Here is a 72,089-nt window from a genome sequence, read left to right as displayed (position 1 = left end):
TTCAATTTCGTGTTGATCTAGCATGCACGGATCTTAAAGCAATATTGATTGGTGCGCATCGCATTAAGATCTGTGCACGGCACATCAATATACGTGTGTGTTCGCATCAAGATTCGTGCTGATCTTGCGCACGCATATTTAAAAGCAGTTTGGACGGTAGAAAAATTGTTCAGATTCAATTTTGAGTTTGATGGGCTTTATATGTTTTTAATAAAAGGGTAAAATGAGTATTTTATAAATTTAGAATGATTTTTAATATAAAAGACAATAAAATGGGTAAATTTGTGAGTATTTGAAGTTTAGAGGGGGGAATATGTAATTTTAAACTTTAGAGGGGGAAATATGTAATTTTGAAGTTTTTGAGGGGTATACGTGAAATTCCCCCTTATAATTATAAATCAAGGAGGATTAAGTGACTCGCTACACGGTAAGGCAGACCACTCAACAGGGGATTGGAACTTATGAGCAAAACTTGTAGTAGGCGTAACCAAGAGCTCCAATTATGGCGAATGCTTTATGCTTCCACTCAAGTGTTGCTTGGAATGAAAAGCCGGGCATTTGCAACACAAAAAAGGATCAAATGGTCCAAATCAAATCCTTCAAGCAAAATTTTAAAAAATGGACTAGGCTTAAGTCACATTTGCAAAATGCCAAATTTTTAAATGCTTGTCCTTATTTTCAGTTCACAGTACCTGTATTATTTGCTTTGATTAGGTCCTTGATTCTTCACGCAACATTTATACGGATCAGACGTCAAAATTGTTTGTATGTAATATAATATTCGTTTTAATTTTGTAATTTTTATTAAAAAGATAAAATTGATAATATATAAATTTAAAATGAGTATTATTAGAAAAGTCAACAAATAAGATATATTTGTGATTTTTTAAAATTTTAGATGGATAAATATGATATTATGAATTTTAGAAGAAAAAATACATAAATTTTTAAAAAATTGGGGTATACACGCACTAGTAATGAGTAATGACCAAATTACTGACAAGTAGAAGTAGAAGAATATAGAGTATATAGTTTGGTCGCATCTAATTAATCTTCTTTTGTTATTTACTTTCTGAAAATAAATATAGATTAAAACTAAAATAATATAATTTTTGTAGAAAAAAACTTAAAATTTCAACAAATTTAGATGAGAACAAATATCTTTGAAAATATTGAAAGTATGCATAATAATAAACGATACGATTAATCTGACAATCATTCAATAGTAAAATAGTAGAATATTATATTACTGAATACTGAGTATGGCTAATATAACATCAGTGTTATTTCAGTCTATATAACACCAACTCCAAAACTTATCAAATCAAGTTCAAATAGTGAATCCAAAACGTTTAAACCGATCTACTTCATTAGTTATGCGTTTACATGTAAAATTTATAAGTTTTTGAGTTTATTTGGTATCAACTCAAACGGTTAAATGTGTGAGTTTTTAAGTTAATTTTAATACATTCATTTTTTAATTTTTTTGCCACTTAATTTGATACTAAAATAACTCGAAAATATAAAAAGTTTGCATGTAAACGCATCACTCATAAAATAAATTAGTTTGAACGGTTTGGATTCACCATTTGAATTCGATTTGATAAGTTTCAGAGTTGATGTTATATAGAGTCATAGACTGAAATGACACTGATATTATATTAGTCATACTCTATATTACTTTAGTAGCTATAGTACATCTCAAGTGCATCAAACACATCACTTCCCGACATTTTTATTTTTACCCCATTAAAAAATTATTTTAATAATAATAACCAAATTTTAGCACAATTTTAAAAATACCCCACCCTGGAATTTTTTCACGGGCTGGAATTTTAATTTCATTTTTTTAAAAACAGAAATTTGTTTTTATTTTTTATTTTTTGTATTGAAATATTAGAAATGTTGGATATATTTCTTTGAAAATAGATGGAATACAATATAATTTGATTTATTAGAAAGACTGTAACAAATAACCCGGATCAATATTTTTCAGGCCGGATTTTTCACGGCTGTAAGAAAAATTAATATATTTCTTTATGTGTTATTGGAAAAAAAATAAAAATGCTTAGATTCTGAGTTATTGATCCCGGTTCAAAAGTCACTTCTATGTAATCTAGAAAATATTGTGATCCTTCTAAGACATTTAATTTATAAAAAAGTTGTATCTATTTGGTTATTATTATTAAAATGGAATTAAAATTCCAGCCCGTGGAAAAATGGAACGGGTAGGGTATTTTTAAAATTGTTGCTAAAATTTGGTTATTATTTTTAAAATAATTTTTTAATGGGGTAAAAATAAAATGTCGGCATCACTTCGCTCCTTAAAAAAAGGAGAAAAGAAAAAACATCACTTCCCATTAATTTCATATAACGAGAGAGGAAAAGACGTGATATAAGAATCCCCCGATCAATATAAATAATGACAAAACAAGAAAATTAAATAGATTGAAGTGGTAGATATTATGGGAAAATAAATTTTTTGGAAGCTTAGTGAAAGTATCATTTTTTTAAGAAATTAGGGGTATCTATTTGTATTTTGAATGCTGACTGAGGCTCCAGTACTATACATAAAGCACATTGGCTAGTATTATGAATTTATATCTTAATTTTTAAAATTTAAATAGTCAATTTGAAATGCTCAGCATAATATTTATAGGAAAATGTATTTCGAAGCCAAATTTTATATTTTTTAAAAACTTTTTACTATTTTTAAACAGATAGAAAATTACTACTTTTAAATTGTGCAAAATTTTTAAACAAGTGATTTTTCTATCTATTTAAAAAATAGTAAAAAAAAATATAAAATTTAATCTTCAAGTACATTTTCATATCGAGAGCAGTTTGAAATTTCGGATCAATTATTTGAACTTTTCATATGACTAATGCGTGCTATGCATAGTACCCTAGCCTCAATCTTGAATGTTGATTGTGATATGAAGTTTGCATTTAAAATTTGTAAGTTGTAATTTGGTTTTATATTAAAAGGAATAATGATGACGCTTTATCAGTTGTGATATAAAGAAATAAATAAACCCCGTATTTAAAAAGGTTATATTGTGCAGGGAAAAGGGTTTGACCGATGAGTTCCTTGGCATAATATGTCTTTTGACTCGTATAATTAATTTTTATAACTAAGTTTATTATTTTTTCCTTGACATATCCTTTTCTAGTACAACATGTTTTTAAATTGGATACAGCTAGGGGTGGCAACGAATCGAATTGAACCGAACTTAGCTTAGGTTTGAGTTTGGTTTGAATTAATTTCGAACCGAACTTAGCCTAGGTTTGAGTTTGGTTTGAATTAATTTCGAACCGAACCTGGTTTGATTCGTTTCGAACCGAACCCATTTCGAATCGAAGTAATTGCGAATTACACATTTTTCTAATCGAACTCGAATCGAATCATGAACTAAATTATTTTTTAGCAGCCTTAGTTATATCGGTAGTTTATCCATTAATTTTTTCTCGCGGGACAAAATTCACATGGCTTCCTTTTACCGGTATGAACTATGAAATGAGTGTTTTTAAGTTGAAAAATTGTTCATGAAAAAATATATCAGAAACGGTTTTCTTGGTATGAACTATGAGAGACGACCGAAGAGAGAGAGGCCGGAGAGAGGAGTGACAGCCGAAGAGACAGCCAGTCGCCAAAAGCGTCGGCTAGATTTTAGAGCTAGAGGGAGAGTGAGTTAGGGAGAGGTGGAGAGAGAACTAGGTTATTGAGATTTGAGAGCGAGGGAGTGTCGGCTAAGTTAAATTATGACTCTCTATCTTGGATTTTAATTTCATCAGGTAAATGAACGGCCGATGTTATTATGAGATTCGAACCATAAAAGTAATCGAATCCATTTCAATCGAACCAGACTAGGTTTGAGTTTGATTTGAATTAATTTCGAACCGAACCTGGTTTGGTTCGTTTCAATTCGAACCCATTTCGAATCGAATTAAACTCGAATCAAACCCGAATCGAATCACGAACTATGAATTTTTTGCCAGTCCTAGATACAGCTGTACCATTTTTAAAAAAAAAATTTACAAACGCATTTATCGACGAGGCGTCGAGGCTCCTTATTGATGGAAAGTTTTGCAATTATTTTTTGTTATCACTTAGTCAAAAAGTCAAAACAGGGGCAGCTGATATGAGACTTGACCGAGCAGCAATTTATGAATACCGCTTTTTAGTCTGTTTCTACTTTCTACACGACATGTAAAAATTTATTTATTTTTATATTAAAAAACAAATAATTGTTTCTTAGGAATAAACTCAAAAGTGAATAAAAATATTGCTTATTGTTCCGGTTTCCATCCATTTTTGTGAAATAAATTTAGTCATTTTTCTACTACGACGCCATTAGAGACGGAACTAGGAAATTGAGATAGAGGGAGCTGGATGAATAAGCATCATGTAATTTTATTTTATGAAGGAGATTAATAGTGATATTTTTTGTAAAATTTAAAATTTTTAAGGTAAAAAATATAAAATTTTCGAAGGATAGGGAGCTTAACCCCCTTTTCTTACCATGTAGTTTCGTCACTGGACGCCATTGTAGCAAAAATTTGAACAAATAGGATATTCTACACAATGTGAGAATCAAGCAGGTATACGTATATTTTTAGATTATGATAAGGCTTACGGTGCTAATAATTTTTAAGGCAAAATTCCCAAAATAATATGATTGCTAGTTTGCTAACAAATTGTTTGATTAGTTAATATTTTTTTCTGACTAGATAACACTATGAATAATTATCTATCTATTTTGCATAACATCAAGTAAATTTGAGGTTTGGTAAATTTCAATGATTGTTTGCTCTATTATTCAGTTTGTTAGTCCAGCATTTATTTTATTATTTTTAATATTTAATTTATTGGCTTGGTATTTAATTTGTTTGACTTAAGACTTATAAATTAAGGAAAATTTCTAGTGTACCCATCTAATATTTCAACATAGTCAATTTCCCCATCAGAACACTAAAATATCCAATTTTCCCATCATAACATTACAAACTTTCTTATATCCCCTATTATTTATTTTATTCTTTATTTACTCAATTTAAAAATAAAAATGACTAATGTACCCTCCTCTTTCTCTTTCCTTCTTCTCCTAAGTGATTAAATGTCATCTAAACCGTTCCTTATCCTAATTACTTGCCTCCTCTTTTCTTCATTACCATTGATAGCCCCATGGGCGGAGCTACAGTGTCACAGGGGTAGGCAGCTGTCTACCCCTGAAATATATATATATTTTTTGGATTAGGTTTTTCAATGAGGTTTGCCTACCTCTGGATTTGATTTTACCTACCCCTATATTCAATTAAGAGTAGTGATTGTTAGTTCAGACTTCAGAGATGGATGTGTGAGTTGTTTAATTTAATTAGGGAAGAAATATATTTTTAAATCTTTGTTCATTTCGGAGTAGTGATTTCCCTCTGACCATATTTACAGCCATAATTGTATTCACTCCATATCCACGTAAATTGTGTGAATATGGTTATGAATTTAGTCTTGATTTGTCAAAATAATACAGATATTTATGGCATGTGGGTAATTCTACTAGGAAAAAATATTCTTTGGTTGCATGGAATGCAGTATGTAAGAGTAAAGACCAAGGTGGTCTTGGTATCTTAGATCTGAACATTATGAATAAGGCTCTTCTAGCCAAGTGGTGGATAAGATTCCATGACAATTCCATTACTGGTATATGGAAAGATATTCTTTACTGTAAATATGGTTTTAGAACTACCCCTTTTGTATGTTCTCCTTTTTGGAGATCTATTCTCAAAGATCATGCGGTAATTAATTTAGGCCTTAATAAAGAAATATGTAATGGTAGAACAACTGCATTTTGGTTAGACAGATGGTTTACTGAACATGCTTTGCAACATTTATATCCCAATTTGTTTTCAATTGTTTATAATAGGTTTATTTCAGTGGCAGATGTTTTTGCTAACTCCTTCTTACAATTGTCTTTCAAGGGACAACTTACGGGTATTTACTTAGTAGAATGATGCTTTGCAATTTCTTTTTCAACATTTTACTTTATCTGATCAGCTAGAGGATAAGCTTATATGGCGTTGGACGATAATTTTACTGTTCATTCTTTTTATAAGTGGTTGGAATATGGGAGAATACCAAATAAAGAGTATTCAACCATTTGGAAATCTCATATGCCTTTGAAAATAATTTTTTTTTATGGTTGGTTAGAAGGGACAAAATACTTACCAAACTCAATTTAGCCGCTAAAGGGTGGCAAGGGGATACTACGTGTGTTTTTTGTGATCAACCAGAGAGCACTGATCATTTGTTCACTCAATGCTCTTTTATTAGATTAATTTAGATCTGGATTGCAAATCATAATAATTTTGTTTATAATTGTTATACTTTAGATGAATTATGGCTGATTGTTTTATGGATCATTTGGTTGGAACGAAATAAATTATGCTTTAATGATAGTTCTCCATGTTCTATTAGGGTTATTGGTACTAAGATTATTTCTCTTACTCAATTTTGGTGTAAATCTAGAGGGGACAATTATTTCTTTAAATTAAATCTCATAATGCCTTTTGATGTTAAGGATCTCCCAGATCTCATTTTGTTGGAGGAAGAAAGACGTCCCGATACGATCCAAGTGATGGACCTTCTGTTGTCCCTGTCCCAGGAAACACCAGTGGGAGATATGTAGGGTTTTGGCAATGACAACCCTCCATCTCCAATGTTTGAAGAAGAGAAGGAGGATGAAGACCTTTTAGATATGTAGTACTTAGTTTTTTGTATGCATGTTATGCTGTTTAGATATTTTCTTAGGTTGCTGCCTTCTGTTTTGTGCATGTTATTATGTTTTTGCTACTTTCTCATGTTGCTACTTTTGTTTTGACCTGTTGTAAAGACTTGCCACATTTGATTTTGGTACCAATTTTAGGTACCAGATCGATTGTGCTAAGGATTCTGATTTCAATGAAATCGGTGGTATATACCACTAATTTTTTTTTTAGAATATAAGCAGATGTTATAACTCTAGACCATGCTATATCAGTATAGACCAATAGAATGTCTTTTCAAATTTTAGATCAGTCGACTCTTTTGGGTATACAGTATGTGAAGAAGAAAAAGAAGTGACTATTTTGAATGGGTACACTAGAAATTTTCCCTATAAATTATAATACAAAATTTAGGTTGTATTTTTATATTACAATTCAGCTTATAGACCTTAGTATTCATTTGATTAGAAATACTAGATTGGGCTCTGTATTTTGTCGTATATAATTAACTATAAAATTCAAATATAATAATTTTTTTGTCAGAGCATTGTTGAACTTCCATCGAAGTTCGTCGAGCACGCCAAAGTTCACCGGAGTATGGTGTCAACGGTACGAAACTGATCGGATACAAGTATTTGCATACATTGATTATATTAACGGAATTTTTTTTATCTTTATCTAACGAAAAAAAACTTTACCATATTTATTTTATTGAATACGGTATAGTACGGATAAATGGATAAAAAATGCTATTAAATGGATATATACGAGTTATGAATAAAAATATAACAAATCATTCATCTTCTGTATATTAATATAAATTTATATATAATTTTTTATTTTTTATTTATTATTTATTACCATACTGGATAATAGTAATGAATAATTTTTATTTGTATCTTTGTCAGTTGTGTCAACGAACTTTTTTTTTATCCTGATCATATCTGATAAACTAAATTAAACGAAAAATCTTATCAATACTCGTCTTGTCAAATATCAAATTAACGGTTAAAGGGTGTCATTGACAGTTTGACACCCCCTACATCGGAGTCTGTTGGATGTTTTGTAGATAAGTGGATTAAAAATAATTTGATTATTTAAATTATTAATTAGTCAAAATATTATTATTGACCGGTCAAAATAGTCGGAAGCATGATATTGATTGTTTAAGTTCCCTCCGAAATTATAAAAAAAAAGGAACAAAATTTCAGAATTTTCATTTGCTCCCAATTATAGTCGTTGCATGATTATTTCCAAGTATATTATACTTATTATTTACATTGTCACCTCCCAATTATTCCTAATAATTTTGGCCAACTTTAAATATGGATTATACAATAATTAAATGTGTATTATGCAACAATTAAGTTTTTATTTTGATGTGGTGTAGACAATGATTATGGAAGTTTACAATTATGTATTATGTAACAACTAATTGTACATTAAGCAACAATCGAATGTACAATATGAAATAATCAAGTGTGTATATTGAGTGTTGTGATAACGAGTTCAAATATTTTAATAATTATTGACAAATGTCAAAACATATTTTGACCAACTAAAAAACGCATAACAATTGTTAACAGTTACACATTATGCAATATGCATGTACACTGAGCAATAACTGAGTGTGAATTAGATAAATCTAAATGTGTATTCTTAGATTGAAGAACTGAAGGATGTGCTCCATAATCGATTTATTAAAGGAAATAAAAGGGAGAGGAGGGAAACAACACAATGATCACAGTTGATTGACGCGAGTTGCTTCAGAATTAGAAATTTTGAGAGGTGAACGAGAGGAAACAAAGGTGAGTATTGTGTGTATTTTTGGCGAAATTGTTAACCCCAAATTGTCGCACACGTCTCCTTCGATCTCTTCCCACCCATTTCTCTACGCATGCGATTCTGGAGCACATCCTAAGTAGGAGATGTATTGGAGACATATATTATTATATCGTGGTGTGTACACATTTGGAGATAGATAGCTTTGTATTGGAGATATATAGGATTGTATTGTGATGTGTATACATTTGGAGATAGATAGCTTTTCTTTAGCTTGGTCAAAGGCTGTTTAGAGATAATCATATATGTTTATGATAGCTATATCAAGCAAATGTATGCTATAATGGCACAAAATTCTTGATGTCGGCCTGAACAGTTAGCATGAAAATTCTTGAATTTTACCTACTAAGCTTTTAATCAAATATAAATCTTTCGATCATAATAAAGAACAACGAAATATATGGAATCATTAAAATCACGACAGCAATTTGCCAATCTCAAAAGATGTGATCTAGATGTCAGTTCATTTACAAGTCATGTTGCATTGTTGCTTAATTATAGTCACTTTTAAACTTCATTCGAAGCACGCGCTTTAAAATTTGGCAATTCAGTGCCAATTGCGCCCGATTGTGACTTGAAAATACCCTTTATCTTAGAAGGAAGCAAGCGAATTTAGCAAATTTGTTAACGGCTGCACTAAATTTTAGAATCAATATCAGCGAATTCAGTGCAAGAGATCAGATCAACAATTTTTGCTTTTTTTCAGAAGAAGATAAGAGGTCAAGTCAAGCCCATAACTTGTTTTAATACAATCCAAACTATTTTTTGATATAATCTGATCTAAGCTATTAAATGCTATTTGGTACAACATCTATCTTTAGATCAGAAGTCACATATAAACTTATTAAAATTGAAGGGTCCTATCAACACAAATCAGAGCCTTTACAAGTCGGTTCTGTTTCCATCCAAAATCGGATAGAACCATCTTGATGATATATATTCATTTACATCATTCAATGCCTCAAGTCCCGTCTCTTTCAAACCCCATTTTGTTTCACAATTTTACATTTTTACAGTTTAATTAGGCGGGTAAAAATAATATAAGCAAATGATATGATAGTGGGCCCCACGGATTAGATGGTATGTCCTACTCAAAAGTGTGGTCCCCTCCCTTACAGAGGCAGTATTCAGTACTCAATGCATGGCCTTGCTTTTCACGATACCACATGATCATGTTCCCGTGCAGAAAGCCGAAAGTGCAGCAAATGCATTGCTCGTGTAATGGATTACAAAATGTTGTAACTGCAGTTGCAACTGCATACGGTTAATGGTTTGGTCATGAGCATGCAAGGTCCCCATTGAGGAATCTCTGGATTTGCTGATGTTGGAATGGATGCGTCTAACCGTGTGGCGAGTTCCCGACAATCAACCGTGTTTGTAGTTGTTGTATGGGTCCCGCGTGTTAATGACTTGTTTACATTGTGATGGTTTGTGTATCTGATGCAGAGGAATTCATGCCTCCTTGATTGTAGTTTGTTCACGCTTGTGTCTTTGTATCAGTTTTGTGGATTCTTTTTCATTATTATTTATTTATATATATAATGTATCTTCAAAGATTGATTGATGAGTAATTGAGTAGGCTTTAGCATATGTGTAGATTCATGTATGTTATGGAGAAGGAAAAAATTATGTTGGGGACATGATACTGGTGCGCTGTTATAATTTCAAGTATTGAGTTTGGTGCGTTTGATTTTATTTTAGCTTTATATTATGATTAGAAGAGAAATAAAATAGTAATAAGAGTACTTCATATATCTCTATTTATTTCTCTTAAAGATAATGCTTTCAAAATAAAAATAACTGGTATAAACATCAAAACTTCTTCTCAACTCGGAGCTTCCTTTTCAATAATTTTTTTAAACCCATCGATGCATGTCATAATAAGTTTCTGATTTAATTGAGCTTCTTAGAAATCTCACAATTTGTAAAGCACTGCACAATTTTTTTTAACATCAACTCAATTAGTAAGATTCAAGAATAAGCTCAACCCTGATTTAGCTAACAATCGTATATAAGTCTTGTTAGTGATCCATTTTAATTGATTAAAATTTTAAAATTAAATTTTTAGAAACAGATAAAACAATATTATTGATGAATTTGTTGAAGCGCCATTAATATTTAAATTAACTATCAATTGAAAAAGAGAAGCATTATCTGCTGAACAGATATTGAAATTTCAGTAGTTTAGATGCAAGATTGAACCACACAACGTACCACAAAAGTCAAGACCAAATAAGAACGAAAATATAATACTAGGATAAAAAATAGGAAGCTCATATGAGTATCTGCGCTACAGTACTCGCATTTAAACTGCCATAACTATTTGTGGGAACCAAACTGCCATAACTACACTTCAGATCTGTAACTTTTTTTTAATATTAATAGTCAAATCTTGAAGTATGTAGTCCAAAGAAGACAAGTATTTATATCTATATAGTAAACAATGTAAATGATAAATTAATTATTTTTAAATAATTGTACCCGCACTTTTTTGAAATTTATGATGTTGTACACGCACCTAAACTGCTATAATTAATTATGGGGACCACAACTGTTCCAGATCTGTAACTTTATTTTAAAATATTAATAGTCAAATCTTGAAGTATATAGTTCAAAGAACACAAGTATTTATATCTATATAGTAAACAATGTAAATGATAAATTAATTATCTTTAAATAATCGTACCCGCACCTTTTTTTTTTAATTTCTGACGTCGTACTCGCACCTAAACTGTCATAATTGCTTGTGGGGACCGCAATCGTTCCAGATCTATAACTTTTTTTTAATATTAATAGTCAAATCTTGAAGTATATAGTTCAAAGAACACAGGTATTTATATCTATATAGTAAATAATGTTGTAATTTTTACATAACTGCTTGTGGGGACCTAAACTGCCATAATGTTGTAATTGGATCCCTCCTCTTTTTACATATGACATTGAAATTATTAATATCTAAGTATTGAAAGTATTTATATCTATGCACTGAAATATTTATTTTTATGAGGTCAACTATTTTTGTTAGAGAAATGTTGACGCGGAATTAGTGCCGAGGCTTTGAAAGGGTGCTGCTGAGATTTTAGAATAATAATTAGTGGGGATCATAATATATTATTCCTCTAAATGCAGTTACTGTAGCACGGGTACTGTGCGGATACGCGTGTACATAAATGATTATTCTAAAAAATAATACAGAATAAAAATGGTCCCAAAAGGTAGGTGGTACTGGTACGCCTGTTTACAGGGCCTCACCAAAATACCGGAGTCAAGTTCACAGTTTCACACCTTTATAAATGCCAATAAAGAAACATTAGATTGTTTTTCTTGTTTTTCAGTGGTACAATTTTCTTTTTTGAATTCAAAATCCAAAGCCAAAACCAGACACTTGGTCTGATTGCAATGTCAAAATTTTAGTTCGTCGAAATTGAGAAGTGCATGATTTAATTGCATGAGACTAACCTGAAGATCTCTTCCCGCGATAACCGGAACTCTATCTATGATTACACCGTGTGCATTTTAATTTTTCATATATACATTTTATTTATACCGTTGCATTTTGGGATGAACCCCCCTGATTATAAAGCCATCCTGTGCATTTTAATTTCTCCTGTACCTTTTCTGACATCTCTGTTGTTGCAACCAACTATGAAAAAAAGAATTGTTTAGTTTTCTCGTGTTCAGAATAACTTTTTAACTTTTTGTATATAGTACAGAATTTAAAGTTCAAACTAAGACATTCAACATTTTGTCAATCTGGTATGCATTACATTTTTTTTTTTCATTTAAAGAAACCAGCCTCTACTGGTAAAGGGCATGAAACACCAAAGTTGTTCAAAGTACAAGTTTATTCTATAGGTTCTATGCATAGTTTTCCTCATACTATTTTTTTATTATTTTTAACTCATATTGCGGATTATGCATTCTAAATTTTTTCTCGAACATACACATTATTACTTTGGTGTTAGCAAACATGTTCAAATCAGCATAATAAATTGAATAACACTTTCAAAATTTGATAATATATTAATATTCATACAAAGACGAAAGTTTGTTTTGTCATAAAAAGGCTACAATTATTTTTTAGCATCAGCATCACAATAAGGATCTGCACCAAATTATTCTACATTTCTGCTTTCTGATAAATCTGGACAACTTCTTTTGGTGGCCTAATTGAACAGACTGCTAAAATAATCTTTGTGCAATTATTATGATAGTACCAGAATTCGAAAAAACGGGACCAGATATGTCTTGAGAGGGGTGGCAATACATTGACAGCAAGTGGGCCCCTGGTACAGCACAACTATGTGAAGAATGGAAATAGAAACAGAAGCCAAACTATGGCTGTATACAAGGTTGATTATTATTGAATTCTTGCATTAATTTGGCTCTATTTTTTTACATTATTATTACATGGTATTAGATAGTGCTGCTTCAATCAATCATCATTTTATTTGCACACTGCAAGCTAGGCCCTTTTTAGTGTTTTTAAGCTTCAAAATTGAATAAAAAAAATATACATTATTTAAAGTTATATGCGTTAATTTTTTTTTTAAAACTTGGCAGTAGAAGTTATATGCGTTAATTAGAGCTATCTTTCTTGAGGAACATTATTTTTTTCTTGTAAATTTGCCATCTCAATCAACATAATTTTTTTCTTGTTTGTGAGAAACATTTGCTTTGCTTGTGTATCAGGGTAATTTTTCAAAACTGAGTTGTGCTTGTTTATCCGATGTTTTCGCAAAAATATCAATTAACAATGCCTGTTGAAGTTAGTCAAACCAAATAAAAGAAATAAGGCTCATTGAAAAAAACAAAATACTTCCAGAGTTAGATTCATACTTGTATTAATACATACATTTTGTGCCGAATTGAATACGCTTAAGTTCATAGGATTTGTGATTCCTGGATTATATAATACATGTTATACAGTATTACATCAGCACAAAAGATACCAAAAGATCTGCAAACGTTGTACCTCTTTGTATTCCCCCTTTGGATAATATATAGACACATTGTTAGGTAATTAGGTTTGTTAAGCACAACAGATTATCTCAAACCTCAAACTGCTGTTCTGGTCCAGAATTTTAGCATCCCCGTTTTATTATTCTTTTTTTGGGAAATAAATCTGGCGCCCTTGATGTCAACAGGAAAGTCGAAAACCATTGAAGTGCAATTTTAAAAAAATAATAATTTTTAGTCATTTTCAGAGAACCGATAGCAACAGATTCTGTCCTGATCAAGGTGTTTGAAAAGAAATTCGCGAGATAATTCTGTAAGGCTTGCCGAATAATTTATAATAAATTTTACTAAATGCAGATATATGCCAAAAACCCTAGTCGAATGTGTCTGTTGAGGAATTACAGTTTTCCATAATTTTCAATTCAATCACAAATATTGAAGAATATTCTGGTTAAGAAAGACAGTTAAAAAAAATTTGGCAAACATATTTGTAGAACGGTTTTCACAGATAAAAAGGAACAATTGCTCTAGTCTCAAGACATCAGATTTCCCAGGAGAATTAGAGTTACAAACTTTCTGACATAAACCCTGATAAACAAAGCTAATGCTGATCTAGTCTATGTTTTTATTAATAGGCTGATATTTTTGTGTCACTATCAGGTCCCAATCAGTAATAATGAAGTAGGAGGTTAGGTGTGAATTACTTATCTTTTATGGTTGGTCACTTAAGAGGGAATCAACCAATTTAGGTTAGACTAATCACCCGTTCATTTTTGTCTTAATCTCTCTCTCTGTACCTCTTCTTAATTATTTGATCTGGAGTGTGCTACGTCTGTGAAGTACTGTCCAAGCTTTGTAGCATCATTGCCATGGAAGGTTTGTTTTATATATCTGGTTTGTTTGACTTGCTTCAATTGTAGAGTTAATTAATGAAGCATTAATGATTAGTTGCTCACAATAAATTATAGTATTATACCTTCCCACTTGGTACACTGAGTGATGAGGTAACCATCTTATTAGGTAAAAGGATAAAAGTTTAAATAATAATAATAATAATAATAATAATAATAGTGAAAATGAAAAAGAAAGCAACCTGTAAGCACACAGAAAAGGTTGCACCGTGGTCGTCAAAAAGAGAAAATGACAAAATACGGTAAGGTGGTCCCTTGTTTAATTCATTTCGTCTTCTGGGGTAAAAAATGATTACCAGTTTCATTACTCAACTGAGGCAAAATTATATGTCATACGTACCAGACTAATGTTTAAAATTTGGAAAATCAAAATATAGGTAATAATTAAGCGAGTGTTGAAAGCAACTTTGCTGATATTAAAAATGAAACGCATGATTGAAGAATATACAACTCCGAGCATATCTTTTTGCCATCATACCAAACAGCATTATAGCAATATGTTATCACTATACGAAAAGATAAACAAAAAGCAATTACTGGTACTGTCCTTCCTTTAAATATAATTCGGTACCGGGAACTGATATACCTCACTTGGCAGTTGACAGCACCTCATATAGCATTGTGTTTTAATTTTTCAATGTTTTTAAATGCGGTGTTGTTCATGTATGTGAAAGAATATTGTACATAGTATGTGGTATATTGGTATGTGACTGTATATGTGGATTTTAATGCGATAGTACATATGCAGAGTTTTTTATACGTAAATTAACACAATTCAAAATTAAGAAAATATATATAAATGAATAAATATGGACTATTCAAATTATGCGTGCAACGTTGAATTTTTTATTTAAATTTAATTTAAATTAAGTATTGGAAGAGAGTTGTCACTGTCTTGACTTAGCCTATTATAGGCAACGAATAAAAGGCACAATGAATGGTAGCGACAAATCCCGGACTCTTGAATCAATATTAGTCCCCACATATAAAAATAAAAATAAGTTTGAATGATTTATATACATCTCTAACCGGATATCCGTGGGGGCGATACAAAGACCAATACGCGTATATGGGCTGAATACGCTTGGGCCTCATGGTAGATTTCTATTCGTTACTGGGCCACAAATTCTGAATCCGCATATTGGGCCGCATGTTAAAAATATTAACAGAGCAATTTTAACTTAATATGATCCACAATCAATAAAGACAAAAAATCGTATGGATATGTTTACACTAACCCATTAATTTTGAATCTAATTGAGAAATAGAGAATTATGAGACAAAAAAACAAATTCACTTTCTATTGTTAATTTGTTATTAATTTTTCAATTAAGCAAGGTGACCTTTTTATCTACGATCTGAGATTAAAAATATTTCAGGGTTCTTGCGGATAATTTCACAGTAGATATATCTGTAATGGATAGTCAAATTTTCAAATTTTCATTGTCAAACTAAAACATTTTTTGGAGTGAGTCAATGTTACTTTGCATAGTATGAATTAGTTTGTAATACGAATTAATATTTTTGTTTTCAAAATTCTAATGGTCGATCTGAATCTTTTAGCATAATCTTCATTTAAATATGTATTTGCATACCAAATTTTAACTTTTTTGAATTTTTTTGCTATTTTGTACGATAGGTAGAAAAACCAATTAATCTGAATAACTTCACGATAGATATATCTGTAATTGGTAGTCAAGTTTTCAAATTTTCATTGTCAAACTAAATCATGTACTACATATGCATTGTTATTAGTTTTTGAGTGAGTCTACGGTACCATGCATAGTATAGATTGGTCCATAATACAAATTAATATTTTTGTTTTTAAAATTCTAAAGATCAGTCCGAACTGTTCAATATAAATTCCATATGAATATGTATTTTGTAGACTGAATTTTATATTTTTATAATGTTTTTACTATTTTTTAAGATAGGTAGAAAATCACATTTTTTGGATGGTTCGGAATTTTTAAATTAAGTGTTTTTTTCTACCTATCTTAAAAAAATAGTAAAAAAAATAGTAAAATAATAAAATTTGTTCTACAATTATATATTCATATGAGAATCGTGTTAAGCAGTTTAAATCTACTATTAAAATTTTGAAAACAAAAATATTGATATATATTATGAACCAATCCGTGCTATGCTTAGTACCATAAACTCACTCTTATTTTTTTTCTATACTTTCGGTAAAATTGAATACGAAGGGAGGCCTTTGGATTCATCACCGGTTGAGTTCTAGTCAGAATTAAATTTTGATAAATTAATTGTGATAGGAATCATGTTGAACAGTTCGGAGCAACAACTAAAATTTTCAAAACAAAAATATTAATCTGCATTATTAACCAATCTATACTATGAATAGTACCATAGACTCACAATTATTTTTTTATGTACTTTCGGTAAAATTGAATATGCAGGGGGGGGGCTTTGGAGTTTGGATTCATCACCGGTTGAGTTCTAGTCAGAATTATATGCTGTGCAACAGTGCAACTAACATACAATTAGATATGCAATTGTACGGTATTTTAAAACCAATTAGAGTTTAAAATATGTGATTTTTTATACAAAACATATAAGAGATTTTTTGATAATGCAACACAACAAACATTACATTACAACTATAAACTGTGTGTTTGGGAAAATCCAGGCTCCTGCCAACTGCAGCTTCAGTCAAGTTGCAACCAATTACTTGTAATGCCTGTTTAAATAAAATTACTCTGAAAATACTAGTTTTGAATGTGTAATAATATAGAGTTTGTACCATATTTGTAATTTCCTACTCTATTTTTTGAAAATAGCTCGTAATATGCTTCGCATTACAATTTGAGATTAATTTTGATGTTTTTATCGACCCCCGTTTACACATCTTATTGGCATTCATTAATTGCAAAACTCTAGCTAAATGACCAAAATTTTTGAAAATACCATAATAAAAAAAAAAAACCAAATAACCATCGATTTTTTGAAATTCTAAAATTGCTAGCATAGCGGACCCCTCAGACTGGGGACCTCAACTAGGGGCTGACCCCCCCCCCCCCCAGATGTTATTAGTAATTTGATTTCGTTATATTCGGTTTAGAAGTTTTTTTTTTTTTTTTTTTTTTTTTTTCTGAGAAGTTATAAGAAGTTTGATTTAGAAAAAATGTCGTTATGTGTCAAAGGATTCCAATGTAGCTGGATTTACCACATAATAGAAGGAGAGGATACCAAACTGGCTGAGATACACAGGGAAGACAAAACAGAGCTGCTCGAGATGCACGAGGTGGTTAATTCATCTTTTTAAATTCAATTCCAACTTTAAAAAAAAATATTGAGACTTAATAATAACAATATATTTTTGTTTGTCAATTTTCAGCTTGAGATGCAAGCAATGGATATTTATTTAGTAGTCAATTTTATGTTATGATTGCATTACTTGTTTTTTTGTAGTATTTCCAAGAATATTATTTAGCTTGTAATGAATATTTATTTCATGTTTGTTAAGCGTACCTTAAGTTAATTAAGCATAATATGGTTCTATTTATTGCTTCTTCATTTTTTAATCCAATGTAACAACATTTTTCTAAATCAAACTACTTATAATTTCTCAGAAAAAAAAACTTCTTAGAACTACTTCAAACTTTTAAATCTAATATAATGAAATCAAGCTACTAATAACATCTTGGGGGGGAGGCTCAGCCCTTAGATGAGGTCCCAGGGACCTCAGCTAGTGTTACGTTACAAAATTTTTACAATTAAATTGAAATGATTTAAAAGGAAGAACCGATAAATTGTGTTAATAAAATGGAAGTTTAAACCTTAATTAAGGTTTCCCTAAATAAGTAAGTTAATTGTGAATTGAAACCGCGTCGAAATTTCGAGATTTCGGAACCTTATGGGCTCAGTGCGGATTAGATTGACCGCAGTGCGGATCAACCTCATCCGCAGTGGCTCAGGATTTTTCTGGAATTTTGACAAAAATATGACTAAGTAGTGAGTGCGGGTGAGGGATCCGCAGTGCGGATTAGTTTAGCCGCACTCATGAATTTCTGTATTGCACTGAATTTTCCTGAAATCGGCTAAGTAGTGAGTGCGGATGAGGTTGAACCGCAGTGCGGATCAGGTTCATCCGCAGTAGGCTCGGACTTTTCCTGGATTCGGCTGACAACCGACTAAGTCTCGAGTGCGGATTAGGTAACCCGCAGTGCGGATTGGCTAATCCGCATTCAGGGTAATTTTAACCCTAAAACCCAAATTAAACCTTCTCTCTCTCTCACTTCACCATTATCCCCATTTCTAAGTTATTTTCGGTTAAGAGAGAAGGAAAAGATCCCGTGAGTTTCCGGTTCTTCCAGACTCCCGATTGTTGCGAGAAATCGAGTTTGAAACCGAGAAAGCAGCCGAGGATCTCTCAGAACCCTTCTATTTGGTATTTCTTTCTCTCCTTTTTACTTTCGAAACCTCGAATTTTCTCGATTTCTCGGATTCTCGTTTTAAACCCGAGATTTGTGCTCGAATTGCTCGAGGACTAGTTCCTCTACACTTCTTACTAGTTTGTTTGTCATTCTTTTTCCCGATTTCTTCCGATTTATGAAATCTGATTTCTAGGGTTTCGTGCCAAAATTGAAAGTTGGCCTAATCGTGATTTGATTTGCTTAACCCGACCAATTAGACTTGTAATCGGTAGGGTTGCCTCCTGATCGTGAATTTCTAGAACATTTAACGACTGATTTGAGATTTTGACCAAATTAGGGTTAACCAAACGGTAAATTGAAATGAACCGAGAACCAAAGTAGTAAAGCGGTGATTGATGGTTACCAAAGTGACATAGTATAAGGCTAGAGGGCCTAGAAGGAATTGTGTACCGTTTGGTGAGATTTTGGTAAGAAAGAAGGAACCGAAAAGAATCGATACCAAACCATGAGAACTGATTTAGGACTGTACAAGCCCTAAGTAAACGTATAGACCACTGAACCCGAATTAAACCAAGTATACGTATGATATAGGTGTAGGCTCGGTCGAGCAAGAACTTGCGAGACCATACGAGACGTCCGATCCTTAGCTTAAGCTGTACGCTCGTCAAACAGGTGCGGGATTCTTGGACTTGTTTGATACTTTATTTTCAGGAATTAAACTGTTTATTCGTTTGTCATGTTGAATGATTAATTGTTGCATACTTTGGAATTCATACTGCATATTGATTCTTGCATAAATGAGAATGATTGAATTGTTTTAGTTAAGGTTGATTTGCATGTTGGTACGGTTATTAATTGTTTAGTTCTATGACTTGTGCTTGTTGTGAATGAATCTGCCAGGCCGACCTGTTTAGGTGGCTGGATAAGGTAACGGTGACCTATCCGTTGACCTGTGTTTATGAATTTGCCAGGCCGACCTGTTTAGGTGGCTGGATAAGGTGACGCTGCTGACTTATGCGTTGACCTGTGAGAATTTGCCAGACCGACCTGTTTAGGTGGCTGGATAAGGTGACGCTGCTGACTTATGCGTTGACCTGTTAGAATTTGCCAGACCGACCTGTTTAGGTGGCTGGATAAGGTGACGCTGCTGACTTATGCGTTGACCTGTTATGATTTTGCGAGACTGACCTATATGTGTGGCTTTGATAAATATATTTGTTGAGATTAAGCAAAGTTGACCTGTATAGGTAACTTTGATTTCCGTGTGTTGCATTGTGTCAAGTTGACCTGTATTGGTGACTTGTAACCGGACCTTAGGAAATGGTTAAGCCAAACAGCAATTGCAGATGGGTGTCTGATAAAGGGTCCAGCGGTTGGCCATCTGTAGGCGTCTGTAACCCTACAGATGTGGGTTTGATAACGGTTCAGCTCGAGAGAACATTTGTAATTGCTACAAGCCCAATTGAACTGAGTTAGGAATCGAGTTAAGCCAAAATATATGTTGTGTTTGAAATCCATATTGTAAATTCCGTAAACTGTGTTTCAGGTTGATTAACTGTTGTCGAGTAGTGGCATTCTGTTATTTATGTTTCTTATATAACTGTTGCATTGTTATTGTTTGGGTTTCATCTTTGAATATAGAGTTTGATTGCAAGTCCAATAATCTAAACTGTGGCAAATTTTCGCACTGAGAATTTATTCTCACCCCCACCTTCCCCGTTATGTTACAGGTACTGGTGCGACGGATTCCGGAGAGGCACGAGAGTAGTAGGCCTTAGTAGCTTACCAGTATATGACCCTAGATATCTTTTGTTGTATAGATTTAGGGTAGGCCTCGTGGTTGGTATCCGGATGAGATACTTTTGTTGTATTATATGCTGACCAGACTGTGTACTCTGATATATATATTAGAAACTTGTTTGAATTGCTTGTTGTTTGGTTTGAAATGTGAGTAGCCTTGTAAGCATACACGGCGTTGTATGCTTACGGCGGGGGACTGTTACGACCCGTGGCCGCGGGGTGTGACAGCTAGGGACCATTTTGAGGTCGCATCTAGGGGCTGAGGTATCCAGTCTGGGGGTCCGCTACGGCTAGCTAAGATCAGGATAATTTAAGAATTTTTAGAAATCGATAGTTAATTAAACCAGCCCCTAAATGAGGCCGCATCTAGGGGCTGAGGTCTCCAGTCTAGGGGTCCGCTATGGCTAGATAAGATCAGGGTGATTTTAGAATTTTCAGAAATCAATAGTTATTTGGTTTAATTTTTTTTATTATGGTATATTTTTAAAAATTTCGGCCTAAATGATGCACTAGTTTGTTTCGTATCTAGCCCATAGTCCATATTGTATATTTGAAAAAAAAAGAGCTTATCATACAAAATTAATGATGACTTTCTTTTGTACTCCATAATATATAACATATCTCATTTATATTTTAGTGAAAAGTTACCTTTGTTATTTCAAATATTAAGTTTGCCGAACACAATTAGAATAGAGAGAAAGAGTAATCAATTCTCAATTCTACAATTTCTCTATTCCTCCACTCATTCTTCTTATTGCCATGCTTCTTGTTACTATTTTCAGTTTATTTTATTTCTAAGTGGGTTTGGGCCTTGTGCCATAGAGGGGATAAATCATTTTATATCATTTTCTGAGATACTGAAATTAAAGTGATATTTATAGATATAACTTCTAAAATGATGATCCAAAAATCAAATGAACCATTTTTTTTATACATTTACATCTCCCGTGACTTGAATTGTTTGGGCAAATCTTCTATGTGAATCAAATACTTACCTTTTCTTTTTCTTTTTTCTAAATTTACAAGTTCATTTTCATTACATTTTTTTTTTCCTCTGAATTTGATTCGGATCTTGGAGGATATGATTCTGACATCAAGGAAGAAAATGTGGATATATTCGGGGTGAATCTGCCGACAGCAAAAAAGAAGATGTAGTGGTGAAACAACAACAACTGAAAAATAAACATAGTTAAATTGAAGCTAACAATTCTCCTATGCAAGGGCAGATCTACACCCCCCCTCTGGATTTTGAGTTTTAATGGTGTTCAGAATTATTCGATCGACTTTGTTCTTGTTTGAATTTTTTTTCACCCCTCTTTGAATGTTTGAATTGTGATTCGGGTTAAGTTTAGAGTTAAAATTAAAATAAATTTATTAAATTATGATTGATAATTAGAATTATAGGTCAGAGAATTAAAAATTACAAGTCAGAGTATTGAAAAGTAAAAGTTAAAGCAATGTTTTTTATTGAATACCTTATTAGTTAATGGATATAAATTTGATTAGTTATTTAAATCCGGTTCGATTTTTTTTTGCCCCCCCCCCGACAAAAATCCTGGGTCCGCCCCTGCTCCTACGATACAGATATGTAGCCTTAGCACAGTAGCGCAAGTTGTATCTCTCTGAAAAACACTGAAATGTATCTGATTCCTTTAATATTAAAAAAAAAAAAAAATTTCTATGATCGTTTCCTTTCTCTTCTTCTTTGTTTTTTTTTTCTTTTTTTTCTAGAAAATGCATCTTATTTCTGGTACACTACTACATTAAAAAACTAATATATATGGTTTAAAAAAGTTAATGACATACGGTTTCATAGCTGTATCAGCGCATTGCGTATGAAAGTATCAATAAAGTTGTATACAGTTGCAGAACTATATACAATACTTTTTACATACGCGGTTACCATAGTGAAACCCTGTCAGATTTCAAAAAGCGCTAAAATATAATATTTACACACGATCAGAATAATTGCTATTATTTGCAAGGATCGATTATATACTCGGTTCCACACAAAAACTTTATATGATTAAGGGGAATCATACACAGTTGGTTTATATCAACCGTATATGTTATCATTCGTATACAACTTTTATTTTAAAGAATTGCTTATGATTTTTTTATATGATTTATAAGGGACTAGCATCCGTATTTGTTAGTCATTAAACATACATTGTTATTAGAGGTAAAAACAGTACGTATAATATGATTAATATCCGATTTGTATTCAAAAACTTAGATGTAGATATCCGATATTCAAATATCCGTGTGGTGGTTTTACATTTTAATTATCTGTATCCGAATAATAGATATACACCATATATTTTAATATATATTATGAAAAAATTTATGTTATTCACCATTATAATTAGACAAATATTACGAACTTCAATATTTTTATATTATTTTCATAAATATTCGATCTGATCTGGACCCGTATCCATTTCCGTCTGATATTCACTCCTTATTCGTATCCGAAACATGAAAAAAATGACATAAATATAATTTTACCACTATCCACTTCGTTTTCACCCTATTTATCATACATCCATATACATTCATAATTAAAAAAAAAAAGAGCTTGAATGTCTATTGCTTTCATGTTCTAATCATATCCCACATTTTTATATCTGATTTTAAAGTCCAAATAGACGATCCGAGCTGCTCAACATGATATTCATATTAAAATGTGCTTGGATACGAAATTTTATATTATTTTTTAAGATAGATACAAAATCATTGTTTTTAGATGACCCAAAAATTTTCGAAAAAAATATTAATTTTGTATCTATCTTAAGGAATAGTAGACAATTTTCAAAAAAAATATAAAATCTGGTATTCAAACACATTTTAATGTAGATATCATGTTGAGCAATTCGGTTCGTCTATCTAAACTTGAAAATCAGAGATAAAGTTGTAGAGTATAATTGGGGTATGAAAACAATGAGGCATTTGAGCCCTCATCTTAAAAAAATATTGAACATTTACAAAATATAGAAAACGATATTAAATACTGAACATTCAATAATCAATATACATAAAACAATATTCAAAAGTCAACATCCAATATACATATACATCCATATATGATTTAACAAATATCCATATATAATTTAACAAATATGCACGGACTGTGTTTGAAAGATTTGCTACTTTAGAATTATGAAATTGCGGGTGTTCTATGATTTTATTATTTGTTTAATGAAAATAGGCTGCTAAACAACTATTGCTTTCGTAAGAAATATATATTTGAAATTCCATAGCCCCTTTATTACAACGATTAAAATTTCCTCAGCAAAAAACTTCGAAATAAATATCATGCTTGTGTTTCTGTATTAAATAATATTAAAGGAAAATTCAAAAATATTTACAATTATTTCATTGTGTTTCATGATTTTAATATCATCTATTCATCTGTACATCCAAACATATGCAGAGTTGAATTGGACTTGTTTGAGCGAGTAATTTCTCTTCCAAATCTTTCATATTATTTGATATGAACTATCTAATTTTCGTATTTCAAGATGTACATATGTTAAAGTCGTCCATAAATTAAAACATATGCAAAGTTTACAACGCTTTCAAGATAAATACATGGGTCCGTTTTGTTTCCAAAAAAAATTACTCGGTTATGGAATCCCACGTGAAGAGAGATGTTGGAAAAAAAAAAAAGGCAGAAGATTAAAAAATCCATGATTTTTCTGTGTATTTAGTATTTCTCAGTTATTACCATGATAAATTTTATCCGGCAATAAGAACAAACAAACATTTTTTGGAAGATGCATTCCAGCGAGCAGAGTTCCAATGCATTGCTTCGGCTTTTATGTAAACCGAACGGGCCAAGTCCAAGTTCAGTAACTGGGTTCTAAATAAATTGCACTGTATCTTATATTTTAAATTAATGGGCCGATTAAACCCAAAGCAGCCCGAACCAAATTTTGATTAGAACCAAGAACCCAATAGGTCAAGATATCTTGCAACTTACAAGTTACCCACTCGGCGACTCCGTGCAAAATATAACTTTTCTCATTCCCATTATGCCATCCATGGACATTTATCTATTGCATCAATCCGAAGGGTTATTTTGTCATTCGAGATATTCCATTATTCCTCCCCAAAATTTTCAGATCTCCCTCCGTCTCCCACCAAAACGAAACCCTTTCCCCCAAAATTAGATTCACAGTTCGAGTCGATTTCGGTTTCGATTTCAGTTTCCCGCCCAAATATTTCGATCCCTCCCAGAAAGCCAAGCCAACTTGGGTTTAAATTAGAACCCCGCGTTCAATTTTCTCTCCTGTCATTTCAGATCTAGGTTTAAACGCGACCGAGGTGAAAAGATCGGAAAATTAGTAGAGATCAAGAAGAGAAATGGCAGGAAAAGGAGGTAAAGGTCTTCTCGCAGCCAAGACAACAGCGGCGAACAAGGACAAGGATAAGAAGAAGCAACCTGTCTCTCGCTCCTCCCGTGCTGGGCTCCAGGTTGGCTTCCTTCCTTTCTCTCTTTTGTTGCGCAAACTGTTTCCTTTTCTATTATATTTCTTTAATTTGGTATTATTCGTAACTTATTTCTTGCCATATAGTTTTAATATCTTTGAAGTATAAGACAAATAATCCTCTTCTATTTATGGAAGAATTATATGTGAAGTATCAGTAATTTAGATGTCTTGCTTAGAACAAAGAAATCTGGGTTGAGTTAGGCTCTGAACCTTTGTGAAGAGTATGTGATATTCTTTAAGTACTTTGGGGTGGGGGGGGGGGGGGGGGTGAAGGATTAAATCTAGTTTCACAGGAGTATGTACAAAATTACGCCTTAAATTATTCTCTTGCAGTAAGCTATACCCTCCTAAAAGTTCACTAACCAAAAAGAAAGAGAAGCACATGTAGGTTATTTACAGGGGACATGATGGGCAAGAAGAAACATGTCATGAAAAATTAGATATAAAAGAATTTTCTATTCTTAAAGCATCAATATTTTCTCTGTAATTCACCCCTCTACAATACCACAGTTCCCAGTAGGCCGTATCCACAGGCAGCTCAAGCAGAGAGTCTCAGCCCATGGCCGTGTTGGGGCTACAGCTGCAGTCTATTCTGCAGCAATTCTAGAGTACCTCACTGCAGAGGTGCTGGAGTTGGCCGGCAACGCCAGCAAGGATCTGAAGGTGAAGCGTATCACGCCTCGTCATCTCCAGTTGGCCATTCGTGGAGATGAGGAACTGGACACTCTCATTAAGGGCACCATAGCCGGTGGAGGTGTCATACCTCACATTCACAAGTCCCTCATTAACAAATCCTCCAAGGAGTGAAATGTCAAATTCGTAGCAGTAAATTTTTAGGTCTGTGTTAGGGTTTGTGTTTAAGCTGTCAGAATTAACTTTTAGTTATATTGCTTGTGTTATGGCTAAATTTGGAGCATAAGCCTACTTGGTAATGTTGTTTGTTAGACTTTTGTTTGGCTTTGTTGTGGTAAGTTATGCTTAGTTTGAGATGACTTTGGTTAAGTTACTTTTGAAGCATGTATCTAGGTGGACCTCTTCAATGCATTGCTTGATTCTGTGATGTTTTGCCTTTTGGTTTGTGTTTTTTCTGACAAAATTTGTGTTGTTGCTTTGGTTCTTTGATTTTGTTGGTGATGATGAATGCTTTATTTGCACATAAATATTGGCTCTTTATGTGGATTAGGAGCTAATGGATCTGTTACAATTGTGATTTCACATGAAATTTCTTCAACCGTTATAATCTCACAAGCAAGAATGTGTGAAGGAATTTGTCAAATTTTGATTGTAACACCTTCCCGATGGATTTAACATTGTTTGATTTTGTCATAACTTAGCCTACCCCAACTTGTTTGGGACTAAAGGCTTGGTAGTTGTTATTTTTATTATCCTGTAAGAATTGTGAGAATTCTTCTTGTTGTCACATGCCTCTTGTAATTGGTGGATACAATAGCAGTGACATGTGTGTGGGAGGCTGGGAGCCTCTATAGTATGCAGAGATGGCACGCACAGGTTTCTTTTTGGGTGCACAAAGGTGGTGTCATATGCCATGCAGCGGAATATTTATGTGATTATCAGTTATTTGATTAAACCTCTGAGAATTCTTGAGATGACAATCAGTTTGCTTTGAGGTTCTTCTTGACTGAGGGTTCTTTTTTGTTAATGAAATAGTGCATTGTACCATTCCTTTAATTGATGTGTTGGTTTATTCTATTTTGTCCCTGCAAGGTACCATAAAATGTAGGGGTTGTCAGTATCTAACAAATGCCCTCTACTTACTGGTAATAAGATAATTAAAAAATGATGTTAGCTTATAAGTTAAAACATAAAGATGAATACCAATTCCGGCAGTGTTTTTGTGCCCTGGATTCTTAGAGGGATGAAGTGGGGTAACAATGAGATGGTATTTCTAATTAATTAATACCAGCTTAAGAAATTAACTGAGGCAGGCACAAACAGATAAAATTAGACTTCCTGTTATGAGAAAAAAACAGTAAGGATGTTAAGGTTAATAAAAGATAGCACTGGTCAACTTTGGACGTGCTGGAGGTGAGGGGCATAAGTGCCACTGCCGAAATTTTGTAGGTCAAAATTCTGGTAATGTCATGAGTAAGGTCGGCTGAGCAAGAGAAGACCCTTGTCACCTTTTTCTCCTTTCATTTGCCCTTCTGATTGGTCTATGCGAATATTTCAATAGACCAAACAACTCTGGTGCGGATCTATTTACATAACCTTTCATTTGTTTTGCTCAAACAGTTGTTTTACCGTACTGGTAGTACGTACCATCTTCATGTATTTCATTATTGACCTTGATTTTTTTAAGTCCATTTTTGAAGTTTGATATGGGGCTTAGGAACTCAGTACCTGTCCTGTACAAGCCTAGGTGATATTGGTACAGATTGGTGTGGCACATCAGTAGTGCCAGCGCTTAAACTGCCGTTGCCCATGTCGAGTGTCAGACTTACTTTTTCTTATTGCTAAAATCCTGGTTGAAACTTTGGCCGTCTGCCCATAACACTATTCGTGTTTCATAAACCTGGTGCAAAATGTGTACACGACCATATCCGTGTTTCATAATTCAAGCGGTCTTTACTTTGTTGTCTGTAATCTCACTTGTGATATAATGTGTTTTTTTTGTTCTGTAATCACACCGATTTGTGGTATGCTTGTCTTATAAATTTCTGAAGGCAACATCTTGCACAAGCTTAACATGTCAAATTTTCTTGCACTGTTTTTATGGGATCTTGCCCATTTCTTTTGTTCTCATTAACTCTTCAATGAAAATATTATTACTGTACATTTGGTACTTTAAATTTCAAAGTCTCAGCAACCATTAAATTTCTTTATCTCAAGTAAAACAGCTTCAAACTAAAAAAATGATTTGCGTTATCGAATTATGTCTTAAACAATTTGGATTTCCATTTTTACTATCTAAACTCTAAAGCACCATTTCACTGAGCCTGAGCACAGTGGATTGTTTTTTTTTTTTTACAACATTATACTTGTTTAAAATCGAAGCCAATTGGTTGTGCTGTGAAAATTATTTTATTGGTTTTTATCTAAGGGGGAATTTCATGTATCCCCTTAAAAACTTCAATATTACGTATCTCTCCCTCAAAAGTTTATAATATCATATTTGCCCTTCAAAATTGCAAAAACTCATATATTTACCCATTAATAACTCTACAATATATTAAATATATCTGAAATTAATTAAATGACAATATTTGACTATTATACCCTTCCCTTTCTCATTCTCTGTTTGATACTTTCTCTTTGTCCGATGCCCGCCAAACGCTCCACTCTCCTGCCAAATTTTCTTCTCCCCGCACTCACCCCTCTCCATTTGTAATGTGCAGTATCTATCAATTTAAAAACCAGTCTCTGGATGTGCTTTTTCCTGTCGAGACTTGGACAGAAAATTAAAGAACATGACTGTAAAATTCTTCCCCGTCTCTTTATCTTTCAAACTGAATCATAATTCAGTACAATATATATTAGCATGATCATATTTCATTAGAACAAACATTCAATTATTTGGTTCTTGCCAGAACTAAATGATCTTATCATTTTGACTCGGCTTTTCCTTTGAGCTGCTAATTCTTGTTGATACTGGTGAATGGGACCATATCGGTGTTATCTACAGAAAGAAATATCACATCAAATAAACTCTAAAACTCTTCTAATTTGAGTTTCGATTTATTATTGAAAATTGTCAATTTCAAGCACATTCGGTGTTACTTTTTGGTTTGATTCCTTGATAGGTTATGTTTTGCAATAGAAATCAGGTTTTTGTCTGGCTTTGAAGCAAAGACTTCGTCTGAATTAACCTCAATTCATTCTCAGCCATTTCCTGCATAAATAAATGTAAAATGTAAATGTTCCAAATAATTAGTTTGAGAAATAACATCATCACTTAAGAAATTGTATACATGTCGACCGGAGATGAATTATCTGATGTGGTCCCATTCACCAGTATCAACAAGAACTAGCAGCTTAAAAGAAAAGCCTAGTCAAAATGATAAGACCATTGTTTAATTCTGGCAAGAACCAGATAATTGTATCTTTTATCTAATGAAATATGATCCTACTAATATATATTGTACTAAATTGTGAATCAGTCTGAAAGAAAAAGAGACGGATAAGATTTGTACAGTCATGTTCTTTATTTTTCTGTCAAAGTCTCGACAGGAAAGAACACATGCAGAGACTGGTTTTACACATTACAAATGGAGAGGAGCGACAATGCCATATCGGAGAAGGGCGAGCGCATGGAGAAGAAAATTTGGTGGGACAGCAGGTGGCGGGCATGAGACGAAAAGAATGTATTGGGGAGAGAATGAGAAAGGGAAGGGTATAATGGATTAATGGTCAAATATTATTATTTAATTATTTTTAGATATATTTAATATACTGTAGAGTTATAATAAGTAAATATGCGAGTTTTTGTAATTTTGAATGTAAATATGGTATTATAAACTTTTGAGGGGGAATACGTGATATTAAATTTTTTTGAGGGGATACATGAAATTTCCCCTTCATCTAAATCCTGCTGAAATCCTTTATGCTCCCCATTTTGCCTTTGGAATTTGGAAATCCTTTGTACAAATAAAGGGCCGAATTGGGTTACATCTCGTGTTGGCTATTTTATTGGGTTTATCAGATAATTTGTAGATGCTAATTTTGGGCTTTGATCATTTTAATCTGTAGAGTTTAGTTAAAAGTAGAGTTGGGTTTCCTGGTCCGGCTGTAAATCATTTTTTCTCTTCGCCTATTTCCCAAGTTAAATTAAAAGAGGAAAGAGCAAAAATAACTGCGCTTTGTGTAAAGGTTATGAGAGGTGGAAGTATCTATGACGAGTATCTCTGTGATTGACTGTGGTATTGTGTTCACTTTACACAATTCCAGTCAAGCGGTCTTTATTTCAAGGTTGCCTTAGATGCATGAGAGTATTTAAGATTCATGATAGATTAAAATGGACGGTGTAAATTTCTCATTCTACACGGTAGGAGGACCCACTGGATCTGAATTCAAGTATCTGCTGGTATCTAAGCAAAATGAACTTGTATCCTGTGAGTTAACTCAAATTTTGAGTTAAGATCTGGACTGTCTGATTTAAATCCACACTAATACTAAAGAGCTTCTTACATTATAGACGTGGGCTAGATTAGTTTGAATTCTAATTGCACGGTTGAAAAAATTAACTCAAACGTAAGTTAACGCAACGTTAACACACAGGATGTCACGATGTGGATTCAACTCATTCAAGCAAAATATATATAGAGGTTGTGCCTCTGTCAGTTTATTTATATTGATTTAATTTTTAGCATCTGTCCGTAGAGAGAGTTGTTTACTATTCAGCCACCTTTGCAATCTCATGTCTTTGGCATTGGGTCTTGTCATCTATTCAATTTGTTTTTTGTTTCATGAATAAAGATTGGAGATCAAACTATTCAACTATTTAATATTCACAAAAAAATATTATTTTCAGATTTTAAACATGCTGACTTCTCATATATTGTATTTGTAGTAATATATAGCAAACACTGATTCTCGTACATTCAATTTGTTGCATCCTACTAGTTAAATTTTAAGGAAGGATCAGAATATATCCAATTATCCATTGCATTGGAATCTCCTCTGTATACTAAAATAATACATTATGGACAAAGTGCTGAGTTAGTTATTATTTGCTCTGCCTTTATTCACTGACCTATATAATATCCCCGGCCAATCGTTTCTTCTGCACGAATTTTAAAGGAAATAATGTATACACAAGTGAATTAATTAATAAAAATTACAGCGCGTTTGCACCATAAGCAAGAAATTCCCTTAGTATGTCGGCGCTCCCTTTTTCTTTACTTTTCTATTTAAAAATGATCCGCGGGATTAGAAGAGAAGACAAAAAAGACAAATAGGTGTCAGTGTTTTTTATTGGTTAAAGGCAGAGGCGGATTCAAGATTTCTGTTAGAGTAGGGCACTAATCGGATTTAAATAGCTGATTGAGTTCAAATCCATTAACTTATTAGGTACACAATTACAACTCAATTCCTGTAACTATGTTTATTATAAAATATGTTATAATCATAAAATCGATTGACACAATATTGAAAATATTTTTAGTAAGCTAATTAATAAATCATTTGACACAATTTAAAGTGGGATTGTTCTTAGCCAATTAGAAAATTGAAGTCAAAGTTTAGATAAAAATTTAACCGAAATATAAGTGTTAAATAATAAAAGGCACAAAAAGTTCGGCCAACTCATTTTTTAGAATTGTAATAATAAGTCCCACTATCAAATCTTTCTTATTCTCTTTTATTCTCTTTCATTATATTTATGAAATAGGGTATCACATATCTGAAAAAAAAAAATACACAGAATTAACCAAAACTCAGAAGGAATCGATTCAAGAATCGAACTAACTTGAACCAGGAGTAGGCACTATATCAGATCAGGAATAGACACATTGAACAATTAGTATTGAATCGAAATAAAAAATTCAAATTCGGATCGAAATAAAAAATTCAAATTCAGAAGTAGACACACTTGCCTACTCTAATTTGTGTTAGAAATTTATTTTAAAACTCAAAATTTAAATAATATTTATTTTAATATTAATGGTTTTTAACTTTATGAATTATGGAGCTATTTGTGAATTAGTTGTATGATTCAATTTTCATACAAAAGCTCTCTATTCCATTGCCACAGAAAATCAAATCATATAAATATGGTAGAGAGCAAGCTGTGGATGCAATTTCTAAATCTTAGCATTTACTCATAATCAATTGAATTAATTGACAATAACTTGCACCAGAGCTTGCGCAGGAAATAAAATCCATTTGAGTTTCTGTATGTGCATGATTACCATTTATTCAATGAGACCGTTTCATTTCCATTCATATTTTCATATTCAATTTCTTTTAATAACGAATGAAACGGTAATATATTGAATATAATTTTTATAATAGTCATGAATGCACAAATTGATTGATATCTATGGTTTTGCCTATAAATAGCACATACCATTTGGAGAGCAATGATCCAATAATGGATATACTCTCTTCTTTCTGTTAGCTCCATATTTCATAAATTCAATTTCTATTCTCCCACAAACAAATATTTTCTTTATAGAAAACATATTATCCTGCTATCATTGTTAAAAGAAGCTACATCAACCTCTACTACGGTTGCGCCCGAAGGTCGAGGAATACCGGTGTAACTTGGGGCAAGCTTAACCGATTATTCCTGCACTTAGGAAGGGAAGTTGTCTTAGGACCGCATTTTGCAGCTCCGGGTAATAAAGTTTTAATTATATTTTTAATATATATAATTGTTATTTATTTTATTGATCAAAATTCAAATTTCAAATTAGTTGGTTAGTTCATATTTTCCAACAATTTGAACATGCATCCGTCAATGATTACAGGTTACAACCTAAGATGGTCTTTCCTGATTCCTTATTTTTGCTCTTGCCAGTTGCCACTTATTTTGCTGTTGTATAATGTACGGTAATTCTTGAATCCGTTTTGAAGGTGTCCCTCGAGAGATCCTATTTCTCTTGCATATATGCATGCGTTTTCTATCTTGATTTACAATACTGGAACCAGAGGCTACTATAGGCTGTTTCAATACCAGCACAACATTTGCTTTTGATAGACTGCGGTTTTTTATTGTGTTTTTTCATTGGTTCTTCCTTTTAGTTAGGTCCCAACTCAATAGCCGGTACGGTTATCATTTTTCATTCTGATTTTTTTTTTTTGTTTCCTCTATCTAATCAGCTGAGCCTGCAACAGTTTGGAATTATTATCTGCACCCGGTACGGGAAGGCACATGAGGCACTGGACGGTACGGTAATTGTTACTAGTTTGTAGGAGCTATTACATGTGGACATTGTTTTTAGGCTGAGTTGTGATCCACTGATACACTTTGGCGGTGTGAAAGGTGTCTTTGTTGGGACTTTGGTGTATACAATTTGTATCTTTTTAATTTGCAAAAATCAGTCTTTGTTAAATGTAAATTCGTTAAAACTTTATATTTATATATATATATATATATAGGATTTGGCTAATATGCTATGGGTAGCTAAGAGGCCTCCCGTGCTACGGCTCAATATTCGACTTTTCAAAATTATAACGGTCGATCCGAACCGTTCATCTTGTTCTCCATATTAATATGTGTTTGGAGACCAAATTTTACATTTTTTGGAAATTGTTTACTATTTTTTTAGATTTATTGAATATCACTGTTTTTTATGGTCCAGATTTGTCTGAAAAACAGAGATTTTCAATAAATCTAAAAAAAATAGTAAAAAATTTCCAAAAAATGTAAAATTTGGTCTCCAAGCACATATTAATATGGAGAACAAGATGAACGGTTCGGATCGACCGTTAGAATTTTAAAAAGTCGAATATTGAGCCGTAGCACGGGAGGCCTCTTAGCTACCCATAGCACCGTAGCCAAGTCCTATATATATATATATGTATAGTTACACTTTTAACTATATTGTACATTAAACTTTACACCGGTGAATGTATGACGAAAAATGCTACGGACGAACTACAAATATCCTGTCATCCGGATATTAATTAAAATAGTATTTTTGCTCCCATTAAAAAAGCAAAATGGATTTCCTTTTTGGCTTCCATGGAAGGTGCATAGAATCATGAAAAGTAGCATTTCTGCCTCAATCAAGATCCTTTTTAATCCAATTCAAAATTTAGATGGATGCAATGAACTAACCTAGTCTCTCTTGTTAACCATATCCTTTTGTCCGTTTGTGTTCACCTCTGATTCAAAGAAAGGCATATGTAATCTTTAGTACCACACACAGTAGCTAGCACTATGCTAGCATATTATCATGTTTTAATGTCTGTAATATCGACTGTTTGCTTTGTTTCTTTTCCTCTGCGCCTCTATAAAGAAGATTCTCTTTCCCCCTCTCATTAACTAACTATGAAGTGCGTCTCACTTGCACATGGTAATAATGGGGCTTGGGGCATCTATCATGTAAAGATCCATATATCAGATCCCCTTTACCGTCTTTTCACCATTTGATACATTCATTCACATTTTGACTCTCATTAGTCCCATACCTATTCCTCTTTTCTTTTCTTTTTAAGTTTTATGGGTACCATATGTGAAAAGATTGAGAAATTATTGATTTGATAATTTCGAAAATATTTTTAATAGTAAATAAAATTTCAAATAAAATATAGATATGTTCTTAATTGTATATTTAAGTGTAGTTCTATACATATATAAAAAAACACACACACACACACACAAACCGGATGAGTACATTGATTCAACCCGAATTCGTTTGGATCGGCTTATTGGAAAATTCCTGTAAATTATGATTCATCTACTTCAAAATTAGATAGTCCGGATTAAGTCTAATTTTAGAGTAAAGCTAGGGTGTGACATGCTCACCAATAAAGTTTGGTGAGCATAACTCTAAAAGTATATCGGATCGACGTCAAATGTCAAATCCAAACCGTCGAAATCCATGTACTTCATGAGTGATGCATATACATGCAAAATTTTAAAAGTTTCGAGTTTATTTGCTACACGGTCAAGTGGTCAAAGAAATAATAAAAATTGAATATATAAAATAACTTATAATGAAATGTGCATTTCTTTGACCACTTGACCGTGTATCAAATAAACTTGAAACTTTCAAAATTTTGCATGTATATGCATCACTCATGAAGTATATGGATTTCAACGGTCTGGATTTGGCATTTGACGTCGATCTGATATACTTTTGGAGTTATGCTCCCCAAACTTTATTGGTGAGCATGTCACACCCTAGCTTTACTCCTAATTTTATATTAATAAACTTGATTCCAACAAGCACTCAAAGTAGATAAGGATTAAATTTATGATTAGAGTTTATTTGGACCGTCTAATTTGAACTGAATTTCCCAAATTTATAGAAAATTATGTGATGAAATACTTTCAATTGGAAAAGAAAACCAACTTAGAACCAGATTGACTTACACCTCATTCAGATCAGATCTACTGTCAAGTCAGAAACATTTAGTAATCTCTATGATTTTTAAAAAATATAAACACATGTATTGAAAATTAATCGAATTTATTTTTAAAAAAAATATAGTTTTAATTCTTTATAAAATATTTAATGCGTACTTATACCTTAGTGTGGTTGAAATTCTATTTTTTAGTCAAATTTTAGTGACCACGCATTATATATTTTACAATTCAATTTTTCCATCTAAATTTTCTAATTCCTACTCTTATCTCCTCATGATTTTACATTCCGTCATGCATGAAATTGAAGAATGGGAACCATCAAAAAAAGAAATTGAAGAATGGGGAACATGTATTAGATTAGAGCAGTTAGGTTTATTTAATTACGAGAATTTGGTGTTTGTTAGATGCTCACCACGAGAAATCTAACCCTAGCTAGAGGCCTAGATTTACCTCATACATGAATTAATAAAACGGTAGCGTTGCTAGGTGTAATCATATATGGAAAGAATGTTTGCGCTTAGTCCAAAGATTAGGTGATTGATTGCCTTCGTAGTTTCGTACCAAAATGCCTAGCTAGATATATGGTTATGTTTTTACTTTTTAATAACCTAATGACCACATTATATTGTAAAGGTACATAAAAGCCGTTTTTTTTTTTCCTACCACCCTCAAAAATCAGAATTAAATGAATACCATTCAAATAATCATATTTCAGATTCCGCCACGTTCGCACCGTAGATCTGCGAACGGATCGCCAATCCGTTCGCGAAATGGATCTGCGGACTGACCCGCTCGCGCCCTGATCCGTTCGCACTGTGGATCTGCGCACCGACCCGCTCGCTTTGACCCGCTCGCGTCATGACCCGCTCAAGTGACCCGTTATCACTGTGGATCTGCGCACCGACCCGTTCGCACCGTGGATCTGCGGACGGGTCAACCCGTTCGCAAATCCACGGTGCGAACGTGGCGGAATCTGAATTCCGATTTTTCGGATGGTATTCATTTAATTTTGATTTTTTAGGGTGGTAGGAAAAAAAAACGGTATAAAAGTTGTTTTTTATGCACGAATCTCAAAACAAATATAAGGTTGGATTTGGAATCGTAGGACCCTACAATCCCTGTTAGGATCGTAGCAGATTTATTTCCTTTCATAAAAAGACTTGCACCACGCACATGTGATTTGTGAAACGATGATTTTTCTTTGTGCTTGATTCTTTTATGCTTCAAGGTCGAGTACAATTGACCAATTCCATAAGTATTTTAAATTTAAGACATTATATTTCTAATGTTGTTGCTACATTAATTTGTTTTATTCATGAGGATGATATATAATTATTGCTAATATGGCATAAATTGTTATTCTAAAAAATATCGTTATTACCGACACGAGTATTCGCGACAATACCGACATTGTTAATCACTTTTACTCTCGCAAATAAAACAGATTCTTGTAGCTTTGTATTCTTATTAGTTTACATGTTAATATAAAGTACTAGAATAATTTGATCTCTGCTTATTCAAAAGAAGAGTTTCAATATCAAAAGTTTTTTTTTCAGTGCCACAGCATATCACGGCTTTATTTTTATTTATATTATAAAACTTAAAATTTGTTGTTAGTGTTATAGATGGGATGTTGATATGTTTGTTCTCATCAGTCAAATAATCAAAGTTTTTTTTTTTTTTTTCCTTTTGCATTGTAGTTTTTCACACATCATGCCACCTCAAAAGTAATACAACAAAAAAATTTATTGAAAAATATGAATTATTAAGAACTTATTCTTGTTCGTCAAAACATGGAATTGTAAGTCGGGACTGTAAGTACCACAACTGGACGAGAAATAAGTAAGATTTCAACATAATTAAGGGGCGGAATGTAAATATGAAATGGTCCACGATATAATAAAAAGAGAAAATTAGTCATTTGCCACTCCAAAATCTAAAATTGAAAAATGTCATCCTAAAATTTGAAATTGTAATAATGTCATTCTAAACTTCATTAATTTTTTATTTTGCCACTCCAAATAATTAATAATTAAAATACTTTCCCTTCTTCTCCTCTTCTTCTTCTCCTGCCATGGTTGATTTTTTTTTGTTTTTGTCTGAAGCCCGTAGCCACTGTCATTGAATCAAATCCTTTAATACAGCATTGTCAGTAGGGTATCAAAAGCAGAAAGAAAAAAAAAAGACAAGAAAAAAATTAGATAGAAAAAAAGGAAAAATAGTCACAGGGGCCAAAAACAAAAAAAAAAACAAAAAAATCCAACTGACAGATAGCTAGTGGGATTGCTTGTTGTAAAGATAAATTTGCTAATTATAAGTTTTGGAGGGTTAACTTAGAAATCTAAACTGAAATCAATCAAATCAGCAAATGTTAAATTTAAAACTTACAAAATGGGTAATTCCTACCTTTCGTCATGGCAGGAGAAGAAGAGAAGGCAGGAGAAGAAGAAGGATATTTTAGTAATTAATGAAGTTTAAAGTGACATTATTACAATTTCAAATTTCGGGATGACATTTTTCAAATTCGAAGGTTTTGGAGTGGCAAATAACCAATTTTTCCTAATAAAAATTGGTCAAGCTTTGGTAGCAATGGGGCATGTATTGTAGGGGTGCAAACGGATCAGATAGTGCTCAACCCATATCCGTATCCGTATTTTTTTTCGGATACGGATACGGATCGGATATTAAACGGATACAGATACGGATCGGATAGTAATCGGATATTAAACGGATACAGATAAGGATCGGATATTTTCGGATACGAATACATATACGGATATAATTTGGATTCTAATTCAAAATATATATCTAATTAACTTGTTACACCATTACAAAATATATATCTAATTAACTAAAATTCACCAACATAAATATAACTTTAATTAAAAATACCAACACAAAAGATCATCTTTAAAAATATTCTAATACAAAAGATAAATAGACAAAAAAAAATTCTCTCAAGTCTTAATATATCCGGATCCGGATAATTATCCGTATCCGTATCCAATTCCGAAACTCAACTCGTATCTGTATCCGAATCCGCATAAAAAAATCTGTATCCGTATCCGAATCCGCAACTATCCGTATCCGAATATCCAAATCCGCAACTATCCGTATCCGAATATCTGAATCCGCAAAAATTCGGATACGGATCCAGATTCGGACGGGTAATATCCGACCCGTTTGCACCCCTAATGTATTGTGTTGTGAGTAAAACTAGGGTGTTCTTAAGCTCACCAAAGTGTTTGGTGAGCTTAACTCTAAATTATAGTATATCGGTTTCAAACGACAAATCTATGCCGTTGAAATCCATCTACTTCACAAATGATGAATTTACATGCAAAGATTTTAAGTTTTCAAATTATTTAGTATAAAATTAAGCGATCAAAATTAGAAGGTTTATATATTAATTTTAGTCTATTCATTTTTAACACTTTTTGACCACGTCACTTTATACAAAATTAATTCAAAATTGTAAAAACTTTACATATAAATTCATCACTCGTGTAGTAAATCGGTTTTAATGGTTTGAATTTATTGTTTGAAGTTAATTTAATAAATTTTAGAGTTAAGCTCACCAAACACTTTGGTGAGCTTAAGAACACCCTAGTTTATTACTTTTTAAATTTGTAGAAAAATGATGGCATAAATGTCACTTCTTATAATAAAATTGAATGCCAACATCAGCATATGTCAAGTGGTAGATTTTATTGTTTGTTTTTTCATGGAACATTAACTTACTATTAATGGGTTATCGGATTTGTCCATCTTGCCTACCAAAGAAATGAGTATTCTAAATTTCATTTTATTGCATTTCCTTATTCTTCATCTCTTGTCTGTTTGTTTGAACAGTACAAAGGTAGTGGGGGGTAGTACCGTAACAGGAGACAGCAATCTGCAAGGAATTGCACTAGGTGAGACAAATAATAAAAAAAAAGATAAAAAAAAGAAAAGAAAAAAGAGAGATAAATGACCATGAACATGGTTGCTGTCTTGTGTGTTGTGTCAAGGGGGGCAACCGTGCACTCTCCATCCCTTACCAGTCAGGCAGTCACCACTCAGTGGGTACCAATGAAAGACTACCTGTCTTTAACTCTTCTATTATCCTTTTGTTGGATCTACTATGTACAACTTTGGATAAACAGAAATATTACTAATTCGAATGCAATATTATTACTTTCAAGAGTAAGGTAAAAACACACTATTAGTTTTGGAAATTGTATCCTCTGGATTAACTCAAATTTTGAGTCAAGATTTGAACTGTCCGATATAAATTCGTACTAATATTAAAGGCTCCATGCATTATAGACTTGGACCGAATTCTAATCACACGGTCGAAAAAATCAACTGAAACAGTGCTTTAATCCAAAGGATATGGATTCTTGGTTTTGGGCTCCACATCTTTATCTATGTTTTTAAAGTTTGAATAGTGGATCTGAACTACTCGACATGATCTTCAAATTCAAAATATATTTGGAGGTCCAATTTTATATTTTTTTTGAAATTTTTATACTATTATTTTAGATAGGTACAAAATAACATTTGGATGGTCCAAAATCTCATGAAAATGGTGATTCTTTACCTATCTAAAAAAACAGTAAAAAAAATTCAAAAAATATAAAAATTGTTCTCCAAGCACATTTTAATATAGGCATCGTGTTAGACGATTCAGATCAACTATTTAGACTTTGAAATCAAGATAAGGATGTGAAACATGATTTGAGTACAAAAGTAATAGTGTATTTTAAGTTTTAATTCTACCCTACTTGTATACAACAATAGTACATTCATTGGTTTTATGTAGTGCTGGGTCAATATTATTAGTTTTATTATTATTATTATTATTATTATTATTATTATTATTATTATTATTATTATTATTATTATTATTATTATTATTATTATTATTATTATTATTATTATTATTATTATTATTATTATTATTATTATTATTATTATTATTATTATTATTATTATTATTATTATTATTATTAGTTTTATTAGTTTTGAAAGAGTATTTGAATGACATATTAGCACCTTTTGAATAAATATTGGAAGTTAAGCACCAATTCACATAATACAAAATTAGCATTATTCACTTATTACTAGAATTAACATTCTTGTTAAACTAATAAACATATAATTTATTTATGTTTTGAAAATTGCAAAGAGGGTCAAGTCCTCAGTCATAGTTATACGCTTATTTAAATAACACTATTTTTGCACTCGTTTGTATTTGTTTCGTTCGTTATATTCTGAATGATAATATAAAGCGTACTATATTCTAGAAAATTTTCTGAGAGAGTGAAGGGAACTCAAGAATGGGTCAAATTTCTTGATATTCTGGGTTTGATGCTTACCAAGGTGTTTTCATCAAACTGGAATTCAGACTTCCAAACTATAAAATTAAATATGAATAAATGTCAATCATATAAAATTTTAATACTGTGTATTATGTATTGAAAATAAATAAGAGTTGATTGACTTCTTATATTGAATCGGCATACACCTCTGCATCAAACTTCATAACAAAAACAATTTCGAAACTTCTTAATTTAGAGTCTAAAACTTTTCGTCAGCTGAATCGTCATTTATACAGACTATTTTTTTTTCTTTGACTTGAGCCAATTTATATGATCAGTAAAAAAAAAATAGCAAGTTATGATGCCACAAACTTTTTAATAGAAAATCTTTCTACTGCAATAGTTTCTAAGCTAAACCTAACTACGAGTTCAAACGTTAAATTACTAGAATAATTTCTTCCAGATTTTTGAGTCAAAGTTGTTATCAATATAACATGGTAAATAATTTGTGTCCTTTATGCCATTAGAATTGGAGCCATAAAATTGAAATTGGAATAGAAAAATAAAATAACAAAGTACAATTTTATTTTATTAAAGAAAAAAAATAGTACTCACAAAAATGACAAAATCTAAAGAGTAATAAAAAAACAAATTATAAGACGAGCCCTAATATATCACTAAAACAAATATTACACCTTTTAAAATTTCATGCGGTCTTTACAGATAAACCTCATTTTAATTGTATACGGCGTCAGGAATTTTTTTTTATTATAAAGAATCTCAAAATTCAATTTTGAAGTACACGAATCATTAAGATGAACGATTTATATTCCTTGTTTAAAGGAGGCTGCAAATACAACCTAAGGCCCTGTTCCACGGTACGAGAGGAAGGCCCTGTTCGGTTGCACCAGTGGAAATAGGAATGGGCACGAGAATGAAAAATTTTGAACTGAAAATTACTGTTCACGTGGGAAAAAAAATTTCAGTCCGAGTGAATTTTCATTTTCCCACGTGAGCAGTGATTTTCACGGTGCAGCCGAACCGGCCCGAAAGGAAATGAGAATAGGATTTGAAAATTTTTGAACTAATTTTTACTGTTCATGTAGGAAAAAAAAATTTAATACAATTGATTTTTTTTTCCACGTGAACAGTACTTTTGCTACAGCAGCCGAACAGGTCCTAAACGAGCAAGTCCGAATCTCAAAACACAAATAATAATACCCCTGTGCTAGCCTGAATCTCAAAGCGGTTGTGAGTAAATCTCAGACTGTAAAATGCAGGAAATGTTTTACATATATTGGAGTGGAGAGGATACTCTTCCGGCTTAATTCGGCTCAAACAGGAACTTAACAAAACAGGCCTAGAGAGAGGAATTCGCATCCTCTGAGATATCTCATCGCGTGCATTATTCACAACCGTTGAAATACGTTCTGCACGAATCTCAAAGCGTAAATAATACTGGCCCCTGCGCTATAGCCGAATAGGCACCGTACACGTCAGCCACGCACGCGGTGGGATATCTCAGAGGATACGCACTCGAGAGAGAGCGCGCAAGAGCAAGGCAGGCAATGCATGTTGCATTACTGCTTTTTTTTTTTTTTTTGGAGGAAGTTGCATTACTGCTGTAGTTCGCATGTGACGAGGACAGGAGGTTCAATTCAATGGATTGAAAGAAAAACAAGAAAGGGAAAAAAAAGGAAGATGGAAAGCAGGAAAAGAATGAAAAAGCTGATGCACATATGTATTATAAAGAGTTAAAAGTCACTGCTATGATGCTTTTGCCCAAGTCCGTATTGGGAATTGTGGCACTGCACATGCATTATTGCATTAGCATATGAGTACGATCATACTTTTTTTAATTTTTATTTTCTTTCAATTATTATTTTTTATATATTTTAGGAATAAAAAATGTTTTACATGTAAAGATGTACTGGTACAGCTGGCGGAGCCAGTGATTTCTAATCTTAAATTAATTTTACTAAGTGTTCACAAAAACCTTTATAATTATAAGAGATCTTAAATTTTCAAAATATTTTTAGATATCTTTTATTTGACACTACTGTTCAAAGTTATTTTTGGCTCCGCCACTCTCTGCACTTCACTGGTATTTTGACAAATACAAATACAAACACCTATTACTTCATTTGCCGTTCCAAGTAACACTACAAAAAGAAAATCATATTTAAGACATGTTCAAATGCCAGGTGGGAACATGAATGAACTTGGATTCGGGTTTAATTTGAATGGCCGAAGTGTCTGTGCGAAAAAAAAAATTCACTCTGAGTGGATTCTTTTTTTCCCACAGACAGAGTGGCAGTCGAACAAGTTCTTAGTGGCGCATTCAGATCAATTCAATGTAGCTTGAATTTGACTTGCTTGATTAGAATTTTTTTTGTCAGTTTGAACTCGAAATTATTTTAATTTACTCGCTCAAATTTGACTCATGTATTTTTTAAAATGTTATTACAAAATTAACAAAATTGGTAACTATATATTTCGAACTAGAAAGTAATGAATCTGAATTTTTTACAATTTTATTATCCAAGATTGTATGAAAATAAATATGAAAAATTACTAGTATCTGAGATTATTTGAAGCTCAAACTAGATTCTAGTTAGAATTGATCCAAATTTGTTAATTTAATTTATTAATCAAATTAGAACTGGAACCTGCTTGCTCCAATTGGAGTCATATGCCGCCGAATTTTTTTTTAGTTACCACCTAAATAATTCAAAATTAAACAACTACCACCCTTTAATTTAAATTCATATTGTACCACGCACGTTCTCTAAAGATACACACCAATTTTTTTTTATGCGCATTCTGAAGGTGTGCACCAACTTTTTTTTTTTAATTTTCTGTAATGCAATTTGTAGTATAAAACGTTGATCAGATTGTGCGCATAATTTGTAATAATTTGTGCATCAACTTAGTACAAAATACTACTCAGATTGTGCGTATAATTTGTTATAGTAAATTTTAGTTCAAATTTAGTACAACATTTTTTGTATTAAACAAATGCGTTATATTTTCTACAATTTCAGCATCAAGTTTAATGCGTACATATAATTATAAATACTACAGACCAAATAGAATAGAATAGAAAATCAACTTAGTCCAAAATTTTAAATTAATCAGAACATAACTAAAAGAAAAATTGTGTGATTAAAACAAAAAAATAATTTGGTGTACGTCCCAAAGTTAGCGCACCAAAAAAATTGGTGCGCATTCTGAGAATGTGTGTTGGGTAAAATTGAATTTGAAGTGGTGATTGATTAATTTTGAAATAACGAGGTGGTTACTGAAAAAAATCTTCGCATGTGCATAGTAACAACACATGCGAATAATCATAATTAATTCGTGTTGTATTCGTTTTTTGACGTTTTCGAATCAAACTCCGAATAAAACACGCAAAAATGTGTAATACATTTTATTCGCGAATAAAACGCGAGTCACGAATTATTCATCAGAGTAAAAAATGAAAAAAAGCAATTTTTTTTGTTTCCTTGTTGTACCTAATAATTTCTGAACTATACTTAAATTATAATTGGATCACGAAATTTTGATTTCGTCAATCGGGATTATTCATTTGTTACTATGTGCATATGCATTTTATTGTTTTTCCTCTTTTTTCATAAAAGTCTTCCGATTTTCAGCAGAAACCAATGTAGCGGGTTGATAAGAAAGCAGAAAGTGACCCGCAGCGCAGTAATACCACAGAATCAAGAACCACAGAAAGTTGTACAGTTTTGACTATGAGAGGATGGATGGCTGTGATACCGATACGGCTGGATATAGGATGATGCATCGGTAGATTTGATCATGAGTAAGTTGTGCCATATCTTTGACTTCTACTATGTTTCTTCAGTATATGACAAGATGTGCCGTATTTTTTATGATTTTTTACAACCATTTAAGATTGTCATACTTACGTCTTACCAGTTACCACCATCCTCCATTCCGCTCAGCTTTCGTCACAGTTGTGTCTTATTTTTCCATATTTTATTTATGATTTAAAAAGAGTTACAGATCCCACAATTCATCAGTCATTGGAATTGTTGCGTTTAGGCTGTACAGAACAGAACATGGCTAGCAGACTGAATCCACATCCTCTCCAATACCTGATAAGGGAATCTTTTACAATTACTAGATCTAAACCGTTATTTTTAACTTGGCACGAATCTCAAAGCCCAAAAATAATGCCTCCTTATTGCAGCCCGAATACCAAACCTGTTGAAATTGAATCTCAAACCGTAAAGTGAGGGTCATCCTCTGCAATACCGGAGAGGATATGGATTCTAGCAGACTAGCAGTTGCCAGTTGCGAGCTGGGTATTATTACTCGTTATTGCAGGTGCAGCAGGTGGACTTGCAGGATTTGGACCGCCGTTGTAAATTGTCCGCTAAATAAGTCTACTTTTTAGATTGATGTTAGGTAGAAACGGATTAAGAAACATACTTCTTTTTAAAGATTAAGAAGCTAGAGGCTTAATTTTAGAAAATGGTGCTTAAGAATTCAGATAAAAGAAAGAAAAGTTAATCCTCCGTAAGGAAATGATGTTTGAACAGATTAAATTTTAAAGTCTAAAGAAAATTTAAAGAATATTATATATTGATTGCATTTCCGAATCCATTCACTAAGACTTAGCTCCAAAGGGGAGAAGACAGCAGCAAAGGTTTGACCAAATCTGATCAAAGTTAGTTATTTGTTTCAAAATCGTAAATTTTGAAGGAGAACAGACAAAAGATAAGAAAAGAGAAGGTAAGTTTCACATAAAAACCAAGTTCAATTTTAACGATTTTGTAACTAAAATTTGAGTACATTGATGTTGAACTCGCCATCTTCTTTCGGAATTCAGATCTACTGCACTGCCTGACTGAGTAGAATGAGAAATGAGTCGTAAGTTTAATTTGACACGAATAAAACGGATCTTTTATAGCTAAATAGATACTGAATTTCAATCGCTTGACTAGTATTTTTTCCTCTCCTTTTATATCTTTTATTTTATTTAATGAAATAATTTAAAAAAACAGTCTGAAGTGCAAACGTTTACCACTCCTTTGAAAAAATTATAGCTGTGGCCCCGTTTCTGTTCACAAGAACTTGGTTTTCAAATGCTATCGGTATTACTTCTTTTAGCAACATCGGATGAATAGGATAAGTAAAAAAAATGCTCGCAAATAATTCATCAGATATTTGTATTTTTTTTCCAAATTTGATGTATCATATGAATAATAAGAGATTTATATTTATATATGGAGAAAGATGAGGGTTGAAATGCTTTCATTTTTTATGCCTCCACCATGCTTTCATTTTTAAAAACTTCAATAATTCAAAATTTAAAACTTAAAAGTCAAAATAAAACAATTGGATATGATCTATGTTATTTTATCTATGCACTTGTAAAAAATTATGACATTTTAATTTTATTTTAGTTGTCACCAAGAGCTTTTAAAAAATGTACTAATGTGGATAATTTATAGACGTTGATTTTTTAACTTATTGATTCACACAAAAACAAAATTGAAATGTGATAATTTTTTATGAGCAAAGAGAGAAAATAACATAGATCACATCTAACGATTTTATTTTGATTTTAAAATTTTAAATTTTTGAATTATTAAAGTTTTAAAAAACAGAAACACGATGGATGCAAAAAAAATGAAGTCATTTGAACCCTCCTCGTGGAGAAATATAAAGCTTTCTGTTTCCTTCCGAAAAACTCAATACTTAATATATTACTTATATCATAATTAGTGAATCGTTCTCAAACTATATCATTATAATATACAAATCACTTATAACGAATATAGTCATATTATCCTTGAATTTTTAATTTACTCTGTATGTGCATTCATACGTAAGACAATTTTTTAGATTAGTTACTGTAGGTTTATTAATAAATTATGGAGTATGGCTAATATAACATCAGTGTCATTTCAGTATATATAACACAAACTCCAAAACCTATCAAATCGAGTTCAAATGGTGAATCCAAACCGTTCAAACCGATCTACTTCATTAGTTGTGCGTTTACATGTAAAATTTATAAGTTTTTGAATTTATTTTGTATCAAGTCAAGCGGTCAAATATGTGAGTTTTTAAGTTAATTTTAATACATTCATTTTTCAATTTTTTTGCCGCTTGATTTGATACTAAAATAACTCAAAAATATAAAAAGTTTGCATGTAAACGCATCACTCATAAAGTAAATTGGTTTGAATGGTTTGGATTCACCATTTGAACTCGATTTGATAGGTTTTGGAGTTGGTGTTATATAGACTGAAATGACAGTGATGTTATATTAGCTATACTCTAAATTCTGTACATAGGCTAGAAACAATTCTCACAACGGAACAATAGTTTGAGACGGGAGAAGATCCAAACCCGCTAACCACTTCTCGTGGAAAACTGAAACAAAGCTGCAAGGCACGTGAGCGCGCGAATCTCGAAGCTCATGAGCGTCGAAAGATGCACCAGCAGCACCAGTGAGCAAACGGGCCAAATCCGCAGCGCCCGTACTCTCTTCCCCAAAGCCCAAATCTGGAGGTCGTAGGTCCCAATTCCCACTTTAGCCCTACACCTGTCGAGATAAGTTAACAGTCTAATTGTCTTCGCATAAGTGCAAAACTGTCATTCCACCAGTAGCAGTTGCGTTAAAAGCACCTTTCTTCTTACATCTCCACTAAAGCGAAACAAAAAAAGAACCAACCCACTCAGCACAAAAAACTCTGCATGCAAAACAGAGGCGAGCGAAAAAGGGACAAAAGAGAGATGACCGCCGATGAACCGAGTCTGGAGAGACAAATTGGTTGTATGGCTGGTTTCTTCCACCTCTTTGACCGCAACTACATTCCGTCAAAGCGCTACGTGTCTCCCAAAAGCCTTCTTCTCACCTCATCTGTAACTCTCATTTGCTTTCGAACATTTCTCTTTTTCATTATGAAAAATGGTAATTGTTGTGTTTTCTCCTTTTCATTCTTACTGAATGTTTAATGTTATTTTCAGGATACAGAGTCTATATCGCCTTCAGAGAAATCCGATTCTTCACGTACATTTCTTCCTGCACCAAGTCCCGATCTAACACCTTCACTCAAAGAGACACCATGGAAGGTTTTGGAAGCTTCCAGACTTTCCCTTGACAGCCGTGCTGTTACTGACGCTAAAGGAAAGCTCCACCGACGCTCCCCTGGCGCTGTGGCTCGGTTAATGGGTCTAGATGCATTGCCAAATCAAGACACACAACCGAAACCCACTATACTTCGCCGGTCCTCGTCAGAGTCACGGGCCCGCACTGATCCATCGTTTTACCAGTTCGTAGATGCTACTGCATTTGAGAAGGTGCATTTTACAGAGAAGTCAAGAAAACAGAAGAACAATTCCTTTATACAAAGAAAGAGTATTGAGTTATTTCCAACGGAACAGAAACGGGTTGGTATGCAACCTGTACCTGTTTCCTTGTATTGTGAGATCGAGAGGAGGCTGAGAATAAGGGGGATTGAAGAACCAGCAAAGGATTTAGAAACGCTGAAGCAAGTGCTGGAGGCGGTTCAACTGAGAGGCCTTCTTCACTCTAAACCGTTGGATGTACCTGATCAAAGAATTGACGGCTATGATTACTGCACTTCTCCTGTTGTGCTATTGAAATCCGCCTCGAAGCCTTCACGAGTTCTGAGGAGAGATCCAAGATCCGGAAAGCAGGCCCCGCAAGCAGTGAGAGGTACTGATAGGAGAGTGGCAAAGAGCGAGATGAGAAGGGGAACGGAGAGAAAGTTGTCACCCGTTGGATCTCCTGTGGGAAGTCCGAGGAAGGTGGGTCCGGGGACCGTACGGTCAGGAGTGAATAATCGGAGAAGAGATGCGAATATGGTACAATGGGGGATATCTACTGGTACTGGTACCGGTACTGGATCTGACAAGCGAATCAAAAATCCACCGCAGTACGACTGGGAGGCAAGTATTTTCAACACAATTTCCTCTTCGAAAAGAAAGTCAATTTTGTAAATTTATTAAGTTGGTTATCCACATAATATTTTATCAGGAAAGCTCGTAAATGATGTATATTTATTGCAAATGACTTAAATATACGTGCATCAAATGCTGATATTAATCAATGGTTTGGTTGAACAGGAGGAGAGAACTGGACGAAATATACTGGAGAGGTGCGACCAATTACTGTACAGCATTGCTGCTATAACGGCCACTGGTCAGATATCAAGCGAAGATCTACAACCGAGTCCTGTTTCCGTACTGGACTCTGTTTTTCATGGCGATGAATGCTCTCCCTCTCCTAAAACCAAACGGAATCTCCATTTCCAAGGTCAGATTCAGATTTAACACAAACCTAAGTGTAAGCTGCGATAAACTGTCATCACATGCTGGTACACCAAGGAATATTTGCTGAATGCTAAATCATATATTAAATCATAATTTGCAGATCAGCTGTTTGACCGGGCCCGTGATCAGTCAACTGATGAAATTGCTTCCATCGGATCTGAATGTTCTGATCCAGATTATATCTTTGTGGCTGAGATAATGCGATATTCAGACCAGTGCTATGACTCATCCAAACTCTTTTCATCACTTGAGAAGCACCACAGATTGTGTGGCGGCAGTGCCACTTTGCATCATCGGCGCCTAGTAATTGATTTGGTCTGCGAGATACTAAACCGACACCGACACTTGTCATCCTGGGAGGCATTTAAACATGCCAAATCAACTTGTTCGACGCAATACTCACAAATGCCGGATACAGGAATTGTCTGGCAACAGATTCAGCAAATGAGAGAGCCGATAATCATCTCAAATGAAGTCGCAGATGTCACATCAAGTGCCGTTTCAAAAGACATGGCTACGGATCATACTTGGGCGTACCAGTCAGCCGAATTATCAGAGGCGGTGCTTCAGATTGAGCGGATGATATTCAAGGATCTCATTGCTGACACAATACATGAGCTTGCTGTGTCCTATCACCTCCCTAGGAGGAAGCTGATTTTCTAGTTTGTAACTTTGTAAAGGATTATTAATTATTAATTGTACGATTAATTATTATTGGGTGAGTGCGGGCCCAACCCAATGTGGGCTGTGCCTCCGGCTTAGGCCCACAAAAAGTCTGTAATCAGTTATTCAGTATATGGCAGAGAGAGTTGTCTCTACTGCTGATTTTGATAAACTAGCAAATCAAAAATTGGATACTGCAGATAGGGGTCCACGGTTCAGTATTGCAGTGTAATTGCCATGACAGAGGGGTGCAAGGCCCATGCTGGTTGCTTGGAAGCTAGCCCAATTAAGGTCAGGTTGTGGGCCCACTTCTCGTTGAAATGCATACATGTAACATGAGTTTGTCAAAGCTCACTGGAGTTGGGTCAAATTAAGACTGCAACAGATTAGGCGGGTCCCCGTAATGAGTTGACAGTGGTGGGGTTGATTGTGTACTGGGAATTTAATTCAAGTTTGGTTTGGTGCATTAAAAGGGTGTATATGATTCCAAGAGTTCCCTGATATTCCAGGTGGGAACGGGAACTGAATTTGATTGAAAGTTCTTTTTACTTGCCTTCTAGTTTTCAAAATGAAATTTCGTTTATTTGGTTGAGACTGCTTTTACGCGTCTTGGGTTTTCCAGAATGTACATTTATTTTCATTAAATGAAGAAAAACTAACAGTCAACACTAACTAGTAATATCAAATGAAGCTCTTTTTTTGTTTATTATATTCATATGGTATTCAGTACGAATATATTCATATGGTATTCCGAATCATTCAACATGGTCTCAAATAGCATGGTGAAGCCGGCTTTGTTACGGAACGACACAGTTACGGCATGGAACGGGACTACACGTGTTACTGTTCCGTGCCGTGGCCAGTTTTTGAAAATTTGGCATGGCACGATATGTCACACGAAAGATTCGGTCACGGCACGTAATCACGGGAGTCACGTGTAATTAGAACCAAGGTTCTAAATAGCGATTATAGCGGCATAGCGGGGAGAGAAAAAAAAAAAGCTATTGTGAATAGCGTAGCTATAGCGGAAGCTATCACATATAGCGATTTTCCCTTTTCAAACTTTATATTCTATATTTCTACTAATTATCAACATAATCAATATTAGAGAATTGATGTACCAACTAAATGATAACCAATCTAAGTCTATACTTTTTATTAATTACGCAAATAAGAAGGAAAAAAAATCTAAAAAGTAACATTATTTAATAGTTTATACTTCATGGTATTACATATTATAATAGACAAAGAGCAATTAATTTTATAAGGTAAATGAAGTCAATATACATATTTAAATATTTTATAATTATAATAATAATCAAAATCAGCTTTCAATTGAAAGGAACAATAATAATTTTATAAATGAATACTATAAAAAGAGTAATCAAAATGAAGAATTAGTATTTGAATATTTCTCGATATAGAATGATAGAATAAATCACAAATAAAAACAAAAACATATAGTTTGGTTTAGTATACTTATCATAGAAGACCATGTAGCATTAGAAATAAGAATAGAAGTACATAAGTCCATATAAATTGCAAAAAAAAAACCATGTAGCATAGCGGTAGCTATATCGGGTCTCATATAGCGGTAATAGCGGTCATAGCTGAGTTAGCGCAATTTTATCTCATAGCTTAGCGTTTATGGTCCGGAAAAGCTATAGCGTAGCTATAGCGCCGCTATAGCTAGCTATTTAGAACCTTGATTAGAACCGTTAGGTCTTAATCAAATGGTGAATTTTGAATAAACTAACTTAAATTATGAAAAAAATAGTTAAACATGGGAAACGTAATCAGTTACGTCTGGACATAGCACGCAAGTCATGGCCATGACCATTTGCGTGTCGTGGTCACCCCTTAACATTTTGGTCACGGCACGACACATGTCACTGTTCACTTGATCACGGCACGAGACCAAAATCACGGTGTGTTAACGGCACATTTTTTTCACTCTATCTCCAATACAATATGGTATTTCGAACCATTCAACATGATATTCAATACGAGTATATTCACAATCATAAGCTAAACTTTTTTACTATTTTTTGGATGAGGAGGGTTCAAATGCCTCCATTTTTGGTGCCTCCATCATGCCTCTAATTTTAAAAACTTAAATAACTAAAAATTTAAAACTTAAAAGTCAAAATAAAACTATTAGATATGATCTACATCATTTTTATCTATGCATATGTGAAATATTACGACATTTCAACTTTATTTTGGTTGTCATCAAGAGATTGTAAAAGAATATACTAATGTGGATAATTTTTAGACGTTGATTTTCAACTTATTAATTTACATAAAAACAAAATTGAAATGTGATAATATTTTATGAGCATATAGAGAAAATAACATATATCACATCTAATGGTTTTATTTTGACATTTATAATTTAAATTTTGAATTATTTAAGTTTTTAAAAATTGAGGTATGATGTAGGCACAAATGAAGACATTTGAACCCTCCTCTTTTTGGATAGATAGAAAATTACCGCTTTGGCCATAATTTCCAATTGTTGGAAATTTGAACTCTTTATCTTATTTGTTGAATAAATTTGAATAGCTTACAACAAGTTAATATGCTCAAGAACTAAATCAAATCAATTGGTACAATAATAATAGAACAATAGAAGTAAGTCAAAGTAACAAAATGTGTACTGACCAATACATATCCATCAAATAAATAGAGGTTTAAAGAAAGCTGATAAGCTAGATTTTCACCTTTTATTATTTAAAAAAAAAAATGTATTCATCAAGTCAACTGAAAACAAGTATTCAAACAACGTTGTAATCCAATAAGCCATATATTAGAGTTTACTCATGGACATCAACCGTCGCATTCAGGTTTTTTATTTTTATTTTTTATGTAAATTATTTCGAAGGAAAAAAAAAATATTTTAGACATGATCACCATAGTCTATGGAGTTCTGCCTACTAAACGAGATTTTCGAATTTTGATCCTATTTCTTTTAATGAATTTATTTTAATTCCTATTAATAAAAAAAACCGTCTTATTCGTTATTCCTCAGTAAAGTATATGAACCCATATTATTATATTTTTTGTGAAAATTAATTTTTTGACATAATAATAAAAGGAGTAGGATTAAAATGCACTATTGGTTTTGTGCTCCAACCATACTTCACATCTACATCTCCGTTTACAAAGTTCAAACAGTTGATCCGAACCGCTCAACGTGATCTCCATATTAAAATGTGCTTAGAGACCAAATTTTATATTTTTTGGAATTTGTTTACTATTTTCTTAGATAGGTACAAAATCACTGTTTTTGGATGGTCCAGATGCAGTGAAATTTTTGTTTTGTTTTTAGGGTATTAAGGTTTAATCAATTAGTTGATGCAGAGTAGTAAGGTTTAATCAAAAGTTCAGATGAATTTTATAGCAATTATTGGTTCAGATAATAAAAGAAAGAACGGTGATACAACTTTAATTGAAATTGAGAGGTTTAATTGAAATCAATTGGGTTGAGTACAGCTTTCGCATTACTTAGGTTGTTTTAGAAATTATATAATTGGAAAAATCAGTAACTTAATTTTTGAATTTTAAATGGTTTATCTTGTAATATTGCTTTGTTGGCTCTGCTGACCAGGTTCTTGCAAGATTAAGAGGGGCTCTCTCTTCAGGTACCACTAATCTTTTATTTAATCCAAAAATGTTATCATACATGTTTATTGCAGTAATAAAGTTTTCCTTGCAATTTATTGTATTAAGCCAGCATTGTTAGCTTTTCAGGAATATTGGTGATTATATGCAAATATGGTATTTCATGGGGTTAATTTGAAAGAAGTCTTAGTAACAGTAATAAGGTTTCTACTAGGCATTGCAAACGGGGCAATAACCTTCTATCACAGTGAAATGATAAAGGATGCTCAATAATATCAGTTACAATTAGGTAGCATTTCCATTATTTGTTAATTATAAGGTGGCATTTCCATTATTCGTTAATTATATAATGTGATCTGCCTCATGAAAAAATGGTTCTGCTCAAAATGAAAAGCTAATTTGGAAGTATTATTATTTTTTGTAGATAAATGGATAACTTAGATAAAATGGAAGAGGACATGTTTTGATGTATTATATAATTATATTCAATTGTGCAACTCTTGAAATTTTGATATAGATTACATTTGCAATTTGTTTCTTTGACATAATTTATTCATTGTTGTACTTTTTAATTCTTCATGTATGTTTTGATGTGTCATATTCAATTGTGAAACTCAAATTTGTTGATTAGAAGATGAGAAAGTCTCAATGTGTGTAGTGATCAGGGGACTAAACAGCATTGCCAGTGGTTTCTGGTATTACAAAGGAAGGGCGGCAAAGATGGAAAAGTGTAAACGTGTAGTTTGTTTAATTTTTCTAGTCCCATTTTTTAAAATTTTTAATTGTCGGTTTTAGTATATTTAAAGCATTACTTGAGATTGTGGGGTTAATTGTATGAATTGCATCTTATGATTTTCAGTTTTTCTTGAAGTCAAGTTCATCCTTTCTGAAATGAGAATACCTTGATTCATGAACATCGAAAAGACTAATCTGAGTTCTAACTCCACAAATATTCTATGATTTTTGAGTGATTATTATCTACAGTAAGCTATTTCTAAAAGAAAAATAAAATAATGTAAAGTGTAGGGACTTAACTGCAGTTTTTGTGCATTTTGTTCTGACATCACTGTATTGAACTAGTAATGTACCCTAACATCAAATTGTATGTATTCAGATACAAAAACAAAATAGATCCACTATAATTATTCTTCAGTAGTAATGATTTCTCTTAGTATTTAGTGTTTAGTGTTTAGTGCTGGATTTTATGGAAACATCTGGACAGGAGGAGCTAAAAAGAAGGCTAAGATGGCAGCTGAAGACTGGATGTCCATCATTGAAGATGCCATTCCCCCTGGAAGGGAGCTGGTGGTGTATCATGAGCCTCCCTGTGTTCCTAACAATGATATATGAGACCTTATGAATCCTACTTACTTTTTGTTATTAGTAGTAAATCCAGCCCATTGTGTTGCGGCTTAATTATCTCAAACTTAGAATATTTCTGGTATTTAGCTAATTATGTATGCTGACTTATCTGTTGCCAGTTAGACTGCACCTCTTTTTGGTTTTTTGATGTCAGCAACATTCAGGATTAAAAATCTTGATGAGCTGAACAAACAATACCTGGCTTGTAATTAACAGTTCCTTTAATGGAATGGACTTTTTAGCCTCTTTTAAGAATAATAAAAATTCTTCAGTAGTAGTTAAGTAGTAGAAAAATATCTCTTAAAAAAAAAAATACATTTCTTAATTTAGGCGGAGGAGACAACGAGAGACAGAGAGAGAGAGAGGTGAGGAAAAGAAAGGCGGGGGGAGACGGGAGAAAAGAAAAAAAAAAAATAACGGAGAGCTATTTTAATTTTCCGTTCCGTTCCGTTCCGTTCCGTTCCGTTCCGTTCCGTTCCGTTCCGTTGCGTTTTTTTTTTTTCATCAGCAATTGATCTGATCTGAAGAAGCGCAAATTTAAAAACCAATCCAACGATTCTGGACTTATTTGGATACGTTTCTCTGTCCAAACGTTTTGACGCTAGTTGGACTCTATATATATATATATGAGGAGGGTTGAAATGCCTCCATGTTTTTGTGCCTCCATCATGCCTCCATCTCTCTCCATCATTTTCAAAGTTCAAATAGTCGATCCGAACCGCTCAATCTAACCTCCATACTAAAATATGTTTGGAGACCAAATTTTATATTTTTAGGAATTTTTTTACTATTTTTTTAGATAGGTACAAAAATACTGTTTTTAGATGGTTCAGATTTACTGATTTTGTACCTATCTAAAAAAATAGTAAAAAAATTCCTAAAAATATAAAATTTGGTCTCCAAACATATTTTAGTATGGAAGTTAGATTGAGCGGTTCGGATCGACTATTTGAACTTTGAAAATGATAGAGAGAGATGGAGGCATGATGGAGGCACAAAAACATGGAGGCATTTGAACCCTCCTCTATATATATATCAATTTCTACTATTAGTGTGTAACATTAATTAGGTCAGTGTTTTAAAATGCGGCTACATGGCCCGCATATGCTTATGCAATAGTCTTCTGCATACAGAAACTCGTGCAGTCAAGATCGTGCGGTTTTGATTATATAGACATATGCAGCCCATGCGAATCTGAAAAAAACCTAAAAACTATTTTGCAATGGAGAAAATTAGAATCTATATCTTTTATAATATGGTAAAGAGCACAAACCACTATACAAAACAAGTCTTTAGATATAAATTAGTTTTATTTTATCTATATTTAGGGTAAATTTCGCTGTAGGTCACTAAACTTTGTTATTTGTCACAAATTGGTCACTCAAGTTTGATTTGTCCCTTTTGAGTCACTCAACTTTGTTGTTTGTCCCAATCAAGTCCCTCTATATTTTTTCATCCAAAATTTTAACGGAATATGCTAATTCTGTTAGTATTTTGAATGGAATATGCTCATTCCGTTAATATTTTGGATGGAATGAGTATATTCCGTTAATTTTTTGGACGGAATAGGAATATTCCGTAAAATTTTTGAATGAAAAAGTATAGAGGGACTTGATTGAGACAAATAACAAAGTTGAGTGACTCAAAAAGGACAAATCAAACTTGAGTGACCAATTCGTGACAAATAACAAAGTTTAGTGACCTACAACAAAATTTACCCCTATGTTTATTTAAAAAAACACAGTAAAATCACATATATACTTCCGCATATGAAAAAAACCATATTATAAAACACTAAATTAAATAGAGACTTAACACGTAGAAAATTGAATTTTAACTTCATTCCTTTATATATATTGAACTTTCTTTTTTAGTTTACAGTTATTTATAAATTTTTACCTTGTTGGTTCTATCTCTTAAATTAAATAGTCATCGTATTACAAATAAAAGCAAAAGTCTAATTAATTTATAAATCATAACAAAATATAAATTAAGCCATAAACTCTAATTAAATATGAAATAGATTGTCTAAATTAGAATATCCAACTTAAACATCCAAATCTTTAGACTTCGACGAAACACCACCATAGAGTTTCTTTATTCGATATAGTAATGCTTACTTTTTATTTATTGTTGTGGAGTAAGTATACACATATTCTTACATACTAATTGCATTAATTTGCCTTGTTTTTCTGATGGAATATAATTTTTTTTTTAAACTTTAGTAGCAGCTATCAAATTACAATTAGATCTGCTTAATACATTAAAACACAATCTCCTACAGAAAGAAAAAAAAACCTCAGTAGCCTACATAATAGAGCCTACTACATTCCGACCTCGCTTACAACTAGATAACCACGATTTCGTTTCTGCTCGAATTCTAGCTGCAAGTACCACTGGATGCACCTTCTTACCTCCGAATATGGTATAATTCCTTTACTTCCAAATATTCCACAACACCGCCATAACCCTTGTCATCTAAATCCTCTTCCCCTCTTTGACCACCCTTTTATATGCAGCCCATGATTTAGACCATGTATCAGCCAAATAATCAACATGAGAAATAAGTAATCCCATACAGCTCCAAACACTAGACACATACCTGCATTGGAATAGAACATGGAATGCCGTTTTCAAGGAATAATTTTGACACACTGCACACTTTAATTGACAGTTCATTCCTCTTATACTCATGGTATCATGGGTTAATAGTTTCTGATGGAGGCATAAAAAGGTAAAGAATTTAACCTTGGGAGGTGCATAGCTACGCCAAATCTCGACGTATCTCCATCTAATCAATCGACCTGTTGCCATAACCTTGTATACCGAGTTAGAAGAATATATACCATCTTGGCTCCAGCACCATATTAGTCGATCCACTTGATCAGTAAATTCCGGTATTTCATGGTTTGGAAATGGGAATACTCTAGGCCATACTGTGATCATATCTCGTAATGAGATTGATTGAAGCAAAAGGTCGAGGTCCATCATTTTTTTATTGCTCTAATTGGTGACCCATTCCATGAATCAAACCAGAAAGACACTAACCTTCCATCACCCACCTCCCACCTCCCATCAAGCACAAAAGAGAAACAATAGTTTTATTTTTACTAATTGGTTCCAAAAAAATGATCCGTTTGACCTCCATAACGCAGAATCTTCAGAAGAATGGCTTAGTCCTCTCACAACAGATTGATGGAATATAATTGTATTCTTTTTTGTCAATAGGAGATTTTTTTTTATCACTGATCATAAAGTCTTTTCTATATTGTTGTTTATTTCTTTAATTGATCATCTCTTGTTAAAGTTTATCTACTCTCCAACCTAGTACCAGTAGAATCAGCTTAATATTTTTTTTCTAGTGGTTGCTATTGAGCATATTGTATTGTTGAACAATTAGGCTTATAACAATTGGGCTTCATAAATGGAACATTTATTTCTCTTTTTTTTTTTTTTTTTCAAAATACGTGGGAGAGGCTACCAACTTTATTTCTCTCTTGATGACAGGCTTCTTAATCACCTAAAAGGTGACAAGGTACCTCAAATTCTCGGGGGGGGGGGGGGGGGGATGAAGTCCTGGACCTATCAAACTGGCCCCTAATTTGAGTTATTACTTTAGGGGATGGGACACTTGAAACCGTTCAATATGTATCGAGGTTCACATCAAACATGTTTGAAATCAGACTAATTAGGTGCACACAAATCTTAATGCATATCATATAATTCCAACCGAATCTCGGACCGAATTTGATCCAATACCTATCAAACTGGCCCCTAATTCCGGTTTCCTCAGCTTACTTTTGCTTGACCAACCTATCTATCTATGTTCCATCTGCACTGTCCTTTTACTATCTAATTACTTCTTTACCTACCTTTCTACCTTAAAAAAACTTCTTTACCTACTTTCACCTTCTTATAATTTCTCCAAGTACTTGCCAAAGTTTCTTACATGCTTTTAGCATGGACTTCATTTTAAAACTTAAAGAGGAGGGAAAAGTGTGGTAGGTAAGTGAGAAAATGAGACAGAGAGAGGTGTAAGTCTTTCCATTTATATATATATATATATATATTTTTCAAAATTAAGTCTTTACATATTTGTACTATTGACCCAGTATATAGTTGTCTTCTCCAGATCTGTTCTTGGATTCTTTCCGTGTAAAAGCAACTAAAGTTCTTTTCTTTCTTTCTTTTTTTTTTTTGAGAAAAAGCCCTTAAGCAAAAGCAACTAAAGTTCAGTATTCTCTTCAGTGATGGATTTCTGACTCAGTACGTAGCATCTGTTCTTTCTTTTTCTCTGGCTTCATAGAGAAGGAAGAAATTGCTCCATAGTCTATGATAATATGCATATTACACAACAGTTCACGTTATGGATTCAAATTGTAATTTTTGAAGTCCAAAAAGTTAATCTGATTAACTGTTAACATGATTTTCATATGAAAATGTACTTGCAAATTTTATATTTTTTTAATTTTGTACTATTTTTTTTAGACAGAAAGAAGATCACTTGATTTAAAAATTTTAGACAAAAATACATATGAAAATCATGTTAAAAGTACATATGGTAAGAAGTTATTTGAAGGGGCATGTGATAACTTTTTTTTAACTATTTTAATTGGACAAAAATACATAGTCAACGAAAATTTCTTTTATCAAGCCATTATACTAGTATTTTTTTTGGTGTACAAGTCGACGAACACATCCATGAATTATCAATCACCGGGAACAAAACCAAACGCTGAGAATGGAAGATAAAACAACGTGAAATGAGTATTCAGATGTTATAAACAAATTAAGTACAAATATAAATTCCAAAGCCATTAAACAAAGTGAAAATAATATCTTATCTATGTCTATACAACAATTTGTTTATGAAATACGAGATCTTTAACTACTTAATCAAAACATGTAAGTTGACATAAACCTCAAAACAACAAATGAAAGAATAATTACAATAAATAAATATATAAATAAATAATATTATCTGAAAATTTCTAACTTATAATGTACATGAGCACCTAACTCCTCCAACGAGGCAGCATCTGACGAAACGGCTTCTTATTAACTGGTATAAACTTGATCAACCATCCAAGCGGCCAAGTAATTGCTGCTATACCAACACAAATACTCCATTGCTCCCAATTCAACATTTGTGTACCAGCAAACCGCCTCAACACTTCCACCATCAATACTTGTAGCAGTATCGTCACCGCAATTATTGCCAGAAACATTTTGTTCCTTAAGATACCCTCAAATACATTTTTCTTCTCTAACTTTCTTGAATTGAACTCATTAAACACTTGGCAGAAAACAAATGTGTTGAAAATGATCGTGTTGTTTACCTTTTCAGTGACGCCAAACATCTGCTTACCCTTGAATTGGAATACCAACAACACTACAACCTGAAACAGAGCTTGAGGCAACAAGTTTCTCCACATTACACGTGTAATTAGTGGCTCGGTTCGACCAACTGGTTTTCTCTTCATTAGCTCCTTTGTTGGTCGGTCTGTGGCTAAAGCAAGTGCTCCCATTGTATCCATGATTAAATTAACCCATAATAATTGCACTGTGGTTAGAGGCACTTTACCGGATATGACAACCGAAATGAAGTTTATGACCAATGCCGCTACATTAACTGTCAGTTGGAACTGAATGAACTTTTGAATATTGTTGTAGACACATCTACCCCAACTCATGACGGTGACAACGGTGTTAAAATTATCGTCTAGGATAACAATGTCAGAGCTCTCTTTAGCCACTTCAGTACCTTGTATACCCATAGAAAGACCCACATCTGCTTCTTTGAGTGCCGGGGCATCGTTCGTGCCGTCTCCTGTTACAGCTACAACATGCCCCTTCTTCTTGAGGCACTGGACAAGTAATAGCTTGTCAAAGGGAGATGACCTTGCCATGACCCGTATTTTGTCTGCAATCTCCAATTGTTTATCTGGCGAGTAGTTACGAAATTCCTGACCTTCTACCACAACATCTACTTCGCTGTTCTCGCTTATGATCCCACATTCTTTTGCAATAGCACGAGCAGTAAAAACATTGTCACCTGTGACCATTTTGACCGTGACACCAGCATGCTTGCATGCTTCGATGGCTGCTTTTACTTCCGGCCGGCATGGATCTTTTAGGCCAACCAACCCCAAAAGAATAAGACCTTCATCATCAATCTTAGGTGCCTCTCCTTCATTGGTTTGAGACATTTCTTCAATATTCTTGCATGCGAAGGCAATGCACCGAAGGCTCGAGGCAGCCATGCCTTTGATTATCCTCTCAAAATGTGACTTTTGGTCAAAATCCATGTTGTAGACCGAACCATCGTTGTCGTAATAACTTGTGCACCGATCCAATATCATCTCTGCTGCACCTTTCCAGTGGGCTACAAATTTTCTATTCACATTCTCTGAAATTAGAACTCCACTGCGTTTTTTCTCTGAATTGAATGCCTCGACATGAACAACTTTGCTACGCCTCTTCAATGCATCGGTATCCATACCAAGACTCGATACTGCCCAATAAAGCAATGCTTTCTCTGTCGGGCTGCCAGATATCTCCGGCACAGATAAAGAATTATTCTGATACACACTACCAGTGGTGTTTAACCCAACTCCTTGACACAACAAGTTAATAACTCTTGTATCAACCGACTCAACCACACCGTCTGTCTTGACTGGCTCTTTACCAACCCAAAACTGTGTAACAGTCATACGGTTTAAGGTCAATGTACCGGTTTTATCGGTACAAATAGTTGTAACCGAACCCATAGTTTCACATGCCGAGAGATTTCTGACCAAGGCATTATCCTTCATCATTCTCTTCATTGAAAATGCAAGAGTGAGATTAACAGCCAAGGGTAATCCCTCTGGTATGGCAACCACAATTATTGTCACCGCTTGTTGGAATATATTTACCAGTCCGCTAATAATATTATTAACAGAAACCTTATGCTTGTCGAATTCTTGCACGCCATTCTCATCCTTTGTATTTCCAGTGAAGTATCGTATGGTCAACACAGTAAACACTAATGCTGCCACGGTGATGCCGATTTTGCCAATGTTTGATGTAAGACCCTGGAGGCGCTCTTGAAGAGGTGTCGCTTCATTGTTGTCATGAGTTATGGTTTTCATCATCTCGCCCCATTCTGTGTCTGTGCCGACAGCGGTTACCAGCATGCGCGCGTAACCGTCAACCACCTTAACACCTGAGGTGAGAAATGGTTCCCTTTCAGAAATGTCAATCGGATGTGTCTCGCCAGTCATACTGGATTCATCCACCTGTATATCCACAATTAAAACAACAATCATTATTTCGGGTAGAATTTTAAAAATATTGTCTCACCTTTTGACAAGAAAGTTAATTATTACTATGATTTTTCATTTAAAAATATCATAACTAAATTAATTTCTAATTGTATATTGTATGACGACATTTTAACTCGAAGACTAAGAAGTTATTTTTTGTTATAAATTTCATGATTTAAATCTTGAAGGGTCTGTTGGAAACGGGACTCGGATTGTGGATAATATAGGAGAGGAGTTTATATAACTTTGATATATTCTATTATTTAAGAGGAGTACAAGATTCGAGTACAAAGTTTCGATGTATTTTTCACTCACTCCCGCCTCACATTTAATTCATGCCCTACGCCACACGCTCAACATCTATTTATACTATCCTAAAGTCAGTTAGAATATTTCTAGATGAGTGAGTCTATGGTACTATGCATATTACGGGTTGTTACCATGCTACGGCTCTATATTTGAGTTTTCAAATCCTAACGGTCGATCCGAACCGTTCATCTTGTTCTCCATATTAATGTGTTTGGAGACCAAATTTTACATTTTTTGAAATTTTTTTACTATCTTTTTAGATTTATTGAAAATCACTGTTTTTGGATGGTCCAGAATTTTCAAATCAAGTGATTTTCTAAATATCTAAAAAAATAGTAAAAATTTTTCAAAAAATGTAAAATTTGGTCTCCAAACACATATTAATATGGAGAACAAGATGAACGGTTCGGATCGACCGTTAGAATTTGAAAACTCAAATATAGAGCCGTAGCATGGTAACAACCCGTGATATGCATAGTACCATAGACTCACTCTTTCTAGATTATACTTTGTACAAAAGTCTAGACAACTTTAAATATAAAATAGCATAAGAGAGATTTCTACCGCATTCCATTATTACAGATTATGTAGGTCGGTTAGAAAGTTCTAGAATTTTATAGAGTGAATTTTGGGCCTCTTACAAATTGATTTGGATTGGCGCTATAACTTCAACAGGGTCATCACATGTGCCAAATCATAGTTTCCATGTGTCATGACTCATATGAAGTCATTCAAATACATCACCACTTTAAGCACTAGGACATTAATTTGAATATTAAAATAATAATTATAAGTGGTAACATGGATGTGCCCTTATGAATCTAAAATAAGTCTCCTACATGGAGTAAATTCGGATTGTACGACAAAATATAAGAGACAGATAAGTATACCGAATTGTTTGGCAATTGGGTAAAATAAAGTGTCAGTTTTAAATTTCAATAACAGACTAAACAGTCCAGAACATATCCACTCTGTAGTTCGGTCTGATACTAGGATATTCTAATTAATATCAGTAATGAACTAATGATCAATGCCAAACTGGAAAATATATACTGGCCAAACTTGAAAGATGTATACATCAGGCTGGCAATTCTAGATGTGTGAAATTGTATTGTGTCGTTTGGGGATAAAATTCCATAATTTGAAGTTTTGAAGTGAATGTTACATTTAATGTAATAAACAATGAGAAATAATGTAAACTTTAATATCATGCTTTTTTTTAAAGGATACAAATGCATGCCATTAATAGAGTACTATTATTTGTCTAGTTATTTCAACGACTAGATAATTATGATCTAAAAGGAAAATTGAAATTGGAAATTGGAAATCCAGCCTGTATATTTAAACCAGAAAACTTAAATTGTACATTAATAGGCAATAATGATGAAGTTGTTTTTCTTATATTACCTGCAAGGAGTGCCCTTCAATGAAGACCCCATCTGCCGGTACCTGATCGCCGATATTCAATAGCACAACATCTCCGACCACCACGTCGAATATCGATATCTCCTGTCTCCTGCTCTCTCTGACAACAGTCACTGTGATGTTATCACACTCGCTCGCTAGCTTGTCGAACCGCTTCGATTGCTTGAAATTACTGACAGCTGATACAACAGTGACCAGAAACACCGCAAGGAAGATGCTCACTCCATCGTACCAGCCGTTCTTGATACCGTGCTCCTTTATACCAAATCCAAGGGAAACCGCAGCACAACCGGCTAGGAGCAACAAAAAGGGGTCACTTAATGCTTCCCAGACATGAACAAAGAACCCCTTGGGTTTCTTTTTGGGGTATGTGTTGGTACCGAATGTCTCCTTGCGTGTGCGTATTTCATCATTGTCGGAAGATATACCGTTGTTTGAGTCAGAATTTAGTTTTGCAATCAGACCGGATGCTCCACCGAGGTCGTGTAGATCCTCGGCACGCTTTTCCTTGACTAGGTGGTGGATAGGTTGATGATCAATCCCTTTCAATGAGAGGAATGATTTTGGAGGAATGTCAATCGACACGTACCTGTTCTGTTTCTGCGATAATGTGCGGCATGTGATGATTACGGTCAACGCAATGCGCCACCGTTTCTGTGGCAGGGTGAAGCTCACGCTACCTGTTCGAGCTAGGAAAACAGATGCATAATCCATTAAAAATGGCTGATGTGAAAGAAGAGATGATGAAGTTGTCAAAGTTATAGCAAAGCTAGGACAGATTCAACGAGTTAGATGTACAATTGGTGACAATTATATATATTGGAATGAATGGAATTTTGATTGTTTGAGAGATGTTCCTTTTATAACAACAAATATAATGAATCTACTATGAAGCTTCCGAGTTCCGAAAGTTTAAAAAAAGAATAAAGAGAGAGTAAAAAAAGGAAGACAGCAACTAAATTAGCTAGGTGCGGGTAGACATTAAATTTTTAGTTCAGATGCACTGTAATGCCTGACCGTACGTATAAAATGAGATTTGAGTTAGTCCGTTTTAATGTAATACGAATTTTAAAGCAAAATATCTAATTTTAAATATGTATTGAATTGATTTTGATTCAATTATACATGAATATTTTACGCGGTCATATAATTTAGGGATATATATTTCTAAAATTTGGTGCTCATTTGTAAACAAACGAAAATGAACGGAAATAACAGTGAAATTTCTTAATCCAAGAATAGGAATATTATAGTTAAAACCCCATTAATTTTCTTGAAGATTTTCCTTAGTGCTTTTAATATAAACAAAAATCAATTTTCTCAACATGACAATCTCTCATATTATATTCAAAAGATTATCGCTCCTACCGACCTAAATTAGATTTATAAAATGTTAAAATGGTTCTCTCTCAGAATTCGACAAGTAAAATTTCTAATCTGATAAGGATACTACGCATTCATATATAGTAAATATTTAAGTCCGATATCTTACCCAACTGGTAGTTCTTATCTGCAAGACAAATCATTTTTCTTTTTTCTACGAATAAAAAAAACATTCGATATTGAGAATTTTAATCATCCTACAGAAACATATCGGCGCCGCATCTTCAAGCCGCTTGTATGAAATCATGATTAAGTTCAAACTGGGCCTGACTCGGTACTCGATAAATGGGCCGGGCTTTGATTCGGATAACTTCTACAGAGCAGCCAGGTTGCTTAGCCGCGTTGACCGCTACAATACCTTCGTCCGAAAGTTCTAATCAATTATCAATAAATGGGGGACAGTTGGTCATACGTTCATACGCCGTGTTGAGCGGATAAGATAATAATAAAGTTTTTTAAATATGTATTTTATTTAAACTACTTTTCTTTTGTGATGTTTTCAAACTATTTTTGAAATTGACAATTATATGGATAATATGTTATTGGGGAATGAGTCCGACTAATATTATGATGTTATAATTTTAGTTTAACTAGTTAGTTTTTATGATTTTAAAGTCTGAATAGTTGATTTGAACCGCTTAACATATTCTCCATTAATATTTTTTTAGACATCAAATTTAATATTTTATGGAATTTTATTACTATGTTTTTAGATATGTACAAAATCACTATTTTTAGATAATTATGGACCATCCAAAACAATAATTTTGTATTTATCTAAAAAAACAGTGAAAAAAATTGATCTACAACAATTTTAATATATGGATCATGTTGAGTGGTTCGCATTGACAGTCTAGACTTTGAAATCGCAAAAACTGTCTCGTTTAACTTAGGCTGAAATTATAATGTTAATGACATTAGTTAGACTCTGGAGGAGATTTCATATATATTGTTTAAAAATTGTGAAATTACGTACTTTTTTATGATGTTTATGATATTCTATATCTTTCTAAATTTCAAACAAAAACTTTGCCTAATTTATTGTCTTTTTTATTAAAACTTGTTAATTTTTTTTAAAGTGTTACTTTACTCTTTATTAAAAAAATTAAAAAATATATAGCTCGTGTAAGAGAAATATTTAGTTTTGTAATTAATATTAATTTGTGAGGACAAACTATTCATTTTGTGACACATTGTCTATATATTATAAGTAAAAAAATAAAATATCTGTCCTGGCACATTAGAAGAACTAAGATTTATCTGACACAAATTATATATTATTTTTATTTTTTTTAATAAAGAGTAAAATTAAAAATTTACAAATTTAAAATGAGTTTTAATTGAAAAGACAATAAATTGAGTAAATTTGTAATTGAAATTTTAAAAGAGTACAAAAGATATTATCACTTTTAGAAGAGAAAAAAGATGTAAATTCGAGATTTTCAAGGGTATATATTAAATTGCCACTATGTTATTAATTTCATGTTCTTTGTGAAAAATAATAGGGTCAATTTGCACTGTCTTATTTTACATATTTGTTTCGGCACTTTGGTAGGGCAAACATAATGTCTCATCAACTGAATTCAAATTTAATCACATCCATCACCTAACGGTATCCTTTTGGTATCAATCAACAAGCCAATTACTTCAGTATCAATATTTTGGTACAGTAATCCCTGATTTAGATCGAAACACTGTTGAGTTCACTCAATTTTTTTATTTTTTATTTTTTTCAATTTGTCCTTTTTGTTGAAGTGATCTGACTATACTAATCTCAAACAAGTTTTTCAAGAGAAACCAGTAATCTCACTCCAGCTATGTGTCACAGAGGCAAGATCTTTCAATATTTTTCCCACATATACTAAGGCCAGAGTAATACTGGCTGTCAATTTAAAAATTAAATCAAAGTGTCAACCTTAATCTAGGACTGAACATTGGCTGGTTGTCAAAGAATACCGGTCCGGTAAAAATATAAGCTACAAATAAAATTCTGCAATTAACCGAAAATATCTAAACAAGTATACAACAACAACAACCATCAAGCCTTTAATTCCAAACAAGTTTTTTTTTTTTTTTTTTGAAAGCTTGGTAGAAACTACCAAAATTGAATTAATAAAAGTGTTTACAATCACAATTCCTACGTTATTTCACCAATTGCTATGTTGTAGCATAAATAACCCTGTTTATATCTCTCTGCCTTCCACAATAGCGCAACCACAATTGTGCATCCTCTCTTGCTCTATTCGCCACCAGCCAAGGTGGAAGTTTTGAGTTCCTGAAGATAACTTCATTCCTCTGCCTCCGTAATGACCATAGTACCGACATCACTCTTGTGACCCAAATTCTCTTTCGTAAGCCTGATGCAGTGTACAACTGCCTTGAAGACTCCCAAGTATCATGCATTGACTCCTCAATTCTGATTAGGTCTCTGAATTTACTCCACACTTGTTGGGCATTCGAACAATGAAAGAACAAATGATGGGATGTTTCAAGGTCACAATCATCACACATAACACAACCAGGCTCTGAATTTATTCCCCTTCGTTGCATAACTTCATGAGATAAGATTCTATTATTCAACAATTTCAAACAAGTTGAGATAGACTAAAAATGAAACTCACTCACAATTATAAAATAAAGATAAGTAGTAATAAAGTAGTAATAAAAATAAAAATGAAAATGAAAAAAAAATATAAACAAATATATATATATAAAACCCAATTTTCTCCGCAAACGTCCACTAAGGGTCGGTATATTTAAAACTCTGTCCATTTCCAATTTTAGCAAAATTAACCCTGGATTAAGAAACTATGCTTCCAAAGTTCCAAGTGTTGAATAAAACTAAAAAAATCAACCGAACAAAATCAAAGGCATCCAGTAGTTCACAGTGACCATAAATAAGTCTTTAGTTTTATTGATTCCAATTTTTATAGAGAACAGATACTAAACACAACTAAAAAGATGAAGAAGATGAAAAAGATGAAGCATTTCTTGTTTTTTTCTATCTTTAAAAAAAAAAACATCTCAATTTGAAATGATGGGCATATTCATTTAAATAACAATTTAAACTTCTGTGGAATATTGAATATTGAGACGTTTTTATGGAGAAATTAGCTATTTTAGAAGTTGACATGGGTACACTAGAAATTTTCCCTAAAATAAAAGATTAATAGATAGAAGTTTAAAATAAGATTAAAGAAGAAGTAAATGAGGAAGGTTGTTTGTTTTAGTGAGAAAATAAGCAACATTCATTCAAGTTTTAATAGCAAAATTATATATTTAGAAGATTTTAATGAATATAACAACAATTATTTTAAATTAAATGAAAATTTTAAAAAATAAATATGTTGACGAAGAAACGAGTAACTTAAAAACATTGAATAGGTATACCAAATATCAGCAATTCTTAAAAAAAAAAATAAACGAGATAAGAAATTTCTCGGGTGGCTTCCAATTGAAGCCCAGAAATTCACTTTATTGGCTTTTGTTTGGGTAACACTTGACGTGTTGACCTTTTTAATTTCTTTTGTTAGGCAGTTGGTCCGAAATGCCCATCGAATGACGAATCGCTCTATTTTATGTCAGTCTTTTTCCAGAAATTGCCCCCAATTGTGAAAAAAGCAAGAGTGAGTCTATGGTACTATACATATTACGATTTGTTACCGTGCTATGGCTTTATATTTGAGTTTTCAAATCTTAACGGTCGATCCGAACCGTTTATCTTGTTCTCCATATTAATATGTGTTTGGAGACCAAATTTTACATTTTTTGAAATTTTTTTACTATTTTTTTAAATTGATTGAAAATCACTGTTTTTGGATGGTCCAGAATTTTCAGATCAAGTGATTTTCTAAATACCTAAAAAAATAGTAAATTTTTTTCAAAAAATGTAAAATTTGGTCTCCAAACACATTAATATGGAGAACAAGATGAACGGTTCGGATCGACCGTTAGAATTTGAAAACTCGAATATAAAGCCGCAGCACAGTAACAACTCGTGATATGCATAGTACCATAGACTCACTCAAAAAGCAATATCAGATAAGATGTTCATTATGTTCCCTTTTTTTCATGAGAAATTTCCAAACTTTTGCTCTAACTGTTCACATGTGTTCCTCGTGTTGTAAGTAATGCACGCATTTGCATTTTTTAAAGATACATATTTGTATGCGGACTGTGGAGTCATTAATGCATTGAATTGGATACAGATTATATTTAGGGCCTGTTCGGTGCGCTACTGTGCGCGTGGGAAAAAAAAATTCATTCAGACTGAATTTTTTTTTTTCCCACAAGCACAGTAAAAATTAGTTCAATTCCCATTCCCATTCCCCATCCCATTTAAACGCCGAACACGCCCTTAAAGTTTGTGGTCTGGCGGGTTGGATTTATTTGACTTTGAAAAATTGTCACCTTACGGGTTGGATCGAGTTGGTTCGGGTTGGATCGAGTCGAATTGGATTTCAGATCGTCCAATTTGAATTACGTACGACTTTCGGGCGAATTGGGTTGGATCGAGTTTAGATCAATTTATTTGATTTTTCAAAATTCAAATTGAAATGGTACGGATTGTCCCACATCTGACATTTTTTTTTTTGGATAAAGTTAGATTTATTACATTACAGAGGTATTAGATGAGTTGAATCAAGTTCGAATTGAGTTAATCTAACTTTAAAAAATTATCGAGTCACGAAAGAAGACAGTTAGTTAGAAAAAAAGTTCTAAAATTGTTGATTACTTAAAAAAGTTGAGAATTCAATTTTCTTTCACAACTTTGCAGTTTCTGTAAAAAAAAAAAACAAAAAAGAAGTATCAAGTTATAACTCGGATCATGCCGAGTTTTGGTTTGTCCAGTTTAGGTTATGTTTGGGGCTCAAAATAAGAGTAATAAAGTTGGATCGATTTTGTGTCGATCGGTTTGATTTAAAAAAAAAAAAATCTAATCGAATTGAATAAAATTTGAATCAAGTTGAAAATATTTTCGGATAAGATCAAAATTTGTCACCTCTAGTCCTCAATTGATATATACAATTTAATGTTGACATTAAATGAGTCATATTTTGATATACAATTTAATGCTTTCCATTTGACCACCATATATATAGTTACAAGAGCTTGACCAAGCACGAATCAGGTACACCTGTTTTCGAGTCATATTTTGATTCTTCTACGCCGAAGAAAAAAAAAAAATGCTTGGTGCTTAGTTGCACCAGCAATTGCAAAGGACATGCATTTAGTGTAATAAAAATTTCAATTTAATTTGTAACATTTATAGTCTAAAAAATTATGATACATTATAGTATTGTAAAAAACTTTTAAAAATCCTGGTATATTAAAAGCCACGACACTCTATTATATAACCATTCGATCAAATATTTAAATGGTTTAGATCTTCTCGTTGCAATGCGTCTCTCTACAATGAGTAAAATAAAATTAAATAAATAAACATATAAAGGCGTCTCCTCGCTTTTATTTTCTCTTCAGTCATTCTTACCATTTTAATGTCAAGGTTTGAAATTCGAATATAAATCTTTTATAAACAATTAAATCGAAATTAGTAGATTAGACTTCCATCTTTCTATCTCAAAAAACAGAACAGAAATACATTGTTTCCATATACTTTGGTATTCTAAATATATGGCATGTCATAATAGGATATAACAAGCATTTTATGATTATAATATATGACTTGACGTGATAAAAAATATATATTATTTTTTCAAATGATACAAAATGTATAATAAATAATCGAAAAAAAATGTTACTCTATGACACATGACACACCACATTTAGTCACACTGGCCTTGTTAGGCAATTAAAATAAGAATTTTAATACTGATAACAATCTTTCATAATAAAAACAAAGGATCTATCTTTTTCCTTGACAAATAAAGAAAATAAATTTACTGATTTTTCAAGTACATATGTTGCGGCCGCGTGTCTCAATTCTTGTGATTCTTTGACCCAAACATGGTACAAAAGAGCAGCTATCAAAAGACACTGGTGAAATTAAATATGGATTCAAAAGCACCAGAGACAGAGAGGCCCCATAGCAAATGAAGTATATGGGCCCATGCGTTCTACATAAATGGAACGTTACACAAGCAATTTGCTTAAAATAGTACCATTTACCGGGATAGTATTGGGCCTAGCTCCTATATGGAACATGTTTCAGTGAATTAAATGTAACTGGTTCATATGTTTAATATGGCCCATGCGTTCTATATAAATGGTATTGTCTAATCAATTTGCTTGAAATAGTACCATTTACCGGGACAGTATTAGGTATAGCTCCTATATGGAACATGTTTCAGTGAATTAAATGTAACTGGTTCATATGTCTAACGAAGAACAAAGCATGTAACACGTTCTGTTGCTTTTTGGGACAAAATTTTAAATTTTAAATTTTAAACTGAGAGGGTTGAAATATAAAATATATAATATATGACGACTGTAATTTAAATTTAAGTTTTCACAATTACAACAATAAAATTATAACTACTAGTCATGTTTGAGTGATTCTGAATAGCACTAATTCAGATTTCCTATTTTGTATTTGAACATGTTTGCCAATATAATTGCTCTCCCTTGAGTTAGCAACTATTATGGTATTCTAACTAATTAAATATTGGGTTAGGTTTGAGTTAGCGGTTTTGGGTTAGTTGCTAACTCGACTATTCTTTCTTTTCATCCAAATACACATTACAACACGTATTTAGCATTTTATGAGAGAATTAAATCATTTAATTGTTATGTTTTTAAAAAGTGTAAAGAATAAAGTTTTTTTTCTTCTTTGAAATGAAAGGCCTATCAGTTTCCTTCAAATCTCTATTATATTATATATAATTTTTCTACTTTGCGAGTTTTGAACTCGCAACTTTTTACATATGAGCTTTGTGTCTTTGCCACTAGACGAAAGACTGATTATTAAATAATAAAGTTATTAATTTGTATTTACACTAATAACTAGATTCACTCTGGGTCTTAGGTGTTTTTCTCAGTGGAGAAAATTAATACTTTAGTAGAATAACATGATTTCATTATTGCAAAATTATGGGTCAAATTTATAAATTTTACTCAGCTAGATATGAACATTTTTAATTTTAGTTTAAGTTTGATGTTTCCGACTATTTTTCTAGAAAATATTTTCTTCTTCTATCAAATCTTGGCTAAACCGACAACCAAATTAATAAATATCTCTCTTGATTCTTTTCAAGAACGGTC

The 72,089-nt window shown here is 32.8% G+C and overlaps 3 protein-coding genes across 3 annotated transcripts; 2 read left to right on the top strand and 1 right to left on the bottom strand.

Moving 5' to 3' along the window:
- The first annotated feature begins 24,698 nt into the window (after positions 1-24,698).
- Positions 24,699-26,221, top strand: LOC144559081 (putative histone H2A variant 1). The gene is made up of 2 exons (XM_078308016.1): positions 24,699-25,144; positions 25,672-26,221. The coding sequence occupies exons 1-2, from the start codon at positions 25,034-25,036 to the stop codon at positions 25,966-25,968; spliced, it is 408 nt and encodes a 135-aa protein (XP_078164142.1). The 5' UTR covers positions 24,699-25,033; the 3' UTR covers positions 25,969-26,221.
- Positions 26,222-47,144: 20,923 nt separating this feature from the next.
- Positions 47,145-49,630, top strand: LOC144559774 (uncharacterized). Its single transcript, XM_078308894.1, has 4 exons — positions 47,145-47,361; positions 47,467-48,411; positions 48,589-48,778; positions 48,896-49,630. Exons 1-4 carry the CDS (start codon positions 47,194-47,196, stop codon positions 49,456-49,458), a joined length of 1,866 nt encoding a protein of 621 aa, XP_078165020.1. The 5' UTR covers positions 47,145-47,193; the 3' UTR covers positions 49,459-49,630.
- A 9,616-nt stretch (positions 49,631-59,246) lies between these two features.
- LOC144559566 (calcium-transporting ATPase 7, plasma membrane-type-like) lies at positions 59,247-64,438 on the bottom strand. The gene is made up of 2 exons (XM_078308627.1): positions 63,468-64,438; positions 59,247-61,724 (listed from the first exon to the last, which is right to left on the bottom strand). The coding sequence occupies exons 1-2, from the start codon at positions 64,197-64,199 to the stop codon at positions 59,460-59,462; spliced, it is 2,997 nt and encodes a 998-aa protein (XP_078164753.1). The 5' UTR covers positions 64,200-64,438; the 3' UTR covers positions 59,247-59,459.
- Positions 64,439-72,089: the final 7,651 nt, after the last annotated feature.

Source organism: Carex rostrata, chromosome 9, assembly GCF_964058835.1.
Source record: "Carex rostrata chromosome 9, lpCarRost1.2, whole genome shotgun sequence".
Classification (NCBI taxonomy): Eukaryota; Viridiplantae; Streptophyta; class Magnoliopsida; order Poales; family Cyperaceae; genus Carex; species Carex rostrata.
Note: the sequence above shows the minus strand (reverse complement) of the source record. Positions and strands in the feature narration are given on the sequence as shown.

Excerpts from the sequence above, each read along its gene's own strand:
- LOC144559774 (XM_078308894.1), top strand. The coding sequence starts at position 47,194 with ATGCAAAACAGAGGCGAGCGAAAAAGGGACAAAAGAGAGATGACCGCC. Across the intron at positions 48,412-48,588 it reads CACCGCAGTACGACTGGGAG|GAGGAGAGAACTGGACGAAA; the intron begins GCAAGTATTTTC and ends TTGGTTGAACAG. Across the intron at positions 48,779-48,895 it reads ACGGAATCTCCATTTCCAAG|ATCAGCTGTTTGACCGGGCC; the intron begins GTCAGATTCAGA and ends CATAATTTGCAG.
- LOC144559566 (XM_078308627.1), bottom strand. The coding sequence starts at position 64,199 with ATGGATTATGCATCTGTTTTCCTAGCTCGAACAGGTAGCGTGAGCTTC. Across the intron at positions 61,725-63,467 it reads TTGAAGGGCACTCCTTGCAG|GTGGATGAATCCAGTATGAC; the intron begins GTAATATAAGAA and ends GTGGATATACAG.
- LOC144559081 (XM_078308016.1), top strand. The coding sequence starts at position 25,034 with ATGGCAGGAAAAGGAGGTAAAGGTCTTCTCGCAGCCAAGACAACAGCG. Across the intron at positions 25,145-25,671 it reads CCTCCCGTGCTGGGCTCCAG|TTCCCAGTAGGCCGTATCCA; the intron begins GTTGGCTTCCTT and ends ACAATACCACAG.